The sequence below is a fragment of the Pristiophorus japonicus genome, chromosome 4, assembly GCF_044704955.1.
Source record: "Pristiophorus japonicus isolate sPriJap1 chromosome 4, sPriJap1.hap1, whole genome shotgun sequence".
In the NCBI taxonomy this organism is placed as follows: domain Eukaryota; kingdom Metazoa; phylum Chordata; class Chondrichthyes; family Pristiophoridae; genus Pristiophorus; species Pristiophorus japonicus.
Window position 1 is genome coordinate 92,802,234 of NC_091980.1, and position 58,644 is coordinate 92,860,877.

The window sequence follows — 58,644 nt, forward strand, 5'->3', positions numbered from 1 at the left end:
GCAGTATTGGTTAAGGAGAATGCTACAGTGCTAGAGAGGGAGAATGTCTTGGAGGAGTCAAGGACACAACCTATATGGTTAGAGTTGAGAAATAATAAATGTGCCATTACACTACTAGGTATATTCTATAGACCACCAACTAGTGGGAAAGGTATGGAGGAACAAATTTCAAGAGATATTAGAGAGGTGCAAGAACTAAAGAGTAGTAATAATGGGGGACTTCAACTATTCTAATATAGACTGGGATCATAATAGTATAAAGGGCAGAGAAGGGGAAGAATTTCTGAAGTGTGTTCAGTAGAACTTTCTTGATCAGTATGTTTCTGGCCCGACAAGGGAGGAGGCATCGCTGGATCTGGTTCTGGGCAAGTGGAGCAAGTGTCAGTGGGTGAACATTGAGGGAATAGTGATCATAGTATCATAAGGTTTAGATTAGCTATGGAAAATGACAGGGAGCAATCTAGAGTAAAAATGTTTAACTGGAAGAAAGCCAATTTCAGTGGGATGAGACTGGATCAGGCCTGGGTGAACTGGATCAAAGATTGGCAGGCAAAACTGTAGTGAAACAATAGGCTGCCTTTAAAAAGGAAATAGTTCAGGTACAGTTGAGCTACATTCCCACTAGGGGGAAAGGCAGGGCAACTAAAGTCAGGGTTTCCTGGATGAGAAAAGAGATACAGAGTAAGGCGAAGCAGAAAAAGAGCACTTATGATAGATGTCAGGTTGCAAATACATCTGAGAGTCAGGTTATATATAGAAATGTCAGAGAAGAAGTGAAAACGAAAATAAGTGGGGCAAAGAAAGGGTATTAGAATAGAATGGCAGCCAACATAAAAGGTAATCCAAAAGTCTTCTATAGGCATATAAATAGTGAAAGGGAAGTAAGAGGAGGGGTGGGGCTGATTAACTACCAAAAAGGAGACCTATGCATGGAGGCAGAGAGTATGGCTAAGGTACTAAACAAGTACTTTGCATCTGTGTTCACCAAGAGGATGTTGCCATAGACATAGTGAAGGAGGAGGTAGTGGAGATACTGGATGGGATAAAAATGAATAAAGAGGAGGTATTGGAAAGGCTGCGTGTACTTAAAATAGATAAATCACCTGGAGTAGATGGGATGCATCCTAGGATGCTAAGGGAATTGAGCGAGGAAATCACAGAAGAACTGGCCATAATATTCCAATCCTCCTTAGATACGGGAGTGGTGCCAGAGGACTGGAGAATTGCAAATGTTACTCCATTGTTCAAAAAAGAGTGTAAAGATAAACACAGCAACTACAGGCCAGTCAGTTTAACCTCGGTAGCGGAGAAGCTTTCAGAAACAGTAATCAGGGACAAAATTAACAGTCACTTGGATAGGTGTGGATTGAATCAGGAAAGCCAGCAGGTCTAAACTAAGTGATACAATCCTGAAGTGGGTGCATGAACAGAGAGACCTGGGGTTATGTGTGCACAAATCGTTGAAGATGGCAGGGCAGGTAGAGAAAGCGGTTAAAAAGGCTTACAGAATTCTGGGCTTCATAAATAGAGGTATAGAGTACAAAAATGTGGAAATTATGATGAACCTGTATAAAATACTAGTTCGGCCCCAACTGGAGTCGTGTGTCTAATTCTGGGCACCATACTTTAGGAAGGATGTGAAGGCCTTAGAAAAGGTGCAGAAAAGATTTACGAGAATTATACCAGGAATGAGGGACTTCAGTTACGTTAATAGACTAGAGAAGCTGAGGTTGTTCTCTTTAGAGCAGAGAAGATTGAGAGAAGATGTGATAGAGGTGTCCAAAATTATGATGTGTCTAGACAGACTAGATAGGGAGAAACTGTTTCCATTGGCAGAAGGGTCGTGAAACTGAGGACACAGATTTAAGGTGATTGGCAGAATAACCAAAGGCAACATAAGAAAAAACTTTTTTATGCAGCGAGTGGTTAAGATCTGGAATGCACTTCCTGAAAGGCTGGTGGAGGCAGACTCAATCTTATCTCTCAAAAGGGAATTGGATAACTATCTGAAGGAAAACAATTTGCAGGGCTATGGGGAAAGGGCGGGAGAGTGAGATTAGTTGAGAGCCGGCACCGGCTCGATGGGCTGAATGGCCTTAGAAACATACAAACATAGACATCTACAGCGCAGAAGGAGGCCATTTCGGCCCATCGTGTCTGCACCGGCCGACAAAGAGCCATATGGCCCTCGGTCAGCGCCCTGAGGTTACATATAAATCTATGAACAATGAACAATGGCAGACAGGTAAAGAGCATCCAGCCCAGCCCACGCAACTGCGATATCCCATGTATCGCAACATTTTACACTCCATCCCAACTGGAACCATGCGATCTCCTGGGAGAGGAAAAAAAACAGATAAAAACCCAGGCCAACTGGGGAAAAAAATCTGGGAAAATTCCTCTCTGACCCAACCAGACGATCGCAACTAGTCCAGGAGACTAGTCTGGCCGTATTAGATTCCCTGAATTACTTACCATCGTATCTGCGCCAGCCAACAAGAGGTTATCCAGTTTAATTCCACTTACCAGCTCTAGGTCCGTAACCCTGCAGGTTACAGCATTTCAAGTGCCCATCCAAGCACCTTTTAAATGTGTTGAGGGTTTCTGCCTCTACCACCTTTCCAGGCAGTGAGCCAGACCCCCACAACCCTCTGCATGAAGAAACTTCCCCTCAAATTCCCTCTAAACATTCCACCAACCACCTTAAATCAATGCCTCCTCGTAGTTGACCCCTGCACCAAGGGAAATAGGTCCTTCCTTTCCACTATATCCAGGCCCCTCAAAATTTTATACACCTCAATCAGGTCTCCCCTCAGCTTCCTCTGTTCCAAGGAAAACAAACCCAGCCTATTCAATCTGTTCTCATAACTAAGATTTTCCATTCCAGGCAGCATCTTCGTAAATCATCTCTGCATCCTCTCCAGTGCAATATGGTTACCAGAACTGCATGCAGTATTCCAGCTGTGGCCTAACCAGTGTATTTAAGCATGATCTCCCTGCTCTTGTATTCTATGCCTCGGTCAATAAAGGCAAGCATTCCATATGCCTTCTTAACCACCTTATCCAACTGGCTTGCTACTTTCAGGGATCTGTGGACAAGCACTCCAAGGTCCCTTTGTTCATCTACACTTCTAAGTGGCCTCCCACTTTCCTTATTAGCCCGCCCCAAGTGCTTTACCTCACACTTCTCAAAATTAAATTCCATTTGCCACTGTTCTGCCCACCTGACCAGTAGATTGATATCCTCCTGCAGTCCATGACTTTCCTCTTCATTATCAACCACACAGCCAATTTTAGTGTCATCTGCAAACGTCTTAATCATTTGGCAGATGGACTATAATGTTGGAAAGTGTGAGCTCATGCACTTTGCCAGAAAAAAAATCAAAGAGCAAGTTATTATTTAAATGGAGAAAGATTGCAAAGTGCCACAGTACAGCAGGACCTGGGGGTACTTGTGCATGAAACACAAAAGGATAGTATGCAAGTGATCAGGAAGGCCAATGGTATCTTGGCCTTACTTACAAAGGGGATGGAGTATAAAAGCAGGGAAGTTTTGCTACAGCTATACAAGGTATTGGTGAGGCCACACCTGGAATACTGCGTGCCGTTTTGGTTTCCATATTTACAAAAGGATATACTTGCTTTAGAGGCAGTTCAGAGAAGGTTCACTAGGTTGATTCCGAGGATGAGGGAATGACTTATGAGGAAAGGTTGGGTAGGTTGTGCCTGTACTCATTGGAATTCAGAAGAATGAGAGGTGATCTTATCGAAACATATAAGATTATGAGGGGGCTTGACAAAGTGGATGCAGAGAGGATGTTTCCACTGATGGAGGAGACTAGAACTAGAGGGCATGATCTTAGAATAAGGGGCTGCCCATTTAAAACAGAGACAAGGAGGAATTTCTTCTCTCAGAGGGTTGTAAATCTGTGGAATTTGCTGCCTCAGAGAGCTGTGGAAGAAGGGACATTGAATAAATTTAAAACAGAACTAGACAGTTTCTTAAACGATAAGGGGATAAGGGATTATGGGGAGCGGGCGGGGAAACATAGAAAATTGATGCAGGAGCAGGCCATTCGGCCCTTTGAGCCTGCACTGCCATTCAATGCAATGATGGCTGATCATGCAACCTCAGTACCCCACCACTGCCTTCTCCCCACACCCCCAATCCCTTTAGCCGTAAGGGCCACATCTAACTCCCTTTTGAATATGTCCAACGAACCGGACTCCACAACTTTCTGTGGCGGAGAATTCCACAGGTTCACAACTCTCTGGGTGAAAAAGTTTCTCCTCATCTCAGTCCTATATGGCTTACCCCTTATCCTTAAACTGTGTCCCCTAGTTTTGGACTTCCCCAACATCGGGAACATTCTTCCTGAACTGCCCCTTCCCATGTTGGGCTTGTTATATACTGACTAAAAAGGTTCTCTTGAATGCATTTTAGGAATTCCGCACCCTCTATACCCTTGTCACTAGATTTGTCCCAATCAATATTTGGATAGTTGAAATTCTCTACTATTACTGCCCTATGGTTTTTGGACATCACAGCAATTTGCCTACATATTTGCTCTTCTATCTCCCTCCCACTGTTTGGGGGTCTATAATACACGCCCAGCAGTGTGATTGCCCCTTTTTTATTTTCCAGTTCGACCCATATGGCCTCATTTGATGATCGCTCTAACATATCATCCCTCCTCACAGCTGTAATAGTTTATTTAATCATTACCGCGACCCCTCCCCTTTTTACCCCCCTCTCTGTCCTGTCTAAAAATCCTGTAACCAGGAATATTGAGCTGCCAAACCTGCCACCTTTCAGCCATGTTTCTGTAATGGTTATAATGTCATACTCCCAAGTGTCTACCTGTGTTCTCAGCTCATCCGCCTTTTTCGCTAGACTCTTTGTATTGAAGTATATACCATTTAGCACAGGAAGACCTCCTTGATTACTACTTACTGACCCTTGTTTCCTCTGCTTACAGGTTCACTTTCTACATTCTTGCTATCCAATTTCATCTTTACTTCCTTCTTTATTGAATTTGTTCCCAGGTTCCTATCCCCCTGCTAAGCTAGTTTAAACTCTCCCCAACAACACCAGCAAAACTCCCCGTGAGGATATTGGTCCCGGTGCTGTTGAGGTGCAACCCGTCTGGTTTATACAGGTCCCATCGCCCCCAGAAGTGGTCCCAATGCCTCAGGAAGTTAAAGCCCTCTCTCCTGCACCAAATCTCCAGACACGCGTTCATCTTCTCTATCCTTTTATTCTTGTGCTCATTAGCATGTGGCACTGGTGGCAACCCGGAGATTACTACCTTTGATGTCCTACCCTTTACTTTTTCTCCTAGCTCCCTAAATTCATCCCTCTTTTTACCTACGTCATTGGTCCGATATGGACCACGACCTCCGCTGTTCACCCTCTCCCCCCAGAATGCCCTGCGTCTGCTCTGTGACATCCTTGACGGTGGCACCAGGGAGGCAACATACCATCCTGGAGTCACATATACGGCTGAAGAAACACCTCTCTATTGCCCTAACTATTGAATCCCCTACCACTAAAGCTGTTTTATTCTTTGTCCCTCCCCTCTGTGCAGCTGAGTCACCCATGCCTGCATGCCTTTAAGCTGTGGGGTGACCACCTCCTGAAACGTGCTATCCACGTGCTCTCAGCCTCGCGGATGCACCGTAGTGACTCCAGCCACTACTCAATCTCTGAAACGCGGAGCTCGAGTAGTTGAAGCTGGAGACACCTCCTGCAAACATGGTTGTCTAGGCTGTGCATAGCTCCCAGGACTTCCCACATGCCGCAGGACATGTACTCCACAGGACTGAGCTGCCCTGTCATCCCTCTAATTAGACTTATCTGTTATAAAAGAGAAAGAGAGATACTTATCAATCAACCAGCCAATCACTTACCTGCCCAGACGAGGGCTGTGAGCGGGCAGAGATCGGAAACGCAGTTTGGAGCCGAATCCGAAATCAGTGGAACGCAGGGGAGTAACACACTTGGCAGCGGGAAGCCCTGAGGTCGGCAAGGAGTGGGAGGGCCGGAGGTCGGCAAGGAGTGGGTGGGCCGGAGTCGGCAAGGAGTGGGAGGGCCGGAGTTCGGTGAGGAACAGGAGGCCCAGAGGTCGGCAAGGAGTGGGAGGGCCGGAGGTCGGCAAGGAGTGGGAGGGTCGGAGGTCGGCAAGAAGCGGGAGGCCTGGAGATCGGCGAGGAACGGGAGGCCCGGAGGTCAGCAAGCAGGACTTTTTGTTGCTAGAACAACACTGAGCAATGTCAGTACATTGATGGCCCTGAAATTCCAGTCGGAGGCTTCCTTCCGACGAAGAAATCTGCCCACAGAGATCTCGCGCCGCCTTCTGCGCTGTACCATTCTATGATTCTATGAGAGATTAGTAAATGTTGGTATGCAGAGGGATTTGGGGGTCCTTGTACACGAAACACAGAAAGTTAACATGTAGGCACAGCAAGTAATTAGGAAGGCAAATGATATGTTAGCCTTTATTGCAAGCAGGTTGGAGTATAAGAGTAAGAAAGTCTTGCTGAAATTATATAGGGGTTTGGTGAGACTACACCTGGAGTACTGTGCACAGTTTTGGTCACCTTACTTAAGGAAGGATATACTTGCCTGAGAGAGGATGCAGCAAAGGTTCACTGGATTGATTCCTGGGATGAGAGGGCTGTCCTGTGAGGAGAGATTGAGTCGAATGGGCCAATAATCTCTGGAGTTAGAAGAATGAGAGCTGATCTCATTGAAATGTATACAATTCTTAGAGGGCTTCACAGGGTAGATGCTGAGAGGCTGTTGCCCCTGGCTGGAGAGTCTAGAACTAGTGGCCATAGTCTCAGGATAAGGGTTTGACCATTTAGGACTGAGATGAGGAAAAGTTTCTTTACTCAAAGCGTTGTGAATCTTTGGAATTCTTTACCTCAGAGGATTGTGGATGTTCAGTTGATGAGTATATTCAAGACAGAGATATAGGATATATACTGCACAGAAACAGGCCCAACCTGTCCATGCCGGCGTTTATGTTCTGCTCCCACCTTTCCTCATCTAAATCCATCAGCATTACCCTCTATTCCATTCTCTCTCATGTGCTTGTTTTGCCTCCCCTTGAATGCATCTATACTATTTGCTTCACCACTCCCTGTGGTAGCGAGTTCCACATTCTCACCACTCTTTGGGTAAAGAAGTTTCTTCTGAATTCCCGATTGGATTTCTTGGTGACTATCTTATATTGATGGCCTCAGGTTTTGCTCTTCCCCGCAAGTGGAAACATTCTCTCTGTATCCACTCTATCAAAACCTTCCATAATTTTAAAGACCTCTATTTGGTCAACCCTCAGCCTTCTTTTTTCCAAGAGAAAAGAGACCCAGCCTGTTCATCCTTTTCTGATATGTATACCATCATCATCATAGGCTGTCACTTGAAATCAAGGAAGACCTGCTTCCACTCTAAAAATGAGTTCTCAGATGACTGAACAGTCCAATACGGGAGTTACAGTCTCTGTCACAGGTGGGACGGACAGTCGTTGAAGGAAAGGGTGAGTGGAGAATCTCGTTTGCCGCAAGCTCCTTCCACTGCTTGCGCTTGTTTTCTGCATGCTCTCGGCGACGAGACACGAGGTGTTCAGCGCCCTCCCGGATGCTCTTCCTCCACTTAGGGTGATCTTGGGCCAGGATTCCCAGGTGCCGGTGGGGATGTTGCACTTTATCAAGGAGGCTTTGAGGATGCCCTTGAAATGTTTCCTCTGCCCACCTTGGGCTCGTTTGCCATGTAGTTCCGAATAGAGTGCTTGCTTTGAGAGTCTTGTGTCGGGCACGCGGACAATGTGGCCCTCCCAATGGAACTGGTTGAGTGTGGTCAGTGCTTCGATGCTGGGGATATTGGCCTGATCGAGAACACTGACATTGGTGCGTCTATCCTCCCAGGGGATTTGCAGGATCTTGCGGAGACATCGTTGGTGGTATTTCTCCAGTGATTTGAGGTGTCTACTGTATATGGTCCACGTCTCTGAGCCATACAGGAGGACAGGTATCACTACAGCCCTGTAGACCATAAGCTTGGCGCCAGATTTGAGGTTTGCCAGATATGTCTACCCTTGCATTTCTGATGCCATCCTTGTAAATCTTCTCTGCACCCTCTCCAGTACCTCTATATCGTTTTTATAATATGGCGACGAGAACTGTACGTCGTACTCTAAGTGTGGTCTAACCAAGGTTCGATACAGGTTTAGCGTAACATAGATCGCTAGATTTTTGGGCACTAAGGGAGATGGAGATAGGACGGGAAAATGGAGTTGATGTAGAAGTTCAACCATCATCTTATTAAATGGTGGAGGAGGCTCGAAGGGCTGTAAGGCCTACTCCTACTCCTATTTCTTATATTCTTAAACAAGCACTGGATGGGTTCATACAGAGGCTCCATATTTGGTAGCTCTATTGTTTTGAGAATTTCTTTACATTTTTTTGGAAGTGAGGTAAAGTTGTGACAGTTGAAGTGCGAGACAGGAAATGCACACTAGACACACTGTTTTCATACTACAGTATTACTATGTTGAATCAGAGGATGCACTGTTTTATAACTATACGGGTGTCATGTTGTGATTCACTGAACGTGTCAAGTTCTATTCTATTATATGGGATTCTGGTATTCACTGCCAAACTGGACATGAGTGGCTTTGATGATGATTATTTTATGTTCCATTATGTATGTACTCCATTTTTATCTCTTACCCTTACATGTATGAGGCTACAAGTATTATCTCATATTTAGCAGCACTGGGGGAGGGAAAGGGGTCATAGGAACAGGACTAGACCATCAAGCCTGTTCCACCATTCAATGATATCATGGCTGATCTGTATCTTAAGTCCATCCAGCTGCCTTTGCTCCATATTCTTTATACCCTTGTCTATCGATCTCTCACTTTAAATTAATTCAATCTATTGCTTTTTGCTTTTTGTGGGAGTTCTACACTTCTACCATCCTTTGCTAAGAAGTGTTTCCTAACTTCTCTCCTGAATGGCCTAGCTCTGATTTTAAGGTTATATCCCATTGTCCTAGACTCCCCCACCAGTGGAAAAAATCTCTCTTTATCGATCATAATTCCTATCAAAATCCGAGAAACCTCAATCAAATCACCCCTTAACCTCTATATTCCAGGGAATACAAGCCTAGATTGTTATAAAAATCAAAAATGCTGGAAGTATCCAGCAGGTCAGGCAGCATCTGTGGAGAGAGAAACAGAGTTAACGTTTGAGGTCGATGACCTTTCATCAGAACTGGAAAAGTTAGCAGTGTAACAGAGTTTTAAGCAAGTGTCGGAGCAGGGAAAAGGGGAGTGTGGGGGGGGCGGGGGTGGTAGAAAGAACAAAAGTGAGGGTCTGTGATAGGATAGAAGGCAGGAGAGATTAAAAGACACTAGGGATGATGGTGTAAGGCAAAAGGAGATGGTAAGGAGACAAGTTTATGTTATAATCTACCCCTTGGAACCTTGGTAACATTCTGGTGAATCTGCTCTGCACTCTTTCCAATATATCTTTTCTAAAGTGAGGTGCCCAGAATTGTACACAGTACTCCAGACGTGGCCTGACTAGGGCTTTGTATAGCTGTAGCAAATCATCCTCCCCTTTATATTCTATCCCTCAAGTTATAAAGACTAATATTCCATTAGCCTATTTGATTATTTTTTTTAAACCAGACAACTATATTTTAGTGATCTGTGTCCATGGACCCCTAATTCTCTTTGGACCTCCACTGTCCCCAGATTTTCACCATTTAAATATTAAGAATTGACTTATGTTCCAAAATGGATGACCTCACACTTGTGTTGAAATCCATATGCCAGTTTTGCCCACTCAATCAATCAATGTTTTTGTAATTTTATGCTCCCGTCTATACTATATACTATGCCACCAGTCTTTGTGTCATTGACAAACTTGGATATATGGCTCTCTATTGTGTTATCTAAGTCATTAACAAATATTGTGAATAGTTGAAGCCCAAGCAAAGATCCCTGTAGGACACCACTAGTTACTTCCTTCCAATTCAAGTGCATTCCCATTATCCTGGAGATGAACCAGGTAGGAAGCAAACAAGAATTGATAACTTTAAGAAATTAGATGGGAGACTTTTAAATTGCTTGTATGTAAATGCAAGGAGTGTTAGAAATGTGGTTCACGAGACAGACATCAGGACCCTGTGGGACCCTATTCACACGTTGCTGTAAACATGCTGGTTCATGCTGGTTTGGGACACCATTTTGGAAGTAGCTATAAAGGACACAGTTAAGTTACTTTACTTCTGGTTCAGTTAGTCAGTTTATTTACATACACAAGAAGCAAATCGTTAGAATTGCAATCCTATGCTGTGTTGGAGAATTTAGTCATAATGTGTATTTCTGAGACATGGCTAGATGACAATAATGGCACAGAAATTCACCTAAAGGGCTGCAAGGATTTCAAAAAGGATAGGGTAGTCAAAGGGGAGGTGGGGTTGCTATTTTTATCAGTGAGAATCTAACAGCTAGAGAGAGACTTGATATTGCCTCATCAGGCTCAGCTGAAGCTATCTTCAGCTGACGGGCAGGGATTAATTATCGGTAATTGTTATAGGCCCCCGGGTCAGACACTTCAATGTGATGAGTTATTATGGAAACAGATCACTGATGCTTTTAATATAAAATGCCATCTTTGTTTGGTGGGTGACTTTAATTTTCCTGGCGTTCAGTGGCATGTTGGCTTACCTGCTGTTGTAGTGGGAAGTGCAGCTGAAAAATGTATTGAAAATATACAAGACTGTTTCTTGACTCTACATGTTAATGAAATAACTAGGGATAATCCTATATTAGATCTGGTATTTAGTAATGAGCCTGACCACGTATCAGGCCTCCATGTGGGGGAACAACTGGGCAACAGTGATCACAGCATTATATGGTTCCAATTGGTTAGTAGAACTAAAGATACTGAGAACCTGCAACTCGTACTGGATTTCAGAAGTGCAAACTTCTCCAAAATGGCAAATGATTTGGAACGGGTAAATTCGGCAACCCTCCTCGGTGATGATGCAACCAATGTTGAACATAAATGGAAAGTTTTTAAGAATAAAATTAAAAATGTGGACAACAAACACGTACCCAAAATCAAAGAGGGAAATGTGGTAAGAAAAAGCCAAGGTGGCTGACTGGGTATGTACAAAGATAAATAAGATGTGAACAGAAATGTTTCTATAAATGAAAAACATTTAATACTCAAATAAATAGGATTGACTACAAAGAACAACTAAAGAAATCTAAGACTGCTATTAGATTACAAAAAGGCTAATGGAAAAAAGGATTGTAGACAACTGTAGCAGTAAAGGGAAAAGCTTTTTTAGTAATGTGAAGAGTCAGAGAACTATCGAAGACTGTATTAGGCCACTGAAGGGAGTTACAGCTTACAAATGATTCACTGAGTGCGGCAGAAATATTAAATTAGTACTTTGTATTAGTGTTCACCCTTGATGATAATGCTTGAATATTAGAATTTAATAATACTAGTTGTATCAGGAACATTAACATAGATAAGCATATTGCCTTAGAAAGAATTACGAACTTAAAAATAGATAGAGCAGCAGGGCCAGATGATATCAGATGGATTCAGAACTGGCTGGCAGGATGCAGGCAAAGAGTAGTTATAGATGGATTTGAATCTGTTTGGAGACTGGTCACCAGTGGTATCCCACAGAGATCAGTGTTGAGACCATTGCCATTTACTATTTTTATTAAAGATTTGGATTCAGGGATTGGCGGCACAATTTGAAAATTTATAGATGATACCAAGATCTGTGGGAGTGCTAGAACTGTAGAAGAGGCGTGTCTGATTCAGGCAGATCTTAATGTGTTGGGAAATTGGGCTCAAGACTGGAAAATGATGTACAGGTGCAGCATCCCAAATCCAGAGTTCTGGAATCCGGAATGTTCTGGAATCCGGACTCCAGACCGATTGGTGGCAGGGTCGTCCGAATCCGTAATATGTTCCGGAATCTGGACCCGCCAACCTCGGACCTCACCTCACCGCTGCTGCCTTTACCTCTGGGCCTCCTCGCCAGCCCGCTCGAACACCTTGGTGGGGTCCGCCTGAACAGCTCTTCCTTGACGGCGGGGCAGGCCCGAACAGCTCTACTTCGGCGGGGCCCCGCCCAAACACTTCCTTGGCTGCGGGGCCCCGCCTGACGACCTGGTCGACGGGGCCGGAGGCCCGAACAACCCCTCGGCAAGCCTCCCCCTCTTTCTGACGTTCCAAAATCCGGAAATACCTGAACTTGGGCTCGGGTGTTTCCGGATTCGTGACATCAGAAAGACGATCCAAAGACCGGAAAAATGTGGAATCCAGAATGGCCTCGATCCCATGGATTCCGGCCGCTGCACCTGTATAACTTAGATAAGTGCAGTGTTATGCATGTGGGCAGGGCAAATGCTCAATATTCATGCACCCTCCAGGGAAAGGCATTTAAGATAGTGGAGACAGAAATAGATTTGGGCATTCTAGTGCATACATCTTTAAAGGTACACTAGCAATGTCGTGCAGCGATAGCTAGAACAAATAGGTGTTGGGGCGTATCCATAGGACAATTGAGTACAAGATGAGGCGTACTGTTTTGTTCTTGTGCAAGACCTTAGTCAGGCCACACTTGGAATACTGTGTCCAGTTTTGGTCTCCTCACATGGTGGGTGATATTAAGGCTCTGGAAAGGGTGCAGAATAGGACCACAATTAAATAGGTTAGGCAGGACCAGGGGGCATAAATTTAAATTGTATAAGGCTAGATCTAGGTTAGATGTCAGGAGGTGGTTCTTTTCACAGAGAATAATCGACCTCTGGAACAAGCTGCTGTTTCATGTGGTGGATGCAGACTCACTGAACTCCTTCAAGCAAAAGTTGGATTTGTTTCTGGCTGCGGCGGAGATTAACTCTTATAGAAGGTAGGTACTGCGGGGAATTTAATGGTCAGAGTGATCTCCTGGATTGGTTTCAATTGCCTAGATGAGTCGGAGAGGAATTTCCCAGATTTTTTCCCCCCAAATTGGCCTGGGTTTTTAATTTTTTTTGCCTCTCCCAGATCATCACATGGTTTTGGGTGGAGTGGAGTGTATATGTTGTGATACACAAGGTACAGGTTTTGCAATTGTGTGGGACAGGCTTGATGGACTAGATGGTCTTTACCTGTCTGTCATTTTTCGTATATATCCCTATTGTCTTCTACCACCTAACCTGTCACTAATTTGTCTTCAATTCTATGAGCTTTAATTTTAACTAACAGCCTCTTATAACTAACCCTATTGAATGCCTTCTCGAGACTGTATAAACTACATCCATAAGCATTCCCCTGTTCATTACCCTAGTTACTTCCCCCAAAATTTCAACCAGATTCATTAGATACGGCCTACCCTTTACAAATCCATGTTGTCTCTCTCCAGTCAGTTTACATTTCTCTAAGTACTCAGTCACTGTCCTTAATTAAATATTCCAATAACTTCCCCACAACAGTTGTAAGACTAACAGGTCTATAATTTTCTAGTTTCCCTCTCTCACCCTCGTTGAATAATCTAAAGGGACAATTCCTCAATCGAGAGCTTTGGAAGATTATGGCTAAAGTATCAGTAATTTTCTTACCTACTTCCTTTAAAACCCTGGGGTGGAAACCATCATGTCCTGGGGATTTGTCAGTGTAGTGCCATGATTTTTTCCAAAGACTGTTTACTTGCTTAGGTTAACTTTAGTGAGCTCCAGTCCTGAGGTTTGGTGGCAATAGTTAGGCAGAATTGATGTGATCATCTGAAGTGTTTGGCCACATTGCAAAAAGGAGGTTGCTAAAGGTTCTATAATGGATAATTGTTGAAGTCTAATAAAATAAAAGCATGGTCACTGAAGATCCCTTTCTTTGTCTTCCTCGTTTTCCGAATGACACCGACATAGAATAGTACAGCACAGAAATAAGCCATTCGGCCCATCGAGTCTGCACTAGCTTTTGCCCATTTCCCTGCTTTATTTTTTCCTTCAAGTATACATCTAATTGCCTTTTGGAAGCCATTGTTTAATCTGTTTCCACCATCCTATCAAGCGGTGCATTGCAAATCCTAACCACTTGATGCAAAATGAAGTTTTTCCTCATTGCACCTCTGGTTCTTTTACCAATCACCTGAAATTTACGCCCTTGGTTTGAAGAACATGAGAACATAGGAATTAGGAGCAGGAATAGGCCATTCGAGCCTGCTCTGCCATTCAGTAAAACCATGGCTGATCTTCTACCTCAACTCCACTTTCCTTCACTATCCCCATATCCCTTGATATCCAAAATTCTATTGATCTCAGACTTAAATATACTCAAAGCTGAGCCTCCACAGCCCCCTATCCTACAGTCATTGGACATGTGCTCTCTGAACTAAACCTTAGCAGTTGCTATTTTGTCTCAGAGTAGGAGGTTGTGGGTTCCTCCTGGACGTCCCAGCACATAATCCAGATTGATTCCAATGTACAGTACCGAGGGAGTGCTACATTGTCAAGAGATGTTAAACAGATTGAACCAGATGTAAAAGATTACATGGCAATATTGGAGAGCAAGTTCACCCAGTGTCCTTGCCACAATTTCTCCTTCAACTATCATCAAAACAGATTAAATGGGGCACTCATCTTATTTGCTCTGGGATTTTGTGCACAATGGCTGTGACATTTTCATCAGCAACTACATTAAATAAGCACTTTAGGAGATCTTAAGGATGTGATAAGGCACTATATAAATCCATTCTGCAGTCTGCTTTCACATCACAAGATGATATACTTACACTTACAATGAGAACCCAAATGATGCATGCTGGAAAATCTCAGTAGTCCAGCTGACATGACAAACCTTGGGGGATGGGAACATCTAATCCAAGCTTCAGTTTTAAAGAAAGGCTGAGGCATTTCAAGTAAAGACATTAGAGGGTGGAAATTTGATTGTGCCTCATTTAGCGTGGTAACCCAGGCTGAGTGGTAATTTTATCGTCTTAAAAAAGTTTGCGCCCTCCGCCCAGAAATTAGTCAGAATCGAGTGATGAGCTGGCAGAGGCACTAAATCAGTCGCTGCACACTACAGCTGGGGGGCCATACGAAAGTTTGGTCTGTAAATTTGGCAGACCTACTGCGCATGCGCGGAACTCCCGAGTCAGACATCGGGCACAGCTGAGTCTTAAAGGCGTGACATAGTAATGCATCCATTAAAGTTTTCAAAATCACTTGTTTTCAACCAGTACTGTTATGTCTGTCTGCCGCTGCAAACTCAGAGGCTCACGCACCTTGCTCTGTGTAAACGTTACACTGACCGTGACCTCTGACTCCTCATCCCTTTCAGTAGCCACCAGTTAACAACTCTGCAAGCCTGTACCAACCGTTTTTCCAGACGATGTTCTTAGCAGCCGTTAAATGAGGCGGCCGCACCTAATTTTCCGACCGGGACACAAGCATGGGCATTGCACCAGGAATACTTCATGATTGTTGGCAGCCAGGCACTCCCGGTTTGCGCCCCTGGTGAGCCGCTAATGATTTTTCGGTCAGGGCACTAAACGCTGCGTTCCAAGTCGGTAACCTCTTACACTTCCATTAACGTCCCCTCTGGCTGTTGAGGCATTAGGCAACCTAAAATCCAGCCCTAGGTATTTTGATACAGCACTATAAAACCAGCTGAGCGTCAGGAGTGAGTCAGGACTGCAGAAACTCTAGGAATATAGAAAGTGCTGGGGTGAAATTAAAAGGGAAATTAGGAAGCAAAGAGAGCATGAAAAAATTTGGCAAGTAAAATCAAGGAAAACCCAAAGATGTTTTATAAATACATTTGGAGCAAGAGGATAACTAAAGAGCAGGGCCTATTAGAGACCTTAAAGGTAATGTGTGTGTGGAGGCGGAAGTGGCTATGGTTCTTAACGAATACTTTTGCATCTGTTTTCACAAAAGAGAGCGGCGATGCTGACATTGCAATCAGAGAGGAGTGTGAAATATCAGATGAAATAAACAGAGAGGGGAAATATTAAGGGGTTTGGCAGCTTTGAAAGTGGATAAATCCCCAGACCCGGATGAAATGGATCCCAGGCTGTTGAGAAGGAAAAGAAATAGCAGAGGCTCTGACCATTTTCCAATCCTCTCTGGTTACACATGTGGTGCCAGAGGACTGCTAATATTATACCTTTGTTTAAAAAGGGAGAAAGTGATAGACCGAGTAATTACAGGCCAGTCAGTCTAACCTCGGTGGTGAGAAACTTACTGGAGAAAGTTGAGGGACAGGATAAATCTTCATTTAGAAATACACAGATTATTAAAAGGAGTCAGCATGGATTTGTTAAGGGAAGGTTATGTTCTGACTAACTTGATTGAATTTTTTTGAGCTGGTAACAAGAATGGTTGAGTGTTTGATGTAGTGTATATGGATTTTAGCAAGGCTTTTGATAAGGTCTCACACGGCAGACTAGTCACAAAAGTAAAAACCCATGGGATCCAGGGCAAAATGGATCCAAAATTGGCTGAGGCAGGAAGCAAAAGGATAATGGTTGATGGGTGTTTTTGTAACTGGAACATAGAACATAAGAATTAGGAACAGGAGTAGGCCATCTAGCCCCTCGAACCTGCTCCGCCATTCAAAAAGATCTCGGCTGATCTGGCCGTGGACTCAGCTCCACTTACCCGCTCGCTCTCCATAACCCTTAATTCCCTTATTGGTTAAAAATCGATCTGTGATATAAGGCTGTTGCCAGTGGGGTTCCACAGGGCTCAGTACTAGATCCATTGCTTTTTGTGGTATATATCAATGATTTCGACTTGAATATTCTAGAGATGAGGGCGGTGACTTATGAGGACAGGTTGAGCCTATATACATTGGAGTCAAGAAGAATGAGAGGTGATCTTATTGAAACTTAAGATAATGAAGGGACTCGACCAGGTGGATGCAGAGAGGATATTTCCACTCATAGGGGAAACTAAAACGAGGGGATAGAATCTTAGAATAAGGGGCTGCCTATTTAAAACTGAGATGAGGAAGAATTTCTTCTTTGAGGGTTGTAAACCTATGGAATTCTCTGCCCCAGAGAGCTGGGGAGGCTGGGTCATTGAATATATAAGACGGAGATAGACAAATTTTTGAGCGATTAGGGAGTAAAGGGTTATGGGGAGTGGAGCGGAGTCCATGATCAGGTCCGCCATAATCTTATTGAATGTCGGAGCAGGCTCGAGGGGCCAAATGACCTATTCTACGTTCTTAAATCAAAAAGAAAGCTGTAGACTGCAGGAAGATATCAATGTACTGGTCATGTGGACAGAACCGTGGCAAATGGAATTCAATCCAGAGAAGTGAGGTAATGTATTTGGGTGGGCTAACAAGGCAAGGGAATACACATTAAATGGTAGGACAGAGAAATGTCGAAAAACAAAGGGACCTTGGAGTGTATACCCAGATTCCTGAAAGTAGGCCAGGTAGATAACATGGTTCAGAAGGCATAAGGAATCCTTGCCTTTAATAGTTAAGGCATAGAATACAAGAGCAGGGAGATTATGCTTGAACTGAATAAAACACTAGTTAGGCCACAAGCTAGAGTACTGCGTGCAGTCACCACATTCCAGGACACATACGATTGCACTAGAGGATACAGAGGAGATTTACGAGGATGTTGCTTTGACTGGGAGAATTTTAGCTATGAGGAAAGATTGGATAGGCTGGGATTGTTTTCTTTGGAACAGAAGAGGCTGAAGGGAGACCTTATTGAAGTATATCAAATTATGAGGGGCCGAGATAGAGTGGTTTGGAATGATCTATTTCCCTCAGCAGAGTGGTCAACAACCAGGGGGCATAGATTTAAAGTAATTGGTAGGTTTAGAGGGGATTTGAGGGAAAACGTTTTCACGCAGAAGGTGGAGGGTATAGAACTCACTATCTGAAAGGGTGGTAGAGGCAGAAACCTTCACTATTTTTTTTTTAAAAACAAGTATTTGGATTTACACTTGCCAAGTGCCATAACCTACAAGACTATGGACTAAATGGCATATACTTCAATGCAGAGAAGGCGGCAGATGAGCAGAGAGCACAAGTAGACACTTGGGAGTATATTATAGCTATTAGAGACATGGCTAAAAGAGGGGCAGGTATGGCAGCTCAACATTCCTGGTTACAAAAGTTTCAGACAGGATAGAGAGGGGGGGGTATTGATTAAAGAAACTATTATAGCTGTAAGGCAGGATGATATGTTGTGGGATCTTCAAACGAGGCCATATGGGTCAAACTGAAAAACAGAAAGGGGTAATCACACCACTGGGAGTACATGAAAGACCCCCAAGCACTCAGATAGAAGAATATGTAGGCAAATTTCTGAGAAGTGCAAAAACTAAAAGGGCAGTAATAGTACAGGATTTCAACTATCCTAAAATTAACTGGGACACAATTAGTGTGAAGGGTATAGAGGATGCGGAATTCCTAAAATGCATTCAAGAGAACTTTTTTAGCCAGTATGTAGCAAGCCCAACACAGAAGGGTGCACTTCTGGCTTTAGTTTTAGGGAATGAAGCTGGGCAGGTGGAAAGGGTATCAGTGGGAGAGCATTTTAGGTGCTAGTGACCATAATTCAGTTATATTTAAAGGTAGTTATGGAAAAAGGATAGACCAGAAATAAAAGTTCTAAATTGGGGAAAAGCCCACTTTGCTAAGTTGAGAGGTGATTTAGCCAATGGACTGCAAACAGCTACTTGAAGGTAAATCAGTGTCACGGCAGCGGAAGGCATTCAAGAACGAGATCCGGAGGGTTGAGGCCAAATGTGCCTTAAAGAAAAAGTGTGGGACTAACAAATCTAGAACCCCCTTGATGTCTAGGGACATACAGGGTAGGATAAAGAAATAAAGGAAAGCTTATGACAAATTCCAAGGGCTAACTGCAGAATCTCTAGTATAGAAAGTCCAGGGGTGAAATTAAAAAGGATATTAGGAAAGGAGAGAGCATGAAAAATTATTGGCAAGTAAAATCAAGGAAAACCCAAAAGATGTTTTATAAATATATTAAGAGCAAGAGGATAACTAAAGGGTAGGGCCTATTAGAGACCACAAGAGTAATGTGTGTGTGGAGGCAGAAGATATGGGTATGGTTCTCAATGAATACTGTTTTCATGAGAGGGGTGATGTAGACACTGCTATAGAGTTGGAGGAGTGTGAAATATTAGATGAAATAAACAGAGAGAGGAGGTATTAAGGGGTTTGGCAGCTTTGAAAGTGGAGAAGTCTCAAGGCCCAGATGAAATGTATCCCAGGCTATTAAGCGAAGCAAAAAAAATAGCAGAGGCTTTGACCATCATTTTCAAATCCTTTCTGGCTTCAGGTGTGGTGCCAGAGGATTGAAGGACTACTGATGTGATGCCTTTGTTTCAGAAGGGAGAAACTGAGTAATTACAGGCCAGTCAGCCTAACCTCAGTGGTGGGAAAATTATTGGAAAATATCCTGAAGGATAGGCTAATTCGTCACTTAGAAAGACACTGATTAATCAAGGACAGTCAGCATAGATTTGTTAAGGGAAGGTAGTGTCCGACTAGCTTGATTGAATTTTTTGAGGATGTAACCAGGAGGGTCGATGACTGCAGTGCATATGATGCAGTGTATATGGAATTTAGCAAAGTTTTTGCCAAGGTCTCACATAGCAGACTGGTCACAAAAGTAAAAGCCCATGGGATACAGGGCAAAGTGGCAAGTTGGATCCCAAATTGGCTCAGAGGCAGGAAGCAAAGGGCAACGGGCGACAGGCGTTTGTGACTGGAAGGAAGTTTCCAGTGGGGTTCCGTAGGGCTCAGTACTAGGTCCCTTGCTTTTTGAAATATACATTAATGATCTAGACGTGAATATAGGGGGAATGATGAAGAAGTTTACAGATGATATTAAAATAGACTGTGTGGTTAATAATTATGAAGCAGCTGCGGACTGCAGGAAGTTATCAACTAGTCAGATGGGCAGAACAGTGGTAAATGGAATTTAATCCGGATGTGTGAGGTTATACATTTGGGGAGGGCTAACAAGGAAAGGGAATACACATTAAACAGAAGGACATAGTAGTGTAGAGGAACAAAGGGACCTTGGAGTGCATGTCCACAGATCCCTAAAAGTAGGCCAGGTAGATAAGGTGGTTATGAAGGCATATGGAATGATTAGCTGAGGCATAGAATACAAAAACAGGGGGGGGGGGGGGCAGTGGTTATGCTTGCTGTATAAAACACTGGTTAGGCCACAGAGTGCTGCATGCAGTTCTGGTCACCACATTACAGAAGGATGCGACTGCACTGGAAAGTGTAGAGAGATTTACGAGGATGTTGCCGGTAGTGGAGAATCTTAGCTGAGGACAGATTGGATAGGCTGGGTTAGTCTTCCTTGGAACAGAGGAAGCTGAGGGGAGACCTCATTGAGGTGTATAAAATTGTGAGAGGCCTAGATACATAGTGGATGGAAAGAGCCTATTTCCCTTAGCAGAGGGGTCAACAACTAGAGGGCATAAATTTAAAGTAATTGGTAAATGGTTTAGAGGGGAAATTTCTTCACGCAGAGGGTTGTGGGGATCTGGAACTCACTGCCTGAAAGGAATGGATAGTGGTGTTTTCAATAAAAACAGTACCTTGAATTACATGCATCAAATTCTGCTCTTCATTTGTGCAACAGACTGTCACCTAGTGCAATGAATGCCATCTTGGTTGCAGCATTCAGAAAGAAATAGGACCATTCATTAAGGATTAAAAAGGAACAGAAAAAAAGCATAGCCTTGCTACCATAAAAGTAAAGATAGGCCTAAATATAAGCTTAACCTCATCCTAATCGAAGCCAAAGCGAGTGCAAGAGTAATAATTCTTTTATACCGTACTTTTTCTTGCTTACAGTAAAAAGTAAAACAACTCTAGAGAAACCCAAAAAAAGTAAGACGGATGCTAAAGTTTATTTCTTCAAGTTGCATTTAAGAAAGAAAAAGAAAGTTTAAGCTTTAGTTGTTTGTCTATTATAAGTAACACTCTGATCAACAATATGGTTCTTTTAAAAACTGCTTCACCAGTTCTTCATTCATTTACAATAACGCACACTTACTGACTCAGTAAGATTTTGGCACTTTACAGGTCAAGTGAAAAAATCCAAATAATGTACAAATATATTACACTTTTCACTAGCATACCTGCAATAATTTGATTACAAAAAATAAAATCTTGCATGTCATGGTATGTTAAACAAATTTACAGTTTGACATCACTGTAATAAACATACTATTTTGTCCACTGACCAGAAAACAAAACATAAAATTTTACATGAAAGTAGAATATAGGCCCGTCGAAAAAAAAAAATTCTAAATCAAACTTCAAGTCAAGTACTTGCAAGACTAGCTAACTAGATCCAACACTTCCTCAAAAAGGTGACAGGATGCTATTTACAAGGTTCATTTTACCAGTTCTTGAACAAATTGCTCCAGTTGGACCAAGAGCACAGGAAGCCATTAGATTATGGATGAAAGCGTTATATGGTGGAGAACAGATCCAACAATAGCCTTTTTCATCTCATTAAAATCTGCTTAGAGAAAAACAAAATCTTGTGGCTCTCCTGTCTGAATGTGCAGTTCTTCCACACTCCACACAAGAGTTCCCAACAACAACCCAATCCCAATAGTTCTGGCGGACCACTAACAGAGTATCATGTAATCCTAGTTAAAAATTCTCAGCATCCTTTCCATTTTTTCCCCCATCCTCATTTGAGGTACAGTTCCATAGAGACCCTCCAGTACTGTTCAATTGATTACTTTCAAGGCTCACCGCGAATAATGTCCATGTAGTGGAATTGCCCAACTGTTCACGGTCAAGCCCAATTCTCTCCCCAGCCAACATCCACACAAGGACACTTCCAGCAGGGGCTGCTGGGCAGTAGTCAGGAGTGGGCATTCACACAAATTCTCTGATTCAGGGGCACAAATTTTTATGGCTCAGCTACTGACCAGAGACATTGGAGGAGCACCCAACTCAGTTTATTTACTTTCCTTCTATTACTCATCATACTCGGATGGAGACAATAAGCAGGTCTTTGGCAGTGCCAGGCAAGAAAGCACCACAGTTTCATTTTTGGAAGACCTTGAGAGTCTTCAGTACAATAGGAATTCTATCACCTTTCATAGTTTTCCTTGCACCTGTGAAAGTGCACTAGCTACTTCTGTATAAAGCACTTGTGACTTATATAAACTTTGATAAATTTCACACTCCTTCCCCCTTTCCGCAAGCTCAAATCTTAACATCCATGTTAATGCTCAAAATACAGGGCTAGACTTTCCACTAGGTGGCCATCACCAAAAAAAAAAATAGGCCTTGTTCCAGCGATGTAGGACATCACAGCCTTACTGATCGCTGGTACAAGGCCCATTTTTTTTGGTTGTACGATTTTCCACTCGGCCTTAGGCCGGCGATGTGGAATGGGCAATGTGATTTTTCAGCGATGTCACGATCACCCACCGAAAACGGAAGTAAAAAAAAAACGCGTTTTGGAAGGTCAGGGGTCATCACACATGCTCAGAAGGCAGAGAGTGGAGAGAGAGAGAGAGAGAGAGAGAGAGAGAGAGAGGAGTTGCAGAGGAGAATTATTTATTTTAGAAGAGTTGGGAGGTATAAAAACGATATAAATTGAACTACATTGTAGAAAAAATATTAGTATTATAATTTAATATAGTAAAATATCATTGGCGTGTGACTCAAAAGGAAAAAGGCAAAACCCTTCAGTGCTGAGGCGAACGAGGCCCTGGTCAATGTGGTGCATGCCAGGTGGGCCGACTGGACACGGGGTGTGCATGGGAAACCTCCACCCAGTGTCTGCAGAAAAAAATGACTCAGATTATCCGATGAGGTGAGGGGGCCTGACCAGTGCCAAAAACGCTGGAATAGTTTGGTGGCAGCAGCAAGAGTAAGTTGCATTTTATATTCTAATGATGCATGCAAATTTTGATTAGAACATTGAATTTAAGTTTGTCTTTTATTGTATTAATTAATTCAGCCATGCTAATAGCAAGTTGCATTTTCCATTTCAAAAAGCTTTTACCGATGTATGCAAATTTTGAATCGAGCATTGAATCTGCTGCACTGAATTTAAGTGCGTCATTCTTAAACGTATTATCAAGTCAATTAGCTTATGCCATGCCATGCTATCTTCCCATTTGCAGAAGAAGATATCTATCAACCGGGCAGAGCAGAGGACGACCCGGTTTGGGGGGGGGGGGGGGGGGGGGGGGGGGGAAAGCCTCACCTAACCTGGAGTCTCGTGAGTAATGTGTCAAACAGTATTAAAAACATTAAAAACTTAAGTAACGCATGTAATGTCCTGTAATTATAATGCAATATACTTGTGATGTACTCTTGATATACTAATGATATCATGTCAGGCCATGCATGCAGCCCTGGTGCATTAGCAGCAGGGGATGTAGCCGCTACAGCTTTATGGGGTAGTGAAAAGTATTGAGATGCAACGTCTCTTGGTAATGATCACCGTTATGTTCTAATAAGTCCTTTAAAAATGTAATTTGCGTTTTTAAGGCCAACCCGAGAATCGAGTGGCACTGCAGCCATCCCCTGCACCTTCACCAACCACCTCGGAGGAGGAAGAGGAACATCAGCATTCAAAGGAATCAAACAAAGAAAACTTTCCTCACCTCAGAGTAGGACGAGGAGCAGGAGGAAGATGATGACAACCATTATATCCAGAGCTGCTGGAATCGACCATTGTTGTGGGTGGTGGGGTGTGTGGATATGAACCTGCGGTCATTTCCATTGAGCAGGAAGAGGCACCGGGACCAAGCAGTGTTCAGCTGGTAATGACAAGGTGCAATATATTGCGAACGCCGACCCAAGGAAGGTCGGGCAGCGAGGTGAGCAATCGCCTACGGTAGAAGGGCAGACGGAATGCTTGATCTCCTGTGCAGGGAGACGGTCGCGATCTTATCCAGGTGTTCCATGAGTTCTCCATGAACTGGAACCAGTTCTCCACAAACTTCTCCAACTGGTCTCACATGCAAACAGAATTAGCATGGTAGATCTTGGAGGGGATGAGAGAGCAGACACCCGCAACCAATGCCCTTCGGCATGCATTGCTGACTGGACACAGTACTGCACCCCAAGGTGTCGTGTCGGCTCAGAGTGTGACCCCGAGCACTCAAGCAAGTACGGAGGATACAGTTCCTTCTGACTCGGAAAACGAGCCTCAGGCTTCGCCTTCCACTCAGTCACCTCCACCACAGCAGGAAGTCTTGTGGTTATCGAAACTTGGGGGGCTTATTTTTCCGGTGATCTTTCTGGCCTAGATTCCACTCTTTGCTCAAAATGGGCGACAGAGGTCCATTTTGGGCGATATATGGGCCATAGTGCCCATTTCCTTCTGTAAAGGCCAGGAAAAGCAACTATTTCACAGCGATGTTTTTGGCCTTCCATCAGCCTGGCCTTGTGATGGCGATGAGCTGAAAGTTGGGATGGGCCTTGTGTGGGCGATCAGATCGGCGAAATGAGCCGAAACTTGGGGGCTTATTTTTCCGGCGATCTTTCTGGCCCAAATTCCACTTTTTGCTCAAAATGGGCGAGGGGTCAGTTTTGGGCGATATATGGGCGATGTGAAGTGGAAAGTCTAGCCCTATAGCTATCATAATGAAAAGAATGTGTAGGACATCATAAATATAAAAAGTTTTCATAAATTACCAGTTCTAAGGTCATAGTCACAATGTGACTGTCATTCATGTGTCAAGATCGGGATCGATCTTTCCTCAAATGTGGTTGGACCTCAATGGCCAGCCCAACCTGCGCAGTTCTTAGAATCCTGCCATGAAGCTTATACCCTTCCTGCACTATTTTTACCACAGTACCAGGTAATGTATCCACAGATGGAACACGCAAAACTATTTCATGTTCAGCTAAGCTGTACTTGTGGCCAATTGAACTCATCTTCTCCAACCCATGTTTGGCAAATATTTTGCAAAGTTTTTCATCAATCAAGCATAATCCTTCATAGAGGTTCTTCACAGTTGGATTGGAATTAATAAAGTCCTCCTCTGTTACACTCTGTGTGGTCTTCTCTAGCATATCGGCCACTGCTAGGATATCTTTACAAAAACTTTGGATACCTAGTGAGAAAAAGGGCTTTTATTCACCATGCATTTGAACTGCTGAATTAATATTTCAGAATCAAATTTGTTTAAGATGCTATCTGTTTCTGGCTTGCTGGGATTGGGAATTAGATCAAGACAAGCCAAGATTCCCAACAAGTCATTTCTCACTCGAATCAAATCTAACAGCAAAAGCACAAGCCTTAGTCAGGCTAAGTAGTAGCTGAAAGGCATCCAAGAATGTTGATTATTTGACATTCATAAACTCAAAAGTACACCAAGATAATTAAAAAAAGAAAACCGAACCCCCAAATTAGCACCCCTCCACCCCCGCAGCTACTAAATGTGCCAACTTATGCTGGGGAAAAAGGGATAATTTTAGTGTCAGCAGCCTTTCATATCGAAGTGTAGGTAGATTATTTAACTCAACCACAGCAGATATCATGTCAGTAATAGACTAAGAATCAAGCCTGCAAGGCTATTATTATACCAGGTGGTTATTTAGTGATAAACATGGAGAACTGCAATGTCTTTTAAAAGAGCTTGCTTGCAGCTAACTGATATCTGAAATCTTCAATTGTGTCAGCTGCTCATCAAAATTGAATGTTTCTATCAGGTTAGAGCCATTCTTTTGCACGATGCAACCATTATATGTATTCTCCACCTTTGCACTAGAAAATCTGCTCACCATATATCCTAGCATCTTCGACACACTTTCGGATTCTTCGATTGGCAACTTCAGCATGGGCTACAACTTTCTGATAGTTGTTCTATAAAACCAAACAGGAGATGCAACAGACACTTTAAACATATTTGAAAAATAAGAATCTTCATACAACTAGGACACTGAATAATAAATTGTGTATTCCATTTTTATCCAGGGCTGGTTGTTTTAAGTCGATAATATCCTAGTTTACAAAATTGTTTATTGAACAGCTGTTAAAATATTGGTATTAATGAGTATAAAATAAAGATATTATGGAATAGGAATTGTGCGCGCAGTTAACTCACTATATATTGTCCAAATAATCCAAACGTAAAATCACTTTGCTGCTAAAGAAGTCCACTGTATGAACTCACTGAACCATCAATGACCAGCGAGCAACTAATCCATAGGACCCAAAAGATCTGAAGTACAATCTTTTGCCTGTGCGGAGTGAGCTGATCACAACCAGTATTGGATTTGACCAGAAGGCTGACACTCAATGTCTAGACTCAGGCATGGCAAACAGTCACTAGGAAGAGATGCTGAGGCTGGCCAGCATCAGTGAAAATGCATCAAGCATGGGTTTTGATGTGCTCGAGAGAGCGATCGCTCAAAATATTTTAGGAGGAAAATATGCAAAATACTGACAATTTGACAAATTTATACTGTCATATATAAGCCACTCATTTAAAAAAGGTGAAAAGTTATGCAATTGTTCAGTAGCTTATTAAAAAATTGCAACCAATTCCCAGTTTGCCACCATTTTTCACATGAAGTTGGCTTGCTTTGTTTAGAATCAAGAGCTTGTTCTCAACAAACTCCTGACAACACACCTTCAACTTCAAGAATCAGAGCCCCTGCAACTCCATTTCACAACAATCGCTCAGCCACCTTGATGTTGCCTGCAATGAGCATTCGGATGTTCCGGTGCAGAATCCAAACTTCCGATGTTCCATACAGGTCTGAAATTTGGCTTCAGGAATACAATTCAGTTATTAGAATGCAAGGTTATAATCCAGCACACTTTCAAAAAAGTCACTTTTTAAATAACATTTGCTCACACCAGTGTTAAAAACCACCTATATTTTCCATACTTGGGAACCAATAGTAAATTAGTTACATACAAAATGATTTTCCAAACTAATTTCACATTTGAATTCTTAGGAGGTAAATCTGGATTCTGATCGGTACAATTACAATTCAATGCCAATAAGGCCGATCAAAATTTATAGTACCAAAAACTGATAAGATTGAAAAATTTTGTTGGCCAATGGTAATCACTATCTTGCCAATTCTTTGGGCCACTTTACTATTGGCCAATATATCCAATTATGTGGGAATCTTTTGGCACAAGATTTAAAGCAATCTTGCCAAGATTTAAAGCAATGTTATTGGCCAATAACAAAAGGAGGCGATTGTACTGAATGTTACTGTCAAGTTAATCTCATTGGTTGCTGGTGTGCACATGACTGATCAAATCAAACACTGCATCATCCAAAAGGCAGCCCAGGGATTCAACGTTCTTTAGTTTCTGTGGTAAATAAATAATGACAGATTCCCTCCGAGCCACCACCATTGCTGCAAATTTGCTAGAATTCATTGAGGATGTAACGAACAGGGTGGATAAAGGGGAACCAGTAGATGTGATGCATTTGGACTTCCAGATGGCATGTGACATGGTGCCACATAAAAGGTTACTGCACAAGATAAAAGTTCATGGGGTTGGGGGTAATATATTAGCATGGATAGAGGATTGGCTAACAAACAGAAAACAGAGTCGGGATAAATGGTTCATTCTCTGGTTGGCAACCAGTAACTAGTGGGATGCCGCTGGGACCGCAACTATTTACAATCTATACCAACGACTTGGAAGAAGGGACCGGGTATAACGTAGCCAAGTTTGCTGACGATACAAAGATTGGAGGAAAAGCAATGTGTGAGGACACAAAAAAATCTGCAAAAGGACACAGACAGGCCAAGTGAGTGGGCAAAAATTTGGCAGATGGAATATAATGTCGGAAAGTGTGAGGTCATGCACTTTGGCAGAAAAAAAAATCAAAAAGAGCAAGTTATTATTTAAATGGAGAAAGATTGCAAAGTGCCGCAGTACAGTTGGACCTGGGGCTACTTGTGCATTAAACACAAAATATGCAGGCACAGCAAGTGCAGGAAGACCAATGGTATCTTGGCCTTTATTGCAAAGGGGATGGAGTATAAAAGCAGGGAAGTCGTGCTACAGTTATACAAGGTATTGGTGAGGCCACACCTGGAATACTGCGTGCAGTTTTGGTTTCCATATTTACGAAAGGATATATTTGCTTTGGAGGAAGTTCAGAGAAGGTTCAAAAGGTTGATTCCGGGGATGAGGGGTTTGACTTTTGAGGAAAGGTTGAGTAGGTTGGGCCTTTACTCATTGATGTTAAGAATGACAGGTGATCTTATCGAAACATACAAGATTATGAGGTGGCTTGACAAGGTGGATGCAGAGAGGATATTTCCTCTGATGGGGGGAGACTAGAACTAGAGGGCCACCCATTTAAATCAGATGAGGAGAAATTTCCTCAGGGCTGTAAATCTGTGGAATTCGCTGCCTCACCGAGTTGTGGAAGCTGGGACATTGTCTATTTCGGTCTTAAATTTATTCTGTTTCTTAAATGATAAAAGGTAAAAGGGATTATGGGGAGCGGGCAGGGAAGTGGAGCTGAGTCCATGATCAGATCAGCAACGATCTTATTGAATGGCGGAGCAGGCTCGAGGGGCTGTATGTTCTACTCCTATTTCTTATGTTCTTAAATACCAAGCTCAGAAAGTGAGCAGCATTTTTGACCAGCTTTGCAATACATGGCTTACTTCAATGTTTGTCGAGCTGCCAGCTTAATTCAGCTTTGTCCATGGGCTATTAACCCAGCTTTGCTCTGACAGCTTGTTATACCCAGCATGTGTTCTTATTCTTCTGTCTGCTTTTGCATGTTGGAAGAAATTGTTCCAGTAATGTAAAGTCCAAGTACTAAAGCACAGATATTAATTCCTGCACTATTCATCCTCGCAGCCTCAGTGTGACTGTCAATTTACTGCATGGAATTGCATGCGGAAAGCACAGAATGTGGCTAGATTAGGGTGTCAAGTCAGCCCTGACTGCCACGAGTCAACATTATCTGCATCAGGAGATAAAAGACCCTCCTGGTACATTTGAGGCAGTCCCTGAAGATTTTTGATGCAGTATGACATGATGCTTATAGTCAATGAAAGTGTAATACTAATCTTTCCACAAGCTCCCCACTCCTTCCCAGATGTTAATAACCCAGTAGTCACAGTACAAAACTGACTAGAGTTAGGCGCTAAATTAGAACTGGCAATCATGCACAAGCGCCAGAATGATGCATGGTGCAGGAATTGATCAAATGTCTCACTCAAGCAGCGTACAAAATACTCTGGTTGTACAGATAAGGGCTTATGGAATGCTCCATTTTTGGAGAAGAACATAGAGCTCTTCACTTGCATCTCTGGCCAGAAAATTTGTCCTGGGGGTACTAGTCCTGACACTGGGTGGATGGGAAAAAAAGTTCCACTGCCAGCATGGATTTTATTGAACTTAAAAATTCATGCATAAATTGGTCATAGATAGATACAACAGTGGAAGTTTATCCAAGCACTCTGATCCTCTGTTGTACATCTTTGAGATATTAATGTAACGATATACACACTCATTTACTCATTAGGCTAAATATTGAGCTAAACCTAAAAAGTGCTACAAGTGAAAGGGTAAGCAAATTTAGAGTTTGGCACTTAAGGCTTACTTGTGTGATCCTTCCTGAGCAATTAACTGCTCCCAGAAAAGGTTAAAGTTGAGCCCTTCAATTTCCACTAGGTGAGCAACTTAAGCACTACTAAAAAGTGTGCACACATGGGTGACAAACATGGTAGCAAATAGAGGCTTGGCTGCAGATTCTATTTTGGTCACAATCACTGTCAAAGTGAAACTTGCCTGCAGGGTTCGGTATTCTTTATCCAACGCATTCACTTTGAGTTGCAGCATTTTTTTACTGGCACACGGACTAGAAATTGTCTTGCAGTGAATTGCATTTTCAGTAATACACTTGGGAGTCTTTGCAGAATCCTTTGGAGCATGATTTTCCTCAGTCTTTTGTTGGAAAGGAGTAGCAGAGAGAGTCAAGAAACCCCTAGAATTCAAACATATTATTCCACTTAATAAATAATTTAGAAAGAAACTTTCATTAAAATTATGCCTTGATGTCCTTAACAGATTTTAACTTCCTGCACCAATAGTGTAGCCTCAGAGTACCGTCTGCCAGTTTACTGCCCAACTCAGGCTCATTGTGTTGTGCACTTGTGTATTCCATATTAATAGACCAGTAGTTCTAAACTAAGGGATAATAAAGTTCATAATTAATGCAAAAATCAGAACTAAAATTAAACATTAAATTTCAAAATTGTGTTTTCATATCTTCAAATCGCACAAAAAGAGTGTGGTATAAATTGAAGCAGTAATTCATGAATATACGCAGTGAGTAGCTGGACCACACAAATCAAGAAAGTCCCAGATTTCACCCCTGCTGAGTTAGTTGGGGAAGCAGTAGAAACGCTATAGCTGGGCTTTATAACCAATAACCAAAGGGCTTTTAAAGTGAACATGCAAACAAATAAGGACAGGGAAAATAACAGCCGGTCGGCCCAGACCCCTTTTACCATCGTGCTACTCACAAACCATCATCCTTCTCTTCTCTCTCCTCCCCCACCCCCCAGTATGGTGCATATCACAAACCATCACTGGTGTCCCCACCCCCAAGATAATCAATTTGAAGAATGTTGGCATGGACACTGACTGCAAGCCCTGCTTTTTTTCCCCCCAAATAGTGCCATGGCATCATTTACATCCACTTGAACAGGCAATGATTTAACATCTCATCCACAAGACAGCACCTCCCACCCTCAGTATTGTACTGAAGGGTCAGTCTAGATTACATGCCCAAACCAGAGGATATGAAACACACTACATAAATTCAAGTGGTTTTCTCTTTACACTGTTCAAATACTAAACAGGTCCCATTTAAGTTGAACCTCGAAGTTTCACTTGATGGAACAGCAGGATTTTGCTATTGTAGAAATACACAAAGAAACACGGATTATACTTGGAGAAGGCGGTGGGCTGATCCTGCCAAGAAGTTTTTTTTCTTTTTAAAAGTCTGACAGTTCTAAACTACACTCCTGTTTCACTTTGAGCTGGGGGGAAAGAGAAAGAGCTAACTCCCCTGCTCTTCTTCGAAATACTGCCATATGATCTTTTACAGCCACCCGAGAGCAGATGGGGCCTCGGTTGAACATCTCATCTAAAAGACGACAGTGCAGCACTCCCTCAGTACTGCATTGGAGTGTCAACCTAGATTTTATGTGCTCAAGCCCCTGGGAGACTTAATCCCACAAACTTCTGACTCCGAGGAGAGAGTGTGCTACCCACTGAGCATCGGCTGAGACAGTTGTGTGCTAACTTTTTATTCTTACTAAGAAACCTTAAGGAAGCATGTCAAAGGAAGTCAACATCCTTTAATCCTCCACCATCACCACTGTTCCAACAATACTAGGTAGTTGGGGGCAAGGGAAACAGAAGGAGTAAATTGTAAAAGCAGTATTGCATATTTTCCAGCAGTCTGTCTCCCTTTAACAAACTCATTAACATTGAAAGAAGCCTCTATTCTTCTGGGCTTCCACAGAATACAACCAGTATTGTCTACTGGTCAGCTTGAATAGTGAATCCTACTGAAAACAGCCTTCATTAGTTTTTTTAAAAACTCATTAGGGCTAATTTCTAGGATTGTTGAATGCATCCTCACTGATTTTATTTTTTGAATCATCTCATCCTTTACTTGGTAGAGGATATACAAGCACAGCTGCCAGTAAACAAGGACAGGACAATGCAGAACTGCCCTTTCATTTGAAAAGCTATTGATACCCAGATATAATTCAAAATCCTGAACCCATTCCAGTGTAGTCAAGCGCAATACTTTTGATACACCCAACACTTTACTGCAATCAGCTCCAGTAATTTCTGCAGGGGCTCTTCTGATCTCCCACCGTACGCTCAGTAGAAACTTTGGTTTATGCTTCAGAGTTTCGATCATCCTCCTGTTGGAGTGAATAATTATTTGGGAGGGGGGGCAAAAAGATGGAGGAGAGAAAGAACAAACCAAAGGCGGTAGGTACATTATTGTAAAAAAATCCAATTCTGAAAAAAGACTACCATTCTAAAAAGGTGCAATGGATACAAAAGAGGTGGTACAGAAATACCTCAAAGGCAGAACAAACACGGTTATTTTTCACAACTAAAAATGTTAGAACCAAACCTGTGTTGGATACCCTGCATTTAGGTTGAACGTCAAAAATGTGAACAGTTTAAAAAGTCTCATCTACCAACTGTGAATTTTAAAGTCACTAACAGTACGTGCAAAGGAGTACATACACGATGTCTGCCTCCCTGTAATTCTACACCTGATACCTTATAAGGCATTGAAAAAAACAGCTAGATTTTGAGAGCTATAATTCAAACAGCACTCACGGGATTTTTTAGTGTACCATAAATCAAAGTGCCAAATACTGTAGTACACATCCTGGTAGTCTTACCATCAGATAAATTTACTTAACGCAGGACTACACTGATTGCTGCACCAGTTTATCTGGTGAATAGATGCCACGTAGACAAGGGAAATCCCATGTTCAATCTCAAATGAGGTGATCTCAGCCAGGGGAAAAGATCAATTGAGCTTTCTGCTTCCAACTGCACATTGGCGTGTCAATTTGGTGCCACCCCGTTTTGGGAGTCAAAAAGTGTAATTTTAATCCCCCTCCAGATCTGAGCACATAATCGAGGCAGACACTAGCGAAATAGTGATGGAAGGCTGCATTTCTGGAGGTACTGCCTTTTGGAGGCAACATTAAACCAAGGCCCCATCTGACTGTTTAGGTTGATGTAAAAGATCCCATGGCACCAAAAAGCAAGTTCTCCCATGTATTCTGGCCAAACAATAACCTTTAGAAACTCAATGTATTTTGTTTTAACCAATACCGCCAAAAAATGTTCTAATTCACTGTTTGCAGGATGCCAAAACAATGATTGCACATCAAAAGTAATTTTCACTGGCAGTGAAGTGCTTAGAGAGATCCTGAGGTATCCATTGCCTGCAAGAACCATAAAAGGAATCAATCCTTTATATGAAAGACAAACAAAAGTTACTCAATACATTAGCGGAATTACATAAGAACATAAGAATTAGGAACAGGAGTAGGCCATCTAGCCCCTCGAGCCTGCTCCGCCATTCAACAAGATCATGGCTGATCTGGCCGTGGACTCAGCTCCACTTACCCGCCCGCTCCCCACAACCCTTAATTCCCTTATTCGTTAAAAATCTATCTATCTGTGATTTGAATACATTCAATGAGCTAGCCTCAACTGCTTCCTTGGGAAGAGAATTCCACAGATTCACAACCCTCTGGGAAAAGAAATTCCTTCTCAACTCGGTTTTAAATTGGCTTCCCCGTATTTTGAGGCTGTGCCCCCTCGTTCTAGTCTCCCCGACCAGTGGAAACAACCTCTCTGCCTCTATCTTGTCTATCCCTTTCATTATTTTAAATGTTTCTATAAGATCACCCCTCATCCTTCTGAACTCCAACAAGTAAAGACCCAGTCTACTCAATCTATCATAAGGTAATCCCCTCATCTCTGGTATCAGCCTAGTGAACCGTCTCTGTACCCCCTCCAAAGCTAGTATATCCTTCCTTAAGTAAGGTGACCAAAACTGCACACAGTACTCCAGGTGTGGCCTCACCAATACCCTTACAGAATTGTACTGTGCTCCCTGATGGCTGAATGGACAAATGCAATAGCGAATCTTATAGACCAAGGTCACAGCCCCTGATTTGTATTGAATAAATCCATCTCAGTTTGGCACCAGATAAATTAGTTACAACTGGCTTTAAAGTCCCCTCCCCTCCAGGGAAACACCACATAATGCCCAACTTACATACTTCCAATTGCTACCCAGCAACCCTTGCAGAAAATGTGCATACTTAAGAGCACGAGGTCAGGCTTGGCTGCGATGGTCCCTGAAGATCAAGCATGCCACTAATGGTCATCGTCCCTGGTTATTTATGAAGAATAATTACTTGGACAGGTTGATGGAGAAAAAAAAGTATCATCCTAATCTCAAATAACCCACTCTGCAAACAAAAAAGCTGTACCTTACAACATGTTGTTTTGAAAGTCCCAATATGAAATAGCACACTGTCCAGGCTACAAAGCAAATGAGTAATCAAGGTCAGTGGAAGATATGACAGTTCTGCAGTTGCATACCAAATAACAGAACTGCATTTCAAAATATGAAATGTTTCAGGGCGTTTGTGGAACCTGTATTTTAAATGTATTAAAAACAAAACCAAAGGCTGTGTAACAGTGCATTAATATAAAGAAGAAATAGGAGGAGTAGGCCATTTGGCCGTTCAAGCCTGCTCCGCCATTCAATAAGATCATGGTGGATCTGATCAGGGACTCAGCTCCACTTCCCTGTCCGCTCCCCATAACCCTTTACTCCCTTATTGCTCAAAAATCTGTTTATCTGCACCTTAAATATATTCAACGACCCAGCCTCCACAGCTCTCTGGGGCAGAGAATTCCATCGATTTACAACCCTCTGAAGAAATTCCTCCCCATCTCAGTTTTAAATGGGCGCCCTCTTATTCTAAGACTATGTCCCTTAGTTTTAGTTCCCCTATGAGTGGAAATATCCTCTCTGCATCCACCTTGTCGAGCCCCCTCATTATCTTATGTTTTGATAAGATCACCTCTCAACTCCAAAGTGTATAGGCCCAACCTATCCTCCTTCATCTTCAGAATCAACGTAGTGAACCTTCTCTGAACAGCCTCCAATGCCTTCACAGGCACCAGCACCACGATCCGCTACATTTTCCCCAGAAGTGTCCGTGACTGAGAAAATTCCCATTGTAAGCCTCAGTCCCAAACATCTGTGCTTACTCAAAGAAATCTCCAGCTACTTATTGTACACTCGATTTTTGTCCCTCCACCCCAAGATACACTCTACACTATAAATACAAGAATAGATTCTTTAATCTAAAAACAAGCTTTTGCTTCCGAGAGAGCAGTTACCCAGCTGCAGGATGGCTATTGTTTTCGAGCACAAAAGGACTTAAGAGGACCAGCTTCAAAAAGGCACATTTTATATCGCGCACAAAATTACTGGGAATAAGCTGTATTCGTGATTAAGGAAAGATAAATATTTAAATCCGGGTCCGGTTTTCGTAGAAATAGATTTCAGTTTGATTTATTGGCTTCAGATACCGCCCCCCCCGGACTTCGTTTCCTGCTCTGTGAAGAAAGCAAAGCGCCTACGTGCGGAGCAGCACGATTCGATAAGCAGCTGCGAGCTGCGCAGGATCGCTTCCAAATCCCGGTCGGGGTCAGGCTTCATGAAGCAAGCGTGTCGACATTGCACAGGGGATCACCATGGAAACGATGGAGTTTAGCGGGGTAGTGAGGGAATGATTGATCATGCCAACTCCCACTTCCCAGAAACGACCATCACCCACCCCAGTAAATAAATGTCCTTCAGATTAGACAAGTGTTAAACGAGTAAAACCCTTTTATCTGAAACTCCCGACAGGTAACACCCTCGCATCCGAGTCAGATGGTTACTGCAGAGCAGAGGGAGTGCTGACCTGTCGGGAGGTGCTGTCGTTTGCAGGAGACATTAAACCACTATTTCAAAGAACAGGGGAGTTATTCCCGGTGTCCGGATCATTATTTATCCCTCAAATCAACATCACTAAAAACAAACTCCATAATAACAACGAATGGATTGACGCGAGTCCTCCATCACTCCAATATACACACAGGTTTCATGTGGGCGACTGAAGACAGAGCGAGCGGTGGATTGTTCCAGCTTCATACCCGCACCTCAGGACCCGGGGAGTACCCCGCCACGGGGAGTACCGGGCTCTCCTCTTTCCCTCTCCCCCCGGGGAGTACCGGGCCCTCCTCTGCTCGGGGTGGGGGAAAAGAGTACCGGGCCCTTCTCTCTCTCTTCCTCCCTCCCTCCCTCCCTCCCTCACCAGGGAGTACCGGGCTCTCCTCTGCCCTGGGTGGGGGAAAGAGTACCGGGCCCTTCTCTCTCTCTTCCTCCCTCCCTCCCTCACTCACTCACCAGGGAGTACCGGGCCCTCCTCTGCCCTGGGTGGGGGAAAGAGTACCGGGCCCTTCTCTCTCTCTCCCTCCCTCCCTCACTCACTCACCAGGGAGTACCGGGCCCTCCTCTGCCCTGGGTGGGGAAAAGAGTACCGGGCCCTTCTCTCTCTCTCCCTCCCTCACTCACTCACCAGGGAGTACCGGGCTCTCCTCTTTCCCTCTCCCCCCGGGGAGTACCGGGCCCTCCTCTGCCCTGGGTGGGGGAAAGAGTACCGGGCCCTTCTCTCTCTCTCCCTCCCCAGGGAGTACCGGGCCCTCTCACCCCTCCCTGAGCTGGCCTCGGCCGGCGGTGAGGGGTGGGGCGGCGGGGCCCCTGCTGAACGTGGCCGGTACCGAGCCGCTCCATCGCTCTGCCGGCCGGGAGTGGGAGGGAGGGATCAATCCCTGGGAAAGCCTGCAGGCGGGGGTCTCACTAACTGGAGAGCCGAGGCCCGAGCCACAGATGGCGAGCCCTTGGTGCGGCTCACTCACTCACCTCCCGTGCTTCCACGGTGCCCAGATCACCACATTGCCGCCTGTCCGGGCCGCCAGCAGATACATGGTGGACATTGTCACTTAGCGTTCGTTCGCGGCTTGCTCACTTTATACCCTTCCCAGCCCCGCCCCCGGATCCAGGCCGTGCACGGCATGTTGGGTGTTGTAGTCCGTACCGGGACACCAGGCGGACTACAACTTCCGGCCACGTCACGTGCCGTGCTCCTGTGATTGACACCTCACCTGATCAAAAGTACAACACCGCCAATCTGAAACTAAACAATAAATGCTTTAAATTCTGTCCAGAGAGAAACAGAGTGAACGTTTCAGATCGATGATCAGAAATGGAAGACCCTGTCTTTTGTTGTCCCATTACCACCGCCTTTTGCCTTTTGACCTCCCGTCAGCTGTGGCCCTGTCCGGATGACAAGCTAATTCTCTTTGGCGACTTTAATGGCAGAGTTGGAAAGGACACAGATCTATGGAGAGGAGTGATTGGCAGGGAAGGGGTCGGGAAAACCAACTCCAATGCTCCTCCTGACCAAATGCTCAGAACATGGTATTGTCATAACCAACACCTTGTTTCGTGAGAAAGACAAGTACAAGGCCTCCTGTCAATACCCTCGCTCCAAGCACTGGCACCTGCTAGACTATGTCATTGTCCAAGCGAAGGACCGCAAGGACGTCTGTAACACTCGCACCATGACAGGAGCTGACGACTGCTGGACTGACCATCAGCTAATCCGCTCTGATATCTCCATCAACGTAGCCTCAAAACGACAGGGGCAACAGAAATGCTGCCGCAAAAAGATCAATGCTGAAGCACTCAAAAGAACCTGCAAAGAAAGCCCTACTCAGCCAATCCCTCACAGACAACCTGACGACCTCCAATGAAGCGGAGCCGCAGAGTGTCCATAGTGCCTGGTCTGCCCTCAAGTCCACCATAATTAGTACCTGCGAAGAGACTCTTGGTTATTCTACCAGAAAACATCAAGACTGGTCCGATGAGAACAACCAGGAGATCCAGGAGCTAATAAATTGCAAACACAAGGCATTGCTGAATTGGAAACAACTCCACAACTCGATTGAAAGAAAGCAGATCTACAGACAACTGAAGGCCGAGGTCCAATGAAAAACTTCTGACCTAAAGAACAAATGGTGGGTCGAAAAAGCGCAGGAGATCCAGCATCTAGCTGACAATCATGACGTGCGTGGATTTTTTAGCGCAGTCAAGTCCACCGACGGCCCAAGCACTCGAGGTCCTATACCACTGTGAGCCAAGAACCGAGAGGTGCTCATCAAGGACAGAGAGGCAGTCGGTGCCTGCTGGAAGGAGCACTTTGAGGATTTTCTCAACAAGACTCTGTCTTTGACGTAAGTGTCCTTGACTCCATCCCACAGCATGTTACCCGTCACCACCTTGGCACAATCCCAACGTGGCACGAGGTTGAAAAAGCCATCCAACAACTGACAAACCAACAAGGCCAAAGGAGCAGATGGAATCCTTGCCGAAGTACCAAAGCATGGTGGAGAAGTACTCTTGGCATGAATCCATAACCTCATCTCTCTGATCTGGAAGGAGGAGTGCATGCCAGGGGATCTCAGAGACACCGTAATCATGACCATTGGGACAAGACTGCGGTAATTACAGAGGAGTTTCCCTGCTGTCTGCCGCAGGAAAAATCATCGCAAATGGAATGTTGGCCTTTATTGCAAGGGGGATGGAGTATAAAAGCAGAGAAGTCCTGCTACAATTGTACAGGATGTTGATGAGGCCACACCTAGAGTACTGTGTACAGTTTTGATGTCCTTATTTAAGGAAGGATATACTTGCATTGGAGGCAGTTCAGTGAAGGTTCACTAGGTTGATTCCAGAGATGAGGGGGTTGACTTATGAAGAAAGGATGAGCAGGTTGGACCTATACTCATTGGAGTTTAGAAGAATGAGAGGTGATCTTGTTGGAACATAAGATATTAAGGAGGCTCTACAAGGTAGATGCAGAGAGGATGTTTCCACTCGTGGGGGAATCCAGAATTAGGGGGCATTGTTTAAGAATAAGGGGTCACCCATTTAAAACTGAGATGAGGAGGAATTTCTTCTATTAAAAGTTGGAAATCTGTGGAATTCTCTACCCCAGAGAGCTGTGGAGGTGCAGTCATTGAACAATATTTAGGGTGGAAATAGACAGATTTCTGATCGATAAGGGAGTGAAGGGTTATGGGGAAGAGGGCAGGGAAGTGGAGCTGAGCCCAAGATCAGATCAGCCATGATCTTATTAAATGGCGGAGCAGGCTCGAGGGGGCAAATGGCCTACTCCTGATCTAAATTCTTATATTATGTAATCCTTCTCAACCATCTCCTCCCAGTGGCTGAAGAGCTCCTTCCAAAGTCGCAATGTAGAATCCACCCACAACGGACATGATCGTCACTGCGCGACAAACCCAAGAAAAATGTAGGGAGCAGCATCAACCTCTGTACATGGCTTTCTTTGACCTCACAAAGGCCTTCGACTGTTGACCGTGAGGGATTATGGACAGTCCTTCTCAAATTCAGCTGTCCTCAAAAATTCGTCACCGTCCTCCGCCTGCTTCACAATGACATGCAAGCCGTGATTCTTACCAACAGATCCACCACAGACCGGGGTCAGGTAAGATTTTGTCATCGCACCAACACTGTTCTCAATCTTCCTCGCTGCAATGCTTCATCTCATCTTTAACTTCACTCCAGCGGGGTGCTTGTTAATCTACAGGACAAGTGGGAAATTGTTCTACCTCCGACACCTCCAATCCAGATTCAACCTCTGTCATCGAATTACAATATGCAGATGATGCTTGCGTTTGTGCACATTCGGAGTCCGAACTCCAAACCATCGTTGACACCTTCACTGAGGCGTACAGGAGTCTGGGCCTCACATTAAACATCAGCAAGACAAACGTCCTCTACCAACCTGCACCCACCACACAATACTGCTCCCCAGTTATCAAGATCCATGATGAGACCTTGGATAACGTGGACCACTTCCTATACCTTGGGAGCCTATCAGCAAGGGCAGACATCGATGATGAAGTTTAACACCGCCTTCCGTGTGCCAGTACAGCTTCGACCGCCTGAGTCTCAAACCCGGCACTAAGTTCATGATCTGCAGAGCAGTAGTGATACCCGTCCTCATATATGCTTCAGAAACATGGACTATGTACAGTAGACACCTCAAAGCACTGGGGAAGTACCACCAAAGCTGCCTCCGTGAAATCCTGCAAATTTATTAGCAGGATAGACGCACCAACGTCAGCATTCTCTCTCAGGCCAACATCCCCAGCATCGAGGCATTGACCACACTCGACCAGCTCCGGTGGGTGGGTGGGCCACATTGTCTGCATAGAAACATAGAAAATAAGTGCAGGAGTCGGCCATTCGGCCCTTCAAGCCTGCACCACCATTCAATAAGATCATGGCTGATCATTCACCTCATCAGGCCTGATATTAGACTTCCGAAACAAGCATTCTACTGAGTTACGTCACGGCAGGTGAGTCCCAGGATAGCAGAGAAAACACTTCAAGGACACGCTTAAAGCCGCCTTGACAAAAATACAGCATCCCTACCGACTCTTGGGAATGCTTGACCCCAGACCGCTCAAAGTGAAGGAGGAAAGACATCCGAGAAGGCACTGAACACTTCGAGTCTCTTTGCCGGGAGCACGCGGAAGCCAAGCACCCCACCCACCCGTCCCTCCAACCACTAACTGCCCCACCTGTGACAGAGACTGTAGATCCCGCATTGGTCTCATCAATCACCTCAGAACTCATCTTAGTCATCCTCAACTCCAGGGGACGGCCCAAGAAAAAGCACACTTGCCTCTGAGTCAGAAGGTTGTGGGTTCAAGTCCCACTCCAGGGACTTGAGTATTTAAAAAAAAAATCTAGGCAGACACTCTGGTGCAGTACTGAACGTGTGCTGCACTGTCAGAGGTGGCGTCTTTCAGATGAGACGTTAAGCCAAGGCCCGATCTGCTCTCTCAGGTGGACGTAAAAGATCCCATGCATTATTTCGAAGAAGAGCAAGGGAGTTATCCCCAGAGTCCTGGCCAATATTTATCCCTCAATCAATATAACAAAAAAACATTATCTGGTCATTATCACATTGGTGTTTGAGAGAGTTTGCTGTGCGCAAGTTGGCTGCTGCGTTTCCCACATTACAACTGTGACTACACTCCATATTGGCTGTAAAACAATTTGAGACGTCCAGTGGTCGTGAAAGGCGGTATATAAATGCAAATCTTTCTTTTACCATCATCGCTTTTGTCATTTAATGAGTCCTGCCCTCTACCCTTTTACAGACTTTCCCTTTTGTTCTTTCCTCCTGTCTTTGCCCCTTTCTCTTGCTTATAAACGCTTACATTTCTAACTTCTGCCAGTTCTGACAAAAGGTCATCAACCTGAAATGTTAACTTTCTCTCTTCACAGGTGTTGAAAATTTCCAGCATTTTCTGCTTTTATTTTAGCCCTTTCACCTCCTCCCTTCCCACTGCCAGGGCCCCAAACATTCCTTTCAAGTGAAACAGCGATTCATTTGTACCTCTAGACATCCATTATAAGCTTTTCCCATCATACGAAACAATTGCCGGGTAGTTTTGATTAAGGAGAATATTACAGTGCTGGAGAATGGATATCCTGGAAGGGTCAAAGACAGAATCTATTTGTTTAGAGTTCCGAAATAAGAGAGGTGCCAGTAAACTACCAGGTGTATTCTATAGGCCACCAATTAGTGGGAGGGATATAGAGGAGCAAATTTGCAGGGAAAATACAGAAAGGTGCAAGAACTATAGAGTAGATGTGGGAGCGAAAACCCTTATTTCTGAAACGCTTCGGCACAGCCTAGAGCAATCGAAGAGGGTGAAGATTGAGGTTTGGATCGAAACAGGCTGCTAGACGATATGGAGCCATTTAACCATTCAAATGTGTCTATTTGATCACCTGTGTGTTTCCAGTACTTAATGGTGGTAGACGATTGAAGCAGTTTGACTTGATTTCGAGAGAATAGTGGCTGGTCATTTATCTGCATGTTAACTATTTGTGAACATCGATACTATCTATGCATGGAACAAAGAAACACCTCTGCTGATCACCTGGTTTGTGTACAGTAATTCATGACATCATCTGTATGTTAATTATTTGAATGTACCATTTGTTACTATGAGAGGAAACGACCTGGTTTGAGTACAGCAATTCAGAAAGCAGTTAGTCGTGATTTCAGGACAATGTCATTTGAGTCTACATCATCTGCATGTTAATTGTTTGTATGCAAATGCAAGAAAACAAGAGTTCAAAGACTTTTTAGGCATAAGAGATGGAACAGGTTTTTGTCACACGAGACACCGGACATTCAGAAGGTTTATCATCATCATAGGCAGTCCCTCGGAATCGAGAAAGATTTGCATCCACTCTTAAATGAGTCCTTAGGTGGCTGAACAGTCTAATACGAGAACCACAGTCCCTGTCACAGGTGGGACAGATAGTCGTTGAGGAAAATATAGAAACATAGAAAATAGGTGCAGGAATAGACCATTCGGCCCTTTGAACCTGCACCACCATTTAGTATGATCATGGCTGATCATGCACCTTCAGTACCCCATTCCTGGTTTCTCTCCATACCCCTTGATCCCTTTAGCCGTGAGGGCCACATCTAACTTCCTTTTGAATATATCGAACGAACTGGCCCCAAATACTTTGTGGCAGAGAATTCCACATGCCCACAACTCTCTTAAGTGAAGAAGTTTCTCCTCATCTCGGTCCTAAATGGCTTACCCCTTATTCTTAGACTGTGACCCCTGGTTCTGGACTTCCCCAACATTGGGAACATTCTTCCTGCATCTAACCTGTCCAATCCCGTCAGAATTTTATATGTTTCTAAAATCCCCTCTCTTTCTTCTAAATTCCAGTGAATACAAGCCTAGTCAATCCAGTCTTTCTTCATATGTCAGTCCTGTCATCCTGGGAATCAGTCTGGTGAACCTTCGCTGCACTCCCTCAATACAAGAATGTTCTTCCTCAGATTAGGTGACCAAAACTGGACATAATATTCAAGGTGTGGCCTCACCAAGGCCCTGTACAACTGTAGTAAGACCTCTCCGCTCCTATACTTGAATCCTCTTGCAATGAAGGCCAACATGCCATTTGCCTTCTTCATCACCTGCTGCACCTGTATGCCAACCTTCAATGACTGATGTACCATGACACCCAGGTCTCATTGCACCTCCCCCTTTACCAATCTGTCACCATTCAGATAATAATCAGCCCTCCTGTTTTTGCCACCAAAGTGGATAACCTCACATTTATCCACATTATACCGCATCTGCCATGTATTTGCCCACTCACCTAACCTGTCCAAGTCACCCTGCAGCCTCTTAACATCCTCCTCACAGCTCACACGGCCACCCAGCTTAGTGTCATCTGCAAACTTGGAGATATTACATTCATTTCCTTCATCTAAATCATTAATATATATTGTAAATAGCTGGGGTCCCAGCACTGAACCTTGCGGTACCCCACTAGTCACTGCCTGCCAATCTAAAAAGGACCCATTTATTCCTTCTCTCTGTCTGCCAACCAGTTCTCTATCCACTTCAGTACATTACCCCCAATACCATGTGCTTTAATTTTGCGCACTAATCTTTTATGTGGGACCTTGTCAAAAGCCTTTTAAAAGTCTAAATACACCACATCCACTGGCTCCCCCTTGTACATGCCACTCGTTACGTTCTCAAAAAATTTTAGAAGATTTGTCAAGCATGATTTCCCTTTCATAAATCCATGCTGACTTGGACCTGTCACTGCTTTCCAAATGCGCTGCTATTACATCTTTAATAATCGATTCCAACATTTTCCCCACCAACGATGTCAGGCTGACCGGTCTATAATTCCCGGTTTTCTCCTTTTTTTAAAAAAGTGGGGTTACATTAGCTACCCTCCAGTCCATTGGAACTGATCCAGAGTCGATAGAATGTTGGAAAATGACCATCAATGCATCCACTATTTTTAGGGCCACTTCCTCAAGTACCTTGGATGCAGACTATCAGGCCCTGGGGATTTATCGTCCTTCAATCCCATCAATTTCCTGAACGCAATTTGCTGACTAATAAAGATTTCCTTTAGTTCCTCCTTTTCGCTAGACCCTCGTTCCCCTAGTATTTCCGGAAGGTTATTTGTGTCTTCCTTAGTGAAGACAGAACCAAAGTATTTTTTCAATTGGTCTGCCATTTCTTTGTTCCCCATTATAAATTCACCTGATTCTGACTGTAAGGGACCTACATTTGTCTTCACTAATCTTTTTCTCTTCATGTATCTGTAGAAGCTTTTGCAGTCAGTTTTTATGTTCCCTGCCTGCTTACTCTCATATGCTATTTCCCCCCTCCTAATTAAACCATTTGTCCTCCTCTGCTGAATTCTAAATTTCTCCCAGTCCTCAGATTTGCTGCTTTTTTTGGCCAATTTCCTCTGCCCACCTTTGGCTCGTTTGCCGTGAAGGGGTTCCGAGTGGAGCGCTTGCTTTGGGAGTTTCGTGTCTGGCATGCGGACAATGTGGCCTGCCAAGCGGAGCTGATCATGTGTGGTCAGTGCTTCAATGCTGGGGATGTTGACCCAGTCGAGGACGCTAATGTTGGTGTGTTGTCCTCCCAGGGGATTTGTAGGATCTTGCGGAGGCATCGTTGGTGGTATTTCTCCAGCGACTTGGTGTCTACTGTACATGGTCCATGTCTCTGAGCCACACAGGAGGGTGGGTATTACTACAACCCATGAGGTGTGTGTCTCACAAGCAGCCACTGGAAATCGGAACAAGCAGAAAGTTGGCTTGTGAAGTGTTTATGTCTCAGTAGCATTCATACTGGGTTTGTTTAGTATGAATGTTTAAGTAAAAGACCTGATCCTGCCATTACTACAACTGAGTGTGTAATTCGACATTTAAAGCAACAAAGCGAAAAGCTGTACAACAGTAGTGATAATGGAGGATTTCAATTATTCTAAGATAGACTGGGATAGTAAAAGTGTAAAGGGAAGAGAGGGGGAGGAATTTCTAAATTGTGTTCAGGAGCACTTCCTTGATCAGTACACCAGTGACACCCACATTTCAGGAATAAAGTTTTTTTTTTAAATCACTCCTGCCTTCCACCCTATTTATCCCAGACCTTCCCTTTATTTCACTCCTACACAACTCCCATCCCTCTTTTTCCCTGGCTCTGTACTTGGTTAAAAACTGTTAAATCTCTAACTTCTTCCAGTTCTGATGAAAGGTCATCAACCTGAAATGTTAACTCGGTTTCTCTCTCCACAGATGCTGTCTGACCTACTATTTCCTGCATTTTCTGTCTTTATTTCAGATTTCCAGTATCTGCAGTATTCTGCTTTTCTTCAACTATCCAATTAATGAGTAGTGGGTATAGCCACTCAGAACAAGGGAAGATGCCTCAGTGACTTTAAGCTGGAGCCATCTCCGCCAGGCTGAAACTACAGGGATTTCAGGGCGGAGAGTAGGGTAATGATACATTTGCACAGCGCTGATCCTGACCTCAGGACATCCCAAAGTACTTCACACCCAATGAAGTACTTTTGACTTGTAGTCACTGTTGTAATGTAGACAAATATCGATGATAAAAATACTCAACTGGGGAAGAGCTGATTTCTTTGATTTTAGAAGGGACCTAGCACAGGTAATTTGGAAAAGACAATTGCAGGTTAAAGCAGTAATGGAGCAATGGAAGGCATTCAAGGAAGTGATAGTTCAGGTACAAACTAGGCATATTCCTTTGAAGAGAAAAGTTAAAGTATCCAAAGCTAATATGACTGGATGACAAAGGAAATAAAAAAGATAAAATAAAACAGAAAAAGATTATAGAAAGTGTTATGTATATAAACATTGTAACTGTGTAAGACTTGCTACCAGAGGGCGCAACTGTTGGAGGTCCAAGGGTCATCGGCACACCTCGTTCAAGGGAGTATAAAAGGTTGTCTGCCATGCTGCTTAGGCACTCTGGTGTTATATTAAAGAGATTAAGGTCACATCAGTTTTAGCTCACAGTACCCAGTCTTGTGGAGTTCTTCAATACCTAACAGAAAGCACAGGAGGGAATTGAAAAAGTTAATATGGGAGGTAGAGAGGATACAAGAAAAGATTAATAGGCAACTTTAAATTGAATGCTAAAACATTTTATAAACATATAAAAGTGTAAGCAGTTAGTTAGGAAAAAAGTTGGGCCTACTAAAAGGACCCCTTGTCCTAGGGGGAGTGTTTGCTAGTGCTGTTGGTGAGGAGTTAAACTAATATGGCAGGGGGATGGGAACCAATACAGGGAGACAGAGGGAAACAAAAAGGAGACAAAAACAAAAGACAGAAAAGAGATGAGTAAAAGTAGAGGGCAGAGAAACCAAAGGCAAGAAACAAAAAGGGCCACTGAATATAAAAGAGCTGCAGGAGGGGTAAAAACTAAAAATCATGGTTTAAAAACTAGGATGAAAACACTCTACCTAAATGCACGCAGCATTCGAAATAAAGTAAATGAGTTGACGGCACAAATCATTACAAATGGGTATGATTTGGTGGCCATTACAGAAACATGGTTGCAGGGTGGCCAAGACTGGGAATTAAACATACAGGGGTATCTGACGATTCAGAAAGATAGGCAAGAAGGGAAAGGAGGTGGGGTAGCTCTGTTAATAAAGGATAATATCAGGGCAGTTGTGAGGGATGATATTGGCTCCAATGAATAAAATGTTGAATCATTGTGGGAGGAGATTAGAGATAGTAAGGGGAAAAAGTCACTGGTCGGCGTAGTTTATAGGCCCCAAAATAATAACTTCATGGTGGGGCGGGCAATAATCAAGGGAATAATGGAGGCATGTGAAAAAGGAACGGCAGTAGTTATGGAGGATTTTAACCTACATATCGATTGGTCAAATCAAATCGCAGGGGGTAGCCTGGAGGAGGAATTCATAGAATGCATACGGGATTGTTTCTTAGAACAGTATGTAACAGAGCCGACAAGGGAGCAAGCCATTTTGGATCTGGTCCTGTGTAACGAGACAGGAAAAATAAACGATCTCCTCGTAAAAGATCCTCTCGGAATGAGTGATCACAATATGGTTGAATTTGTAATACAGATTGAGGATGAGGAAGTTGTGTCAGAAACGAGCGTACTATGCTTAAACAAAGGGGACTACAGTGGGATGAGGGCAGAGTTGGCTAAAGTAGACTGGAAACAAGGACTAAACGGTGGCACTATTGAGGAACAGTGGAGGACTTTTAAGGAGCTCTTTCATAATGCTCAACAAAAATATATTCCAGTGAAAAAGAAGGGCGGCAAGAGAAGAGATAACCAGCCGTGGATAACCAAGGAAATAAAGGAAAGTATCAAATCAAAGACCAATGCGTATAAGGTGGCCAAGGTTAGTGGGAAACTAGAGGATTGGGAAAATTTTAAGCAACAGCAAAGAATGACTAAAAAAGCAATAAAGAAAGGGAAGATAGATTACGAAGGTAAACTTGCGCAAAACATAAAAACAGATAGTAAAAGCTTTTACAGATATATAAAATGGAAAAGAGTTGACTAAAGTAAATGTTGGTCCCTTAGAAGATGAAAAGGGGGATTTAATAATGGGAAATGTGGAAATGTGTCTTCACAGTGGAAGACACAAAAACCATGCCAAAAATTGCTGGTCATAGGAATGTGGGAAGGGAGGACCTTGAGATGATCACTATCATTAGGGAGGTAGTGCTGGACAGACTAATGGGACTGAAGGTAGACAAGTCCCCTGGTCCTGATGAAATGCATCCCAGGGTATTAAAAGAGATGGCGGATGTTATAGCAGATGCATTTGTTATAATCTACCAAAATTCTCTGGACTCTGGGGAGGTACCAGCGGATTGGAGAGCAGCTAATGTAACGCCTCTGTTTAAAAAAGGGGGCAGGCAAAAGGCAGGTAACTATAGGCTGGTTAGTTTAACATCTGTAGTGGGGAAAATGCTTGAAACTATCATTAAGGAAGAAATAGCAGGACATCTGGATAGGAATAGTGCAATCAAGCAGATGCAGCATGGATTCATGAAAGGGAAATCATGTTTAACTAACTTACTGGAATTCTTTGAGGATATAACGAGCATGGTGGATAGAGGTGTACCGATGGATGTGGTGTATTTAGATTTCCAAAAGGCATTCGATAAGGTGCCACACAAAAGGTTACTGCAGAAGATAAAGGTACACGGAGTCAGAGGAAATGTATTAGCATGGATAGAGAATTGGCTGGCGAACAGAAAGCAGAGAGTCGGGATAAATGGGTCCTTTTCCGGTTGGAAATCAGTGGTTAGTGGTGTGACATGGGGATCAGTGCTGGGACCACAACTGTTTACAATATACATAGATGACCGAGAAGAGGGGACAGAGTGTAGTGCAACAAAATTTGCAGATGACACTAAGATTAGTGGGAAAGCGGGTTGTGCAGAGGACTCAGAGAGGCTGCAAGGAAATTTGGATAGGTGAAGCGAATGGGCTAAGGTTTGGCAGATGGAATATAATGTCGGAAAGTGTGAGGTCATCCACCTTGGGAAAAAAAAACAGTAAAAGGGAATATTATTTGAATGGGGAGAAATTACAACATGCTGTGGTGCAAAGTGACCTGGGGGTCCTTGTGCATGAATCCCAAAAGGTTAGTTTGCAGGTGCAGCAGGTAATCAGGAAGGCAAATGGAATGTTGGCCTTCATTGCGAAAGGGATGGAGTACAAAAGCAGGGAGGTGTTGCTGCAACTGTATAAGGTATTGGTAAGGCCGCACCTGGAGTACTGCGTGCAGTTTTGGTCACCTTACTTAAGGAAGGATATACTAGCTTTGGAAGGGGTACAGAGACGAATCACTAGGCTGATTCGAGAAATGAGGGGGTTACCTTATGATGATAGATTGAGTAGACTGGGTCTTTACTCGTTGGAGTTCAGAAGGATGAGGGGTGATCTTATAGAAACATTTAAAATCATGAAAGGGATAGCCAAGATAGAGGCAGAGAGGTTGTTTCCTCTAGAACTAGGGGGCACAGCCTCAAAATACGGAGGAGCCAATTTAAAACTGAGTTGAGAAAGAATTTCTTCTCCCAGAGGGTTGTGAATCTGTGGAATTCTCTGCCCAAGGAAGTAGTTGAGGCTGGCTCATTGAATGTTTTCAAGTCAAAGATAGATAGATTTTTAAGCAATAAGGGAATTAAGGGTTACGGGGAGAGGGCGGGTAAGTGGAGCTGAGTCCACGATCAGATCAGCCATGATCTTATTGAATGGCGGAGCAGGCTCGAGGGGCTAGGTGGCCTACTCCTGTTCCTAATTCTTATGTTCTTATGACCCAAAGCGAAGTCTTCATGCAGAGGCAATGGCAAGAGTATTGAATGAGTACTTTGCTGAAAGTAGAAAAAGGTAGAAATACCAAAAGGCATTGGTCACAATCTTTCAATCCTCATTGGATACAGGAGTAGTGCCAGAGGTCTGGGGGCTTGTTAATGTTATATCACTATTCAAGAAAGGGGAGTGGGATAAACCAGGAAACTACAGGTCAGTCAGCCTAACATCAGTGGAAACCATTATCTGGGACAAAATAAACTTTCATTTGGAAAGGCATGGTTTAATCAGGAGAGCCAGCATAGATTGTTAAAGGTAAATTGTTTCTGACTAACTTGATTGAATTTGTTGATAAGGTAACAAGGAAGGTTAATTAAGATACTGCAATAGATATTGGCCTGGAGGGTGGTGCACAGAGCAGTCCCGTATAATAAATTTGTAAGTCGGTTCACGGGCTCCCAGGCCGCTTGCAATTTCTGCGGTTTGGAGGAGTCAGTGTTCCATGTTTTTATGGAATGTGCGAGGTTGCAGCCCCTATTCCATTATTTAAAGGGGCTGCTCCTCAAATTCTGGTTGCACTTCAGTCCAACACTCCTGATCTTTGGGCACCCTGTGCGGAGGGGAGCGGGTAGGTCTGAGGGCCTCCTCGTAGGACTGCTCCTGGGCACGGCCAAGGGGGCCATCAGCCGGTCCAGGCAGCAGGCGGACGAGGGGGTCGATCAGCCCGACTGCCTGCCTCTCTTCTGCGGTTACATCCGAGCCAGGGTGTCCCTGGAGATGGAGCACGCAGTGTCCACCGGTACGCTCGCGGCCTTCCGCGAGAGGTGGGCACCGGAGGGACTGGAGTGCATCATCACGCCCGGCAACCAAATTTTTATTTGATTACCTTGTTTAAAGTTTAATTTGTTTAATTGACGGTTTTAGTGCCCCCCCCCTTTTTAGCTAGGGGACACTTGTATAATTTGCCTCTCGGTGCCCCCAGAAAAAAAACCTAAAAAAAACAAGGGGGCACTTGTTTCAAAAGTTTTGGTGTCCCCATCCCCCCCCCTTTAATCAGGGGGCACTTGATTTTTAGTTAACAACTAAAAGAGTTGCAGTAGATATTGTATGTATGACATTTGGAAGGCATCCGATAAAGTGCCACAGAGGAGGCTTATTAAGATGATGGAAGCCCGTGGAATTCATAGGCAGTTCCTCAGAATCGAGGAAGACTTGCTTCCACTCTTAAAATGAGTCCTTAGGTGGCTGAACAGTCCAATACGAGAGCCACAGTTCCTGTCAGGTGGGATAGTTGTTGAGGATAAGGGAGGGAGAGACAGATTTGCCACATGCTCTATTCGCTGCCTGCGCTTGATTTATGTATGCTCTCGGTGATGAGACTCTAGGTGCTCAGCGCCCTCCCAGATGCACTTCCTCCACTTAGGGTGGTCTTTGGTCTTTGGTGAGGTACTCCCAGGTGTCGGTGGGGATGTTGCACTTTATCAGGGAGGCTTTGAGGGTGTCCTTGTAACGTTTCCGCTGCCCACCTTTGGCTTGTTTGTCATGAAGGAGTTCTGAGTAGAGCACTTGCTTTGAGAGTCTCGTGTCTGGCATGTGGAAAATGTGGTCTGCCCAGCGGAGCTGATTAAGTGTGCTCAGTGCTTCAATGCTGGGGACGTTGGCCTGGTCGAGGACGCTAATGTTGGTGCGTCTGTCCTCCCAGGGGATTTGTAGGATCTTGCGGAGACATCGTTGGTGGTATTTCTCCAGCGACTTTGTGAGTCGGCGAGAGGCAGGCATCGGAGCAGCAGCAGCCTATAAAAAGGCCCAGCAGTTCGGGGAGTCGTTGAGTCGGCAAGAGGCCAGCTGGTGCAGCTGCAGCAGGGAGGCAAAAAAGTAGTAGAAAGAAATCGAAAGGTGACGTCACAGCCAAAGGGGTAAGTAGCTTTTCTTTTTCTTTTCGATATCAGTAAGTAACTTTTAGCATTGTTGTTGCCAAATTAAGTTTATCAAAGGGTTAAGTCATGACAGGAGAGCTCGGACACGTGTTATGCTTCTCCTGTACTATGTACACCGGAGGCGTCCCAGGCAGACGATGTGTGCGGGAAGTGTATCCGCCTGTAGCTCCTGATTGCGGCACTGGAGCTGTGTGTGGATTCACTCTGGAGCATGCACGATGCTGAGAATGATGTGAATAGCACATTTAGTGAGTTGGTCTTACCGCAGGTAAAGAGTCCACAGCCAGATAGGGAATGGAAGACCAATAGGAAGAGTAGTGCAAGGACGGTAGTGCAGGGATCCCCTGCGGTCATCCCCCTGCAAAACAAATACACCGCTTTGGGTACTGTTGAGGGGGATGACACATCAGGGGAGAGCAACAGCAGCTAAATCCATGGAACCGTGGGTGGCTCTGCTGCAAGGAGGGCAGGAAAAAGAGTGGGAGAGTGATAGTGATAGGGGATTCAATTGTAAGGGGAATAGATAGACGTTTCTGCGGCCACAGCTGAGACTCCAGGATGGTATGTTGCCTCCCTGGTGCAAGGGTCGATGTCTTAGAGCGGGTGCAGGACATTCTGAAAAGGGATGGTGAACAGCCAGTTGTCATGGTACATATAGATACGAACAATATAGGTAAAAAAACAGGATGAGGTCCGACGAGACGAATTTAGGGAGCTAGGAGTTAAATTAAAAAGTAGGACCTCAAAAGTAGTAATCCCAGGATTGCTACCAGTGCCACGTGCTAGTTAGAGTAGGAATCGCAGGATAGCTCGGATTAATACGTGGCTTGAGCAGTGGTGCAGAAGGGAGGGATTCAAATTCCTGGAGCATTGGAATCGGTTCTGGGGGAGGTGAGACCAGTACAAACTGGACGGTCTGCACCTGGGCAGGACCAGAACCAATGTCCGATGGGGAGTGTTTGCTAGTGCTGTTTTGGAGGAGATAAACTAATATGGCAGGGGGATGGGAACCTATGCAGGGAGACAGAGGGAAATAAAATGGTGACAGAAGCAAAAGGTAGAAAAGAGAATAGTAAAAGTGGAGAGCAGAGAAACCCAAGGCAAAAAACAAAAAGGGACACTTTACAGCAAAATTCTAAAGGGTCAAAGTGTGTTAAAAAGACAAGCGTGAAGGCTCTATGCCTCAATGCGAGGAGTATTCGGAATAAGGTGGATGAATTAACTGTGCAGATAGCAGTTAATGGAAACGATGTGATTGGCATCACAGAAACATGTCTCCAGGGTGACCAAGGTTGGGAACTCAACATCCAAAGGTATTCAGCATTTAGGAAGGATAGACAGAAAGGAAAAGGAGGTGGGATGGCGTTGCTGGTTAAAAAGAGGAAATTAATGCAATTGTAAGAAAGGACATTAGCTTGGATGATGTGGACTCAGTATGGGTGGAGCTACGAAATACCAAAGGGCAGAAAACGCTAGTGGGAGTTGTGTACATGCCACCAAATAGTAGCAGTGAGGTTGGGACAGCATCAAACAAGAAATAAGGGATGTGTGCAATAAAGATACAGCAGTAATCATGGGTGACTTTAATCTACATAATAATTGGGCTAACCTAATGGTAGCAATGCGGTGGAGGAGGATTTCCTGGAGTGTATTAGGGATGGTTTTCTGAACCAATATATCGAGGAACCAACCAGAGAGCTGGCCATCCTAGACTGGGTGATATGTAATGAGAAGGGACTAATTAGCAATCTTGTTGTGCAAGGCCCCTTGGGGAAAAGTGACCATAATATGGTAGAATTCTTTATTAAGATGGAGAGTGACAAAGTTAATTCAGAAACTAGGGTCCTGAACTTAAGGAAAGATATCTTTGACGGTATGAGGCACGAATTGGCTAGATTATACTGGCAAATAATACTTAAAGGGTTGACAGTGGATAGGCAATGGCAAACCTTTAAAGATCACATGGATGAACTTCAACAATTGTACATCCCTGTCTGGAGTAAAAATAAAACGGGGAAGGTGGCTCAACCGTGGCTAACAAGGCAAATTAAGGATAGTGTTAAATCCAAGGAAGAAGCATACAAATTAGCCAGAAAAAGCAGCAAACCTGAGGACTGGGAGAAATTTAGAATTCTGCAGAGCAGGACAAAGGGTTTAATTAAGAGAGGGAAAATAGAGTACGAGAGAAAGCTTGCCGGAAACATAAAAACTGACTGCAAAAGCTTCTATAGATATGTGAAGAGAAAAAGATTAGTGAAGACAAATGTAGGTCCCTTGCAGTCAGATTCGGGTGAATTTATAATGGGGAACAAAGAAATGGCAGACCAATTGAACAAGTACTTCGGTTCTGTCTTCACAAAGGAAGACACAAATAACCTTCCGGATGTACTAGGGGACCGAGGGTCTAGTGAGAATGAGGAACTGAAGGATATCCTTATTAGGCGGGAAATTGTGTTAGGGAAATTGATGGGATTGAAGGCCGATAAATCCTCAGGGCCTGATAGTCTGCATCCCAGAGTACTTAAGGATGTGGCCCTAGAAATAGTGGATGCAGTGGTGATAATTTTCCAGCAGCCTATCAACTCTGGATTAGTTCCTATGGACTGGAGGGTTGCTAATGTAACACCACTTTTTTAAAAAGGAGGCAGCGAGAAAGCGGATAATTATAGACCGGTTAGCCTGACATCAGTAGTGGGGAAAATGTTGGAATCAATCATGAAGGATGAAATAGCAGCACATTTGGAAAGCAGTGATAGGATTGGTCCAAATCAGCATGGATTTATGAAAGGGAAATCATGCTTGACAAATCTTCTGGAATTTTTGGAGGATGTAACTCGTAGAATGGACAAGGGAGAACCAGTGGATGTGGTGTATTTGGACTTTCAAAAGGCTTTTGACAAGGTCCCACACAAGAGATTGGTGTGCAAAATCAAAGCACATGGTATTGGCGGTAATGTACTGACATGGATAGAGAACTGGTTGGCAGACAGGAAGCAGAGAGTCGGGATAAACGGGTCCTTTTCAGAATGGCAGGCAGTGACTAGTGCCACAGGGCTCAGTGCTGGGACCGTAGCTCTTTACAATATATAATAATGATTTAGATGATAGAATATCTCCAAGTTTGCAGATAACACTAAACTGGGTAGTGGTGTGAACTGTGAGGAGGACGCTAAGAGGCTGCAGGCTGACTTAGACAGGTTAGGCGAGTGGGCAAATACATGGCAGATGCAGTATAATGTGGATAAATGTGAGGTTATCCACTTTGGGCGCAAAAACACGAAGGCAGATTATTATCTGAATGGCGGCAGATTAGGAAAAGGGGAGGTGCAGCGAGACCTGGGTGTCATGGTTCATTAGTCACTGAAAGTGGGCATGCAGGTACAGCAGGCGATGAAGGCGGCAAATGGTATGTTGGCCTTCATAGCTAGGGGATTTGAATACAGGAGCAGGGAAGTCTTACTGCAGTTGTACAGGGCCTTAGTGAGGCCTCAGTGAGGCCTCACCTGGAATATTGTGTTCAGTTTTAGTCTCCTAATCTGAGGAAGGACGTTTTTGCTATTGAGGGAGTGCAGCAAAGGTTCACCAGACTGATTCCAGGGATGGCTGAACTGTCATATGGGGAGAGACTGGATCAACTGGGCCTTTATTCACTGGAGTTTAGAAGGATGAGAGGAGATCTCATAGAAACATATAAAATTCTAACAGGACTGGACAGGTTAGATGCGGGAAGAATGTTCCCGATGTTGGGGAAGTCCAGAACCAGGTGACATAGTCTTAGGATAAGGGGTAGGCCATTTAGGACTGAGATGAGGAGAAACTTCTTCACTCAGAGTTGTTAACCTATGGAATTCCCTGCCGCAGAGAGTTGTTGATGCCAGTTCATTGGATATATTCAAGAGGGAGTTAGATATGGCCCTTACGGCTAAGGGGATCAAGGGGTATGGAGAGAAAGCAGGAAAGGGGTACGGAAGGAATAATCAGCCATGATCTTATTGAATGGCGGTGCAGGCTTGAAGGGCCAAATGGCCTACTCCTGCATCTATTTTCTATGTTTCTATGACTTGAGGTGTCTACTGCACATGGTCCATGTCTCTGAGCCATACAGGAGGGCGGGTATTACTACAGCCCTGTAGACCATGAGCTTGGTGGTAGATTTGAGGGCCTGGTCTTCGAACACTCTTTTCCTCAGGCAGCCAAAGGCTGCACTGGCACACTGGAGACAGTGTTGAATCTCATCATCAATATCTGCTCTTGTTGATAAGAGGTTCCCGAGGTATGGGAAATAGTCCACAGTGTCCAGGGCGTCGTGAATCTTGATGACTGGGGGGCAGTGCTGTGCGGCGAGGACAGGCTGGTGGAGGACCTTTGTCTTACGGATGTTTAGCGTAAGGCCTTTGCTTTCGTATGCTTTCGTAAATACGTCGACTATGTCCTGGATTTCAGCCTCTGTACGTGCACAGACACAGGCGTCGTCTGCGTACTGTAGCTCGACGACAGAGGTTCGGGTGGTCTTGGATCTGGCGTGGAGACGGTGAATGGAATTAAGGGGCAAGTTGTAGTACGGATACAAAATTGGCTCTGTTGCAGGAAGCAAAGGGTCGTGGTCGATGGAAGTTTTTCATACTGGGAAGTGGTTTTTCCCCAAGCGTCAGTTTTAGGTCCATTCCTGTTTTCAATTTTTATAAACAACCTAGACTCAGTTCAAAAAAGAGGTGCCTGCAAGATAGTGGATGCATTGGTTGTGATCTTCCAAAGTTCCCTTGATTCTAGAACGGTTCCAGCAAATTGGAAGGTAGCAAATGTAATTACCATTGAAGAAAGGAGGGAGAGAGAAAACGCGAAACTACAGGCCAGGTAGCCTGACGTTAGTCATCGGGAAAATGCTGGAATCCATTATCAATGGAGTGGTAACTGATTGATGGGAGGGGTTGTCCTACAAGGAGATTGAACCTATACTCTCTGAAGTTTAGAAGACGGAGAGGTGATCTCATTGAAACATGCAAAATTCTGAGGGGTTTGACAGGGTTATGCTGAGAGATTGTTTCCCCTGACTGGAGTGTCGAGAACTAGAGGGCTGCCTCAGGATAAGGGGAAGGCCATTTAAGACTGAGATGAGGAGGAATTTCTTCACTCAGCGGATTGTGAATCTTTGGAATTCTCTGTCCCAGAGGGCTGTAGATGCTGAGTCCGGAGTATATTCAAGGCTGAGATAGATAGATTTTTGGACTCCAGGGGAATCAAGGGATATGGGGATAGTGCAGGAAAGTGTAGTGGAAGTCGAAGATCAGCCATGATCTTATTGAATGGCTCAAAGCGCTGCATGACCTATTCCTGCTCCTAATTCTTATGTTCTTAAGTAGGGAGCAGCATTATTAAGTTTGCAGATGGAGTTCAATGGAGAAGTGTGAAGTGATGGACTTGGGGAGGATTAATATGGAAAGTCAGAATACTATAAATGGCATGATTTTGGAAAGTGTAAATGAGCAGAGAGACCTTGATGTCCATGCACATAAATCCTTAAAGGTCGTATGGCAAGTTGATAATTAGGTTAATAAAGCTTATGGGTTTATAAACAGAGGAATAGAGAATAGAATATAAAAACAAAGATCATGCTCGAACTTTATAATTCACTGTTTTGGCTTCAGCTGGAGTTTGTGAACCATTCTGGAGACCACACTTCAGTAAAGATGTAAAACCTTAGAAAGGGTACAGAGGAATTTTACCAGGATGTTAACAGGAATGAAGGACTTCAGTTATGAGGAGAGCTTGGAAAATTTAGCCCTGTTCTCCTTGGAACAGAGAAGGTTAAGAGGTGACCAAAAGGTTTTGAAAGAGTAGATAGAAAAAATAAATTCCTTACGGTGAGTGGATCAATAACCAGAGGTCATAGATTTAAAATCATTGGCAAAAAATCTAGAGGGGAGGCAAGGAGAAATGTTTTCACAGAGTTGTCAGGATCTGGAACTTACAGCATTGTGAACAAAAAGTGGGGCTGTGGAACTAAGCACAACTGCTATTTCAAAGAGCTAGCACAGGCATGACGGACTGAATGACCTTCTACTGTGCTGTAAGTTCTACAAAATACAGAAGCCAATCTGCATAGTCCCACAAACTGCAATGCGATAAATGACCAGATAATGGGGCCAATTTTCCACATGGCCAATTTTTGGCGCAGTTGTAGAGGTATGTCCGATTTTTTATTGGCCGACTGCGGCAAAAAAAAGTATCAAGTTTCGCCGGCATAACCTTTCATTTTGGAGCAGCGTAGATTGTCCTTAAGCTCTGTGGGTGGAGCTTAAGGTCTACGCCAAAAAACTGAGGTTGCCAGGGTGACGAGGGGTACACTGAAGGGCTGAGGCTGCAAAGTGAAATATACAAGATGCAGCAAGATTGATGCAGGTACATATTATAATTGCCAAGATCTCTTCACTTCTGTTTATTGGAAGATTGTAATGACAAACTATCATACTCTGCAATATTTATTTCTTTTTAATTTTAGATGAAACAGGCCTAATAAAATGAAAGTAATTCCACACACAATCGCACATTAGGTCACCGCTTTTTTGTAGAGCCCCGGTGTCGCTGATATCCCAGCCGAATTGCCCCACCCCCGCCCTCTGCCGGTGTCGCTGATATCCCTGGCCAAATGGCTCCCTGCCCTTGCTATCCTGGACTGAATGGCCCCCCCCTCCGCCCGTGCTGCTGTTATCCTGGGCCGAATGCCCCCCACCCCCCTCCCACCCCAGGTGACGGTGCCGCTCCTATCCCGGGCTGAAAGGCCCCCTGCCACCGTGTCTTCAGCTCCGCTAAAGCAATGGCATCTTCTCTGCGTCAATTTTCTTTTCCCTGCACCAATTTTCTTAAGTGCAGGTAAGGTTTTTCCAGAACGGTGCACTGCATCGTTTTTGAAAAAATCCGACTTGGCCAGACTCGCTTTAGTGGCCAGAAATAGCACACCTGGCAGCCAGCACCCCAAGTGAGGTCCAAAAATCAGGAACTAAAAAAAAAAACGGCCATAAGTAGTTTAGGGTGGCGCAGAAACTTTGGCGAAACTTGCAGATTTTAGTCTGCTCCAAAAAAAACAGCGTCGACCAAAAAAATGTTGCAGAATGGTGGCGAAAATTCAGACCAATGTTTTTTTGGCAGACACCACAAGAATTTCCTTCCTCTTCAAAAAGTATCATGGGATTTAAAAAAAAAAATTCACCCGAGAGGACAGACTCTCTTTAACTTGTCATCTGAAAGACAGCTCCTCTGCCAGTAGAGTACTCCTTCAGTATTACACTGAAATATTACACATTTTTGAGCTGGATTTGAAATTAGAGTTTATTTTATTATTTTTTTGTTGAATGTTTAATGACAGCATTAAAGAGGGAGGGAGATATTTGGAGTAACTTCTATCAAAGCTGCAATGAGACTTGAAAGATTTTAAAGTTTTTTCCCCAAAATAGATGGAGTCATGGGGAATCAAGAGACATGGAGATCGAGCATGTTATATATGTGGACTTGTATTTGCTCTGTACAGCCACCAGCGGGCTCATCCCCTGGAGTCCCAAGGGATCCCATAATCCCTTGGGAGCACAGGTATTTAAGGAGACTTCACAGGTTGGAGAGGCACTCTGGAGACCTGCAATAAAAGACTAAGGTCACACTTTGAGCTCAGTCTGACTCTTTCTCCGTACACAACAGAGCAGGAAAGTGGAGTTGAGGTCGATGATCAGCCATGATCTTATTGAATGGCAGAGCAGGCTCGAGGGGCCGTATGACCTA

General features: G+C 43.9%; 1 protein-coding gene across 1 annotated transcript; it reads right to left on the reverse strand.

Moving 5' to 3' along the window:
• Window positions 1-23,263: 23,263 nt before the first annotated feature.
• Window positions 23,264-36,691, reverse strand: LOC139262995 (grpE protein homolog 2, mitochondrial-like). The gene is made up of 4 exons (XM_070878425.1): window positions 36,576-36,691; window positions 29,819-30,014; window positions 25,816-25,897; window positions 23,264-25,145 (listed from the first exon to the last, which is right to left on the reverse strand). The coding sequence occupies exons 1-4, from the start codon at window positions 36,647-36,649 to the stop codon at window positions 24,766-24,768; spliced, it is 732 nt and encodes a 243-aa protein (XP_070734526.1). The 5' UTR covers window positions 36,650-36,691; the 3' UTR covers window positions 23,264-24,765.
• Between the last annotated feature and the right edge of the window lie 21,953 nt (window positions 36,692-58,644).

Coding starts and splice junctions, on each gene's coding strand:
- LOC139262995 (XM_070878425.1), bottom strand. CDS start 36,649: ATGTCCACCATGTATCTGCTGGCGGCCCGGACAGGCGGCAATGTGGTG. Junction 25,898..29,818: donor AAGAATACCGAACCCTGCAG/GCAAGTTTCACT, acceptor TTGGTTTTATAG/AACAACTATCAGAAAGTTGT. Junction 25,146..25,815: donor CGAAGATGCTAGGATATATG/GTGAGCAGATTT, acceptor TTTTCTCACTAG/GTATCCAAAGTTTTTGTAAA.